At 32.7% G+C, this 72,089-nt stretch overlaps 1 protein-coding gene across 2 annotated transcripts; it reads left to right on the top strand.

Annotated features, from left to right (window-relative positions):
- Positions 1–6,261: 6,261 nt before the first annotated feature.
- LOC149570763 (uncharacterized) lies at positions 6,262–8,268 on the top strand. 2 transcript variants are annotated; one of them, XM_089817954.1, is made up of 3 exons: positions 6,262–6,690; positions 7,054–7,322; positions 7,420–8,268. In XM_089817954.1, exons 1-3 carry the CDS (start codon positions 6,297–6,299, stop codon positions 7,921–7,923), a joined length of 1,167 nt encoding a protein of 388 aa, XP_089674080.1. In that variant the 5' UTR covers positions 6,262–6,296; the 3' UTR covers positions 7,924–8,268. The 2 variants fall into 2 exon arrangements, with proteins under 2 accessions (XP_089674080.1, XP_089674081.1); XM_089817955.1 differs by having other exon boundaries at positions 7,423–8,255.
- Positions 8,269–72,089: the final 63,821 nt, after the last annotated feature.

A 72,089-nucleotide genomic window follows, 5' to 3' on the forward strand; every position in this document is an offset into this window, starting at 1 on the left:
ACTCAAAAAGTGAATTAAGTATTGAAATAAGGATTTTATTATTTGCTTCTCACTTTTTGAAAATAAAATTTTTCTCTTTTGAGAATCTGCTTCTAAAGGATTCAATTTTTGTTCATTCTGGGAGCTGTGAGTGTGGGTTTTTCATTAGATCAATATTGTTGGATCCAGCTTGAGGAGACCTTGCTTTGTTGTCACTTTCAGTAGTTTTGGCGGATTATTTATTTTACTAAGCTGTTTTCAATTTTTTCCCTTTTGGCTATGAGGTAGGACTCTTTCATTTTATCACTTTTGCTCCATTTTAGCTTCTATTTTTGGTAGCTATTTGTTAGGAGGCTGAGAACTAGTGTTCCCCTCTGTTTCTGTTTGCTGGTTCTGCCCTATTGGTTGGGTATGAACATTTTCCCTATTTTTGAGATGCAGGTTTGGGGATTCACACCGTTATGCTGGCCATTTTTGCATATGATGTTCGAACACAAATATAATTAGATTTTCAAGGGTTTTATACCCAAAGGTCAAATGGGTTTTAATGTCAAAGTTTTCCAATTTTGCGGGTTTTTACCTCGTTTGTGTGCCGCCTAGTTTCCTCAAGTTTTCTTGGCATGAGTTTGATTGTGAACCTAGATGATCCATTTGGATTTCGATAAGATCTTTATTGCATTTTTATGTTGCATCGGGATGCGTGTCACATCCATCATCTTGATTTTGTTTTTGGTTGAGTGACTTTCTGCTTTGTGTTCTCATCTAGTACTTGTGTTATGATCTCTGTGATGGTGATGTGCCACACATGAGTATGTGTGCATACATTTTTTGGGTGACTTTTGGGGCCTGGTCTTCTGTGGTAGTTTCAAAAATTATGATCATTGGGGTTGGGTTGGGAATTTGCATGCCTACAGGCACTCATCATTAGATGAGCATGGGTAGGGTAGGGTACCATATGGAGGGAGCTTCTACCTCACAACCTAGCAATCATGGTGCCAAAGGTTGGGAAAGGGAGCTTTAATTAAGTGATAAGTAAAGAAAACACTAGGTGGTAATAAAACTTAAGATAATAAAATGTGTGAGCACCCGATTAAGTTTGAGGACACAATATGTAAGCACTTGTTTAGGTTTGATGACACACAATCTGAGCTTGGGCTTTCTGATGCCAAGCGACTCTCCATGATATTAGCCCTTAGTAGCCCATTGAGTGTCAAACCAAGACTTGTAGTTTATACATTTTCTATGTCTCGATTTTAGTCACCATACAGCCTAGTGTGTGTGTTGGCTATGGATGTTTTCTTTGCATGTGTTTGTGGTTGGATCATTATCTCCATCAACATTGGGAGGGGGCTTGTGGGATTCACATTGTTGGGAGGCATAGCTACCTATACCACTATTAGGGACTGGTGTAGAGAGACAATCTATTGTCTTAGTGTGATCGTTGCTGAATGTTTTCACTTGGTACTTCAAGTTCCAGAGTATGCTTTCTTATGATTTTTGGTTTCATTGGAATGCTTGTATATCATGTTTAGATGATGTTAGTTGTTGCATTTCCTTATTATGATGATTAGCATATGATAGGTGATGTTATCTACTTTGTAGTATTATCTTATGCTTTACTTCTAGCATGTTAGATTTCCTTATGCTTATGTTGTAGCATGCTTTAGTAGTGACGTCCCTATTATGATAGTATCAATAATATGATCAATGGCTTGGGATGTTATGTGCGGGGGATGGCTAGAGCCCATGATAGTCTTATGATGCTATTGATGGTTGGGAGGAACCACATATTTAGTTAGTTTGTACTACTCATTGCGATGTTATTTCTATTCATTGCAATGTTATTTCTATTTATTGTGATGTTGCTTTCAATACTCTGCGATGTTTCCCTTCCATTCTTTTCCTTCGCTATATGATTAGATGGTTAGATGTTGTTTCTAGCTTTCTATCTTTCAATATTGTATTCAAGTGTTTACACCTCAAATTGTGGATCTGATACTCCCTAGTGTGGAGGAACTTAGTTTCTTAGTTTTTTAGTTTTCTTCCATGTTTTTTTGCTTTTGTTTCTTAGCGTCTTGACTTGGGATCTTGCACAAAATCATACTTTCTCATGTGAGACTACAAGTCCTCGCGTAGTGTAGTGGGTTTCTTCGCATGCAGTGGAAATTTCTTGTGTGAAAACCTACACCAATCTTAGGTTTTGTGGCTATACAAAAGAGCACTTCCTTATGCCACATTGTGCACATCCTCGTGTAGAATGCATTTTCTCATGGGCCATGTTGCACATCTTTGCACAAAAACCTATCAGTCTATGGTCCTCGTGTGAAAAATAGGGGGCATCTCCACTAGTTTTTGGGGATTAATTTTTGGTGAATCTAGTACCCTTTGGGTTTACTTAAATTACCATGCTCCAACAGATCTTGGATTCCTTGTATTGTTCTTGTTTTGAATTCCAGTTTCCTATTGTGTGTGTGTGTGTCAGTTTGGGTAGCGGCATTCAGAGATTTGTTGGTTGCCATAATGGTAGATAGTCCTCCGTTACAATCTATGTGATCCATGTATGATGTTGTCATGTGCACTCATACTTGTTTAAAAGAATATATATATCTTGGCTTGTATTTCATCCTTGTTCCAAGGATCTCCATGTGGGGCATTATAGAGGATTACATTATATATTAGGTCAAAATGATTGAGCTACCTATCCTTATACCTAATGCATTAGTTAATAATGGCTCAATGTATATTGATTAATTGTATCAAAATATTACCCTCTCCTCCACACAATCATTATCTTGATGCAATAGAGACAACACGGATGTGGACAAAAGAGGATTTTCCACATGATTAAAAATTAAGAGAGTTGAATAAAATAACATTGGCTCAAGACTCTTCTGGAAAAACCTATCAAGGAGGAGGATATGAAACTGACCATGGAGGATCCTGATGAAAAGAAGGAGGACTTGGAGGAGAAGGAGGGGAGCTAGCCCTTATGCTTTCTTTTACTTTATTTTGTTTAATGTTTTGTTTAACTATGAAATTTGTGCCCTTGGTGTGATTTTTAGTTGTTATGGATATTAATTGTGTTGTAAGAAATGTTTGTAATATCAACTACTGGATCATTTTTTGGCATAGTATTAACATTAAGGGTAGTAAAGTGGATACTAGTGTTTCTAAGGTTAATACTAGGGAGTTAAATGTTAAGATATTTTTGATGTTTTATATGTCTAGGAAAGGGATTGGTTAGATAGTAGGGGGTAACTTCTGGTTGGTTTCTAGCCCTCTATACCATGAGGCTAGTCCCCTCTTTTGGTTGCCATTTAAATACACCAAAAAAAATTTAAGAGTTGTTCTCTTGGTTAAAGGTTTGTCCTTGTACATTTGAATTTATCCTATATTTGTACAAGCATCTCTATAAAAATGATATTAAAGAAATAAATTATTTTCTCATAATTTAGTAAATACTTGTATTTTTGTGTTACTATTGTCTTGTAGATAGCATTATTCTATTTTTTTCTTTATATATGGAACAATCTACCATCATAATGTGTAGACTACTTGAGAACAAAGTAAATTTATTTGATGACTATAGTTATATAACAAGGATGTAGTTACTTATTTTTTCTAAATACACTTGTATTACATTAAACATGATAATTCTAATAGCTCTTGTAATGCATCCATATGGATTATCATATTTTACCATAATGAATATGATAATGTTATGGTTGTAGTACCATAGAAAAAATAAAAGAATGAAAAATGATTTGTAGGGTTTATAGGAGAACAATGATTGATTGTTTTGGTGTACTATGATTTAATTTCTAACTTTTTATTGGTGAAGTGGTCAAATGGTGTGCTGATGTTTTATTCTAACTACTAGCACCTACTCCCTTCTCTCTAATATGTCATTACACCATTCTAACTGCTACCATTCTCTCCTTCTTACATCGATTATATAATTGTAACTATTTGCTTCATTACTTTCTTTATTGTTTTGATTTAATCAATAGAATATTTTATTGAGAGAAATAATATTATTAATTACATAAATAATAATGATCAACATTAAAATTTAAATATTAAAAAATAATAGATAAAATTTAGTATGGTCAAATTTGAGCACATGTATCATACCAATATAGAATAAAGTATTTTGTGTGTTTTGCAAAGAGGTTGAACTATCTATTAGGGGAAGAGCAATACTACTTGAACACATTGCAATAGATGTGCAATATATTTTAAAAAAATTAAGCCCATTAGAAAATTATCTATGAGCCAATATGAACCCATTATTTGGAAAGTTAGTTGGCAATTAGACTAATTGGAAAATTTCATTGGTGTCGGGAGTGCATCATTATTGGGGCATTTGTGTAAAAGTAGAGGATCAATTGTGTAAATGTTTTGGTCATCTAAAATAACAAATAATGGCACAAAAGTGGCTAGGTATTGGGCAACACTTTGAAATAGCCACTTTTAACTCAATAATGTTCGTAGCCATTAGATGGATGTTTATTCTTCTTATGTTCTCTTGCAGCATCTTGATGATGGATCACAAAATGTGATCTGAAATATTGATGGTTAAAAATTCTCACACAATTGAATCTAAAAGCTTTAAAAACCTTCGACATTGAACGAATTATATAAGAAATCCTTACTGACCACAAGTCAAAACCTATTTTCTAAACACTCAAGACATACAACAACAAATAAAACTTACCATATATTACTAAAATATTGTTGGAAAAAAGGGAGTTTAACCCTTCAAAAAAAATACAACTCCATTTGCCATTTATTGTGAGCATTGAACATCCCTCTGCAAGAATATGATCCTGGACTTCTCTCTGCAAGAATATAATTAGCAAGGTACGTTGGTCAAAGGGACTGAACCATAATTCATGAGGTCTTTAAAGTCTAGGTAATTTGACCTTGACCACAATAATTTTTAATGATAGACGCCATAATGGTTATATCTTTGTCACTGCTGCAGAAAGGACTTCAACGAAGCCCTTTAGTTGTGCAATTTATTTCTATTCCCCCTAACCCAGCTGCGGTGCTGCTGTCCTCTACAAGACCGTAACACGAATTTTGCTGGTATCCGACAGCATACAACAAATGTGAAACAGTTAACCACGCTGCTATATTCGGCTCTCATTCAGCTCTCATTTTAAGCCAATGTTCTACGTACTGTAGGGACTGGATTTGAAGGCCACGTGACCGTCTTCTCAGTTCTTAAACTATAAATCATGGTGAAAACTATTGAGAAGATCCGAACGTCAAAATTTACTCAAAAGGGATTGTGGAGTTCACCGAAAAAAGTTTTTGTTTGGCCTTTTCCAGTTTTTGAGATTTTACCATGAAAAGGGCTCAAATAACTGGGCAACGTAAGGTTCAGATTCGTTCCAGAGAACTCGGAGCGAATGTCGTGTGTCGTACAGGAGTTATTTCGGGATTAGCTTCAAAGAATCCAGAGTCATTACAAAAGGTACCAGATCGGTCAAAGGAAAGTCAGAACTGACATAAGATGACATCGTGTTTATTATGAACACGTTCAAAAATTAATTGTCATGCTGCCATCACTCTTCAACTTCATTGGAACTTTTAGTTTTCAGTCAAAACGACATCCGTGATTATGATACCTTCTCCTACTTTTCTTTTAATTTTACATCCATTACAAATTATGACGCCCTTCCAATCGTCGCTGTTAATATGTCGCATTTAACTTTTTTGAGCATTTATATCTGAAAGGAAGGCATTTGCAAGTCGCGACGATCAAGTTGCCGAGAATTTTACTCAGCGGTAGAAGGTTTAGTACTCCGCTTTCGAGAGAGTGACGGATTTCTTTTATGGATTAGAAATTTGTGTGGACATCGTGAAACGTTAAGCTTGGATTGGGCCGACAACATCGTATCATTGTATGATTAACGGTGAAAAGGAGGTGGTTTTATTTTGTGATAGGAATGCTACGTAAAAAAATAATGGCGGTTTGGGTAGGTTTTGCAAGAGGACGCCGACTGACTGTGTGTGTCACGGGTATTCCTTGACCGTTATATTCACAGGCCTTGCGATTTCTGAATATTCGAGCTGACTTACAGAGTGAAAAGACCCTTCGGCTTTTGGCTTCTTCTGAGTTGTCTGGGAAGAGTACGAGCAACTCGCTCTCCTCTTTATCGATTCAATTACGATGGACCAAAAAGCTATGCAGATCTTTCTGACCTCCTTTCCAATCTGCACCACACCATATGCGAGTTGCAGATGGAGAGATGGGCCCCGCTGACAAGGAATTCTGCCTTCTTCGGTACCGGACTAATAAATACTTTATGACTGAGTTATCGCATTTGATTCAACTTTCTCAACCTATATATATACACGACAGAATATATGATTGTCTAAATCTGTGTGGGATAAATCCAGAGATTTCTGCTTTCCTGTTTTTGTCTTTTAAGGCGGGACGGATTTGGGGTGCGTTGCAGGTTTTTATAATGTTTTTCCAAGGAATGAATTCGATTGATTCTCCCAACTCAAACAAACCAGATGATCGTCATGAGATCTCCAAGCACAACCAGGATGTCGTCATGCCGGGCTTCAGGTTTCATCCCACGGAGGAAGAACTCGTGGAGTTTTATCTTCGCAGAAAGGTGGAGGGAAAGCATTTCAATATTGAACTCATCACTTTTGTCGACCTCTACCGCTACGATCCTTGGGAACTTCCAGGTTTTTCCTGTTTTCTGTTTTTTGGCCAGATTTTGTGTTGAAATAGGTTTCCAAAGTTTTAAGATGGTTTTTTAGGGTTTTAAATTTCAAGGTAAGTCCATGGCTCTCTCCGATTTGAGATTTTACGTAGCACTGGTGTGATTGGAAGAAAGTATTTGTAATTGCACTAGGGTTTTCTCTGTTTGAAAAAGGAAAATGCATAATTTCACCCTTGCACTGATTTCAATTATTAATTATGATATCAGATCTATATTGTAAGATCTTATCAAAAAGTGACCAAGGCTCAAAATCATCGTGCTCTTTTCTGTGTGGGGGCAATTCGAAATTCGTAATTCGTATATTTTCTGATGATGGCTTGCATAGGTTTGGCTTCAATTGGAGAAAAAGAGTGGTTCTTTTACGTGCCACGAGACAGAAAGTACAGAAATGGAGATAGGCCGAATAGAGTGACAGCGTCAGGGTATTGGAAGGCCACGGGAGCAGACAGGATGATCCGCGACGACAACAATTGTTGCATCGGGTTGAAGAAGACGCTCGTCTTCTACAGAGGCAAAGCGCCAAAGGGTAAACGCACCAGCTGGATTATGAACGAGTACCGCCTTCCGCAGCTTGAAACCCAAAGAGTTCACAAGGTAGGTAAACTCTTCCACTGATTGAATCCATAGACTTTGCAAATAGGTCTCACTTGCACCTGTCTATTAACCCTAACGAAAACGAAAATTGTAACAGCAGAACGAACTCTCACTGTGCCGCGTATACAAAAAGGCGGGACAAGACGAAGGGCGTATTGAGCCCAAGGAATCGGCCCACAACGTACCCACAAAAGTAAACGAAAATGGCGAATTTTCGTTAGCGGCAATCACAGAGTCATTTAACAGGCGGCCTAGTCAAGGCATGAATTCGAGTGAATATGTGAAGCTACAAGAGCTGCCGCTGGCTTTAGCGAATCATGAAAACGATGGCAGAGAAATGAAGTGCAAGTTAATTGTGGACGAAAGATTTGCAGGTCAGATGGAATTTGCAGATGCAGAGTTGGAGAACGTAGAATTGCAGGCACGCATTGCGAGCGAGAGCGGGTGGAGTTTGTATCCGAGGTCAGCTCCTCATCCAATGGTGGAAGATCTATGTCCGCCACAGCTTCAGGTGGTTGCAGCCTACAACACCACCTTGCCGCCATGCTCCGACAAGCTGTGGGAGTGGAATCCTGTAAGAAATAACGGCGCACCCTGTTGATTATTATTTGCCTGCAATCTCATCACTCAAATTTCTCTTTCCATGCCAGCTTTTAAGTAGCTACACACTGCAAACTGATTTCGTCGCAACATATATTGCCAGATTTATGTTTCTGTTTAATTAAATTGGATGAATAATGTTGCACTTGTAGGAGAACATGTGTACATTCATATCACAATTGCTGACTGTCGATAGGCAAAAGCAATCTTTCCTTGCTGTTTTATTTTTCCTTGTAAAGATCAGCATGTTTCAAAACTGTCTCAATGATCAAGATACTACTTATCTCATGTGCTCATCTGCTAATTTTTCATTTTATATATATTATTATGATTTCCGAGATTTTGGAAGGCATAGCGTAGCAATGTCGACCTGTCAAATTTCTTTTGCACAATGGCTTTCAAGGAATGCGTTAGGAAGGCAAAACTTAGGTGTCTTTGTAAGGAATGCAAAGAAAATCTGCACTAAACGCCATACAACTTCGAGGTAGGTGTGGCCTTCTTTCACTGGTGCCATGACTTGGCTTACGTATTTAAGAAATTGTGGGATTTTTCCATTATAGTTCAATAGACCCAGCTTGTTTGATTTTTGGGCAGTGTGATTTCAAACACCAAAATCTCTAGTTGCATTCGTGAATAAACTTTGTAGTAATCATACATGAAGATTTTTAATTAATTAGGAAATGCAATAGCCTCCTGTATTACAACTGCCTTCTAACTTTCAAATCTAATACAGTTCAATACAATTCTTGCTTTATAATAGACATATTTAGTTTAGAAATCAAATCTTTATATATATAATGTTTAATGTTTAAGCCAGTCCTATAATACCCTTACCACCATCAAACTTTTACTTTTGCCCTTAACAATCAAATTCAGTTTTCAACTTACAGTATGCAATTACGTTGAAATCTCAGTTCTCACTGAGAGAAATTACGGTGAGAGTTCCTTGACAACGGGAGAAGGTTATGTGCTTGCAAATACTGAAGACTTTAAGAGCAATTCGGTTGAAAAATGTTTTTTTTTTTCAATTTTTAAAAACCGGTTGAGAAATGTTGCACGTTAGCAGAAAGTAAACTAATGCATGTAATGTCGAATTGTAGCTAGAAACTACTAACTTCAGTAGATGTGGTCTGCTTCCGTTGCGCCTGCACCCTTTTGTTTCACCAAAGTATTAAGTCATATGAACTCATGACAACTGATATAAGAAATGAAGTTATTGTACTTCAATTCATCTCAAACAGAAATGTCTGCAACCGTTTCTCAGGACAAAGTGTGAAACAAATACTCTTGATTTGGCACTTACATTCTTACCCCTTTGTAGCGAGTATTAGATTTTCCCCACTGCTTATTGTTATAATAAGGTTCTTACTGGAGAAACCCTAAAAGATGCAAAAATATGATCCTGGAACATGGCAATAAGCTGCTAAGTACTAGCTCAAAGATTTGAGGTGTGCAGGGTAAACTAAGTTACTAGAGCACGTTACAATTTAGGTTTGTGCAGTCGAAGAAAACCCATTCTAGAATTAGAATTATGCATATCTTCTTGCAGACAATTGGTATAGCAACCATGTACACAGCATGAAAACACAAGTAACGAATATCTCCCCGTGTAATTGAAGCTACTTATTCAATGATTTAGAACGGGTTTGTTGTAAGTTTAATGTTCTTAATTCAATTTGTTCAGGTTTTTGTTATCCTTGTTGTCCCCACCTTACTGTGATTCAATTTGAAGTACCATTTTTCTAGGTAACAAATATTTTTATTCTTTTGTCTGTTTGAACATCACAAACTAAAACTTGATTCTTAAATAGTCAAAATTAACTTTTTTTAACCTTAATTTCTTCCATATTTAAGAGTGGCCTACATATGAAAACTTGTTTTTGTTTTTCCTTACTCCTTTTTCATTTTTAACTTAGTGAACAAAATTTGCAATTTTCTTAAAATTATTTTTTATATTTATTTTATTATAGATTTAATTAGAAAATTTTATAGTTTACTTAATTTCTTTTTCCTCATCTTATTATCAAAGTAAGCTATATATCTATATATATGTGTGTGTGTGTCTATATATGTATATATGTATATGTATACACACACACATGTATATATATGTATGTATGTATGCATATGTATATATGCATATATACATATACATAAATATGTGTAGATATATGTATATTTGTATACATATACATACATACACACACACACACATATATATGTATGTATATGTATACATAGATATATATATATATACACATACAAATACACACATACACATACATACATACATACATATACACGTGTGTGTGTATGTGTGCGTGTGTTGATGTTTTTATATTAAAAAATAATTAAAAATGGGTGACTAGCTCAAGAGGAACAATAGAAAAGTGACAAAATCATTATCAACTAGTTAACAAACTGCTGTAGTGGCAGAGAAGAGAAACGCTATAAGAGGCAACATTGTTGAAAATGTAATAAAAAATTTAATGTTATGCTTAAATGTTTTAGTTTTTGAAGTTTGTAATAATTTCCTATAATGTGGTGGCATAAATGGAGGAGTGAAATGATAATCTCTCCAATTATAGCCACTTAGGACCATGTGTGTTTGTTTTAGTGGAGTTAGTAGTGTGCAATGATTTAAGAATCCAATCATATCCTAAAAAAGGACAGATAGTTGGCAGCAGGAATATTCATAATTTTTGAAACAGTCTCCTATTCTTGGATAGGGACGTTTCATATTCCTTATATAGGGAGTCGATTTTTAGAGAGGAAGAAAAGGGAAAAAAGACAAGTTTTAGTTTTGGGTCGAATTCGGTATGTTTGCAGAAATTAGTCTCAGTGCGTGGGTAATATTTCCCAAATGCACCGTTGGATTTTCATGAGCTTTGGATATGTTATTATAGGCCTAATTACGCCCATCTTCCCCAAAGCGATCAAAGAGTTTTGATCTGGTTCAAAAGTTATTGATGTCTGAGTGCAGGTCTATCTAGAGACAACAAGAAGCAATGTTTTGCAGAAAAATGTACTCTGATGCGGGGTCAATATCTCAAGTTTGAACTGTTGGATTTCTCTAAAAAATTTATATGTTGTTTGAAACCTAGTTATGCCAAATCTCAATGGTTGGATTGAGTAAATCTTTTCTGGTTCGAAAGTTATTCATTTCTGAGTGCAGGTCTATCCGGAGGCAGCAAGAAGATATTTTGGGAGATTTATTTTCAAAGTTTTGTTTATTGAATCTAATTTTAGTGTGTGATCCTGAAGGTTGTAGATGCTCCTTGAAGCAACTCAGTTGAGTGACTGATTTCTCCTGAGTTTTCCAAGGTGTGGCTCTGCATCACAAACCACAACCCAATCAACACGCTAGTCACCTATATTCAATATCAAAAATAAGAAACTATGAGAGCTCAAGAATCTACTATCAAACCACCTACAGATGATAGTAATATAATAATAATAATCTAAATTATTAGCATAGTTGTTCATAGTCAAGCTAATAGCTAAACTAAAAGAAACCATATCGATATTTTGAAAAGTTTTCATAAAAATAGTCATGGAAGGCCTGCACTTACCAAGACAAAAGAAAATAATAATAGCATAGAACAAGGTCAAGCCCTCATTTTCTTTCCTTCTTCAGGAGGGTGTGTTTCACCAGCAACACATCCAATCAAACTGCAAGGAACTTGTACAAAGCCTCTTGACACTACCAACCTCCCCATATGCTTCACTTTCCATGGTAGCCACCACATGCATAACTTTAACAACGAACTATGCTAGGGTGTTGAACCTAAGGTCTAGCATCCATTTCTTTAGGTTTCACCTCATCCTAAACAAAAATGGTTTTATCCAAGTTGGATGTGGTGATGATTGTTAATGTTAAAAGCATCTACAAAATTAATATAACATGCATTTTATTTAAGTGTACATCAACATAATTATTATAAAAATATCTTATCCATTAATTTTTAGAAAAACAAATTTTCATCATTTCAAATTTTTATTAAATTTATTTTTAATTGATATAAAATTTATTTTTATTATTACACTTATTTTTTATATTTTTTAATTATTAAAATTAGATTTCTTCCTTCTGAATCTTTTCAACCATCTTTATTTAAGAATCACTTCTTTTGGCATCTTATTTATATCATCTCCTAAATGAATTTAAAAAAATCAATTGAAAACTACACAATAAAAAAATTAATATTTAACTTCATCTGTAGATGGGTATCTTACTCTATAAACTCTATTAATATGCATCTTAGTTAATGCTTATATCTATTTCTTTAAATAGTTCTTTTATACTTTAAATTTTGAATATTGTTCAATTTTGATATTACATTTTTATTTGTTTAAAATTCAAATTTATTTTGAGTCATAGATTTAAAATTATTATTATTATTATATAATGTAAATCATGTTATTATAATGTTTTAATTAAGAAAAGCAACAATTAACAGGTATTGACTTGAAGAATAATCAGAACTATAGACACTAATAATAGAAAAATACCAGTGCCTAGTAATGAAATTAGATCTCCCTCTGTCAAAGACAAAGGTCCACGAGCGACTCACCCACAAACTATGGTCAACACTTTCAATGAATAATGTTATTATAATGTTAAGAACCAATCATAGATTCCTTTTAATTATTTAGAAGTAATACATTTTAACAAAATGTACCTATACTTTTATTCCAATTATTTAAATTTATGCATTACATAATTCTATTTAATCTTTTTATATCAAATTTTGAAAAAATATTGAAGATATTATTTAAATCATTTTATAAATGAAATTTTTTAATATTATTATATTTTAAATAAAATTTATTAACATTTTTCATTAAATTGGATGTCAGTAAAGCTTATGATAGGGTTTGTTGGCCTTTTCTTATAAAAGTTCTATCTCGGTTTGGCTTCTGTCCAAAATGGATCAAATGCATTCACTTTTATATATCATCTATTCATTACTCTATTTTTGTTAGTGGTTTAGTTACTGATTTTTTCCAAGCCACTAATGGGATAAGGCAAGGTGATCCCTTATCTCCCTTTCTATTTGTATTGATGGTTGAAACTATAGGCCATCTCATTAAACATTGAAGGTAATTCACATATCATTATAAATGGGATTTCTAGTCTATCATTCCAGAAATGGAAGTTGGAAAATTGGTTACCTAGATTAAAAGCTCAACTACAGAGGTTGGCAGATTACAGGGTACAGCATGTGTACAGAGAAGGGAATCAAGTGGTAGATAAACTAGAAAACATAGGTATTGATAATGATATAGATTTGGAATTTGATGAGATAGAATCCAGTATGGAGGAACTAAAGAGTCTTATCCAAATAGATATCAAATCTATTGATAGGGAAAGGATAGGATAGGAAGTCTAGCTAGTGTGGGCAAGTAGGACAAGACCCTACTGCTTTTACGCATGACTATTGTAGAGCCCATCAAGCTCTGTAATGATGGCTTTTGTAGGAAAGTTGAGCAGTTATGAAGGTTTTTTTTTTACAGATGGTCTATCAGAGTCTTAAATATCCCCTCGATAGGGTAGTTTTGGTTGCGAGACTTGTAGTTTGTAGAGACAAGATAGGAAATGATGCAAATGATGGTTATCAGATGCAAGTGCCTATAGGAAGTGGAGTTGAGGGAAACACTAGGAGAGCAACTATTGTGCATTTTTAGCAAAGCCAATGTAAGGGAGAAAGCGACTATGATAGAGTTGCTGGGGGCATATTACTGGTCTGGCGATCATGTCCACAACAAAAATCTCATTGATGACCTGTTCTTGCCCATCATTCAAGTTATAGGACACTCAACACTTATTAATAGCATGGTCAAAAGAATGCTTGCGGATGATCTCTTCGGCCAAGTGACTGTGGCCTTAGACTTGATGGATGTCAATCTCTCGAATGGGATGCTAAAGGCAATGTTTGTACCAGAAAAAATGAAAAGAAAAAGATTATGAAAAAATCCTAGAAGATCTTCAAGAACTGTGTTGCTCAAGACAATGACTTGGAAAAGCTTTTGTCATTTTGTCAAGTCAACAACAACCTTTTTTTGGAGGATGTTGTAGCTAGGTTGGCCTTAATTAGCAAGGGTGTATCTTTATCACTGAGGATGTATTCAGTTTTAGTACTGGATGATTTTCTCCATATCATATGTATTTGATTTTTGGTGATAAATATAACGGGTACTACCCCCTAGGTAGAGCTTACTTTTAAAAAATAAAAAATTATTAACATTAAAATTTATAAAATATATAATTCTTAATTACATTTATTTAGTCTTTATTGTAAATAGTGTATCATTTCCTTAACTTTTGCTTGTTTAGGTTAATTTTACTTGACATCATTACTACATCATAGGCTACATTCTAGGTGCAAATTTGTTTTCCATATAAATATTTTACTATTTCTTGTCAACATCCAAGATAAGACTTACTATATTAGTGATCATCAATAAATATTTGGACAAAACTAAAGTAGGTAAGAAACATTAAAAATAATTTAATACATATATAGACATTTTATTTGGGATTTATGTATTTTTAACATTATCAATCAACACATCATACATGATCTAATAAACTTTATAAAAAATAATATATATTTTTATATTAATATAGTTAAAGTATAATTATATTCAAAAAATAGATCAAATCATAGAAGTATGTGAAAAAATAAATTTTAAAAAGATTAGTTGTGTACAATTAAAATTATCTAATTTAATGTAATATTTGAATAGTGCAATATTGAAAAAGCATATTTTATATATGTTTTTATTTTGTTAGCTTTCATTGTTTGATTGTTTTGATTGTTTTAAATGGTGTGCATTGAAAATTTTGTAGACCCCTCTTGAAGGATTATTAAATCTTAAATATTTCATTATTTGGAAACCTAAAATTGTGATTAATGCAAAATAAAAAAATTATTAATAAAACATAACTAAAGAATTAAATCAAAACAATAAGGTAGATAACATAACAATAATAATCGAACAGAAATAAAAAATAAATAAATAGAAACTACAATGAAATAAAATTTGATTAATATATATTCCGATAAAGAAATGATTAATATATATTAATATACTAGAAGTTGTATATTTTTGTTGCTTGCATGTATGTTTAATAGTAAATTTTTAAAAAAAATATAATTTAATTAAAAAAATCTTCATATAAAAATTCTATAATGAAAAATTAATAAGAAAATAATATATAAAAAATAGTCACCATAAAGATAAAGAGTAAAAGATAAACTAAAATAATTCTTAAAATTAAAACCTAAAGTAATTTAAAAATATAAAAGAATAAGCTATTTAAAAAAAAAAAACTTAAAATAATTTCAAAAACTAAAAATTAAACCATTTTAAAAAATAGTTTCTCTTAAATAAAACTTTGATTATCTTTAAGTCATATACTATTTATTTTTAAATTGAGAAAATAACTAGAGTTTCTAGTCAAAAAATAAAACTTTCAAACAATTTTTTTTTTAATCTAGGGGAATAAAGTTCTCACATAAAGATTATTGTCTAATAGTAACAAATGTCACATAGTGGATTGAAATAATATATTGTTAAATTATTTATATATGTAGATTAAAAAATATAAAAGCTAAATAGTTAATAAGGCTAGTTAATAAGACTAATTAAAATTTGAGTTTATTTTAAAGATAATTGTAGTGAATTAATTTTAGATAAAGTAAATTAAAAGAATAGATTAAAGTAGACTAAAAGAATAAATTAAAGTAGATTAAAAGAATAGATTAAGTAAATTAAAAGAATAGATTAAAGTAAATTAAAATAATAGATTAAAGTAGATTAAACTATAAGTTAAAAATATAATACTAAAAAATAATGAATGATAATGTATTAAAACTTAAATTAAATTAAATTATTTATTTTAAGTAATTCATTAAAATAAACATATACAAAAATAATTTTTTTAGCATATAACATTATTAAAATTAAAATTTAAACTTTTTTATATAAAAATAATATATAGTTTTGTGATTATTTTTTAAATATGTAATATATTTAATAAAATATTAGTTTTTAAATTAACACAATATATCATGTTAACTCATCTCCTCCTAAAATTGCATTGAAGAAAATGAATTGCGAGCCTAACCTCCGATAAAAAGGCTCTTATAAGACAAAATGAAATCAACCAATCAAATTGGTGAAAAATAACTTTTAGAACATAGTATATGAAATTTGTAAATAAACTAAACAACTAATTAAAATAAAATAGTTGTTGGTGATTGGTTATTGGGGTAAAATAACCTCACCATCTTTGCCTCTTCTAATACCCCCAATAAGAACTGTCTTCAGAAGAATAAATCTCCCAGCAGAAGAGATACACCTATGAGTCTAGTAACTCACCCTTCTATAGAATTTATCCAAAAGGTCCTGCCAATAATCCTTCAGCTAAGCTCCCAAAGCCAAGGGTTCTCCAATGTAAAATAGAGGAAGAGAGTCGATCTAAAACTTGAGAATCTTAACAATCCTATGTTGGACCGGCTATGGAGTATTAAAGAAATAAATAGATGACTTACCTTCATTGATTTTCTATCCAAAATATTTGAAATAGGTGTGTAAAACCAGTTTGAAGTTTCTTGCCTCATTGATTGTATCCAAGCCCATTAATCCAACATCATCCACGTATTGGAGGTGTGAGTACGCTAGGATATTATTATTCCATCTTCACCCATGGATAAGCCATTATTCATATTGAAATTTAATATATCTTCCTAAGCCCTTGGCCATAATGATAAAGAGATAAGGAGATAGAGGATCTCCTTGTTGAAGTCCTTGAGAAGCAGAAAATAGCTCAGTAGGCTCTCCATAAATAAGAATAGAAAAGGATGGGGAAGTGACATAACTGAGAATCAAATCAACCCATTCCCCATGAAATACAAAAGCTAGAAGGATTCTACTCAAGAAGTCCCATCTAACCTTGTCATATGCTTTTCCAAATCGAGCTTAATGAACATGGCCTTTTCCTTAGAAGTAGCCATAGAGTGGATAGCCTCTAATGTAATGACAACCCCATTAAGGATCTATCTGCCACCAACAAAGCCTCCCTGCTCCTTAGAGATCAAAGTAGCCAAATAAGGCCTGATCCTTTCAACAATTAATTTGGTGATAATTTTGTAAGTAACATTACACAAAGCAATAGGCCTAAATTGATCCAAACTATTAGCCCCATAAATCTTGGGAATGAGAGCCAAGAAGGTAGCATTCAAATACGTGAACATTTTTTTGTTCTTATGTGATTCCTTGACCACTTCAAGAAGATCAAATGTAATAATCTCCCAAAATTCTTGGAAAAATTAAATGGGGAACCCATTTTGGCTCAGGGCTTTAACTTTCTTCATACTAAAAACCACTTCTCCAAATCCTATAACAAAATAGGTTGTAAGAGGTTCATGTTCATGTCCTTAGAAACCATGTCAGGAATACAATCTAAAATGGTCCTTGCCTCCACCATTGGAATTGGTTCCTCCTTAGAGAAAAGTTGGGAAAAGTGTCTAATGGCCTCTGGAGAAATATCCTCTTTTGAAGAGGGTTGAGCTCCAGTAACATAAATGAAAGAGGATATAGAATTCCAAGACTTATGGGATTTAACTATGTTATGGAAGAACACAATGTTCCTATCTCCCTTCTGTAGGAAATCCACACGAGACTTTTGATTCCAAAATATTTCCTCTGGAAGCTCCCATTCCTCTAACACCCTCAAAGTTGAGGACTCAACATTAATTAAATCCCTAGTCATTCCTTGGTCCCTAATTTGGTGAGTGACACTATCCAACCTAGACTGAGCCACCAACTTTTGGTCTTGCAAATTCCCAAAACACTATTTGTTCCATCTCTTAAGCCTAAATTTCACATGTTGAAGCCTCTTCTCAAAAGAGAACATGACAGTACTATGAGAAGGCCTACCCTCATGCCAACAAACTATCACAAGTGATAGAGTAAATAATTATTTATTATTATTTACGCTTTTATTTAAGTTTACTTAGGCTAAATGCACCTAGGAGTTAGCATCCTTTTACATGTTGACTTGTTGACAACACATAAGTTTGTGTATGTGTTGTCAACACCTTGTCATACTTATCCTCTCACCTACTTGGAGGGTAATCCACTTTTCATGGACATATTCTTAGTTGTCATGCTTATCTCCTAGCATCTTCTAGGTTGTTCTAGAAGCTTTCTTGAGGCCTTTATATTCAGTCTCTCCCATTTTATTTCATAACATATTGGCATTGAGAATATTGTATAAAAAAATCATTTTTCTTTGTTGAAATATTTTTCTTTCAAGTCTGTTTAGTTTTTCCAAGCTCTTACTCCTTCCTCCTTTGGTTTCTCTTTGACATGTTATTTGCATGCAGGTGATCTTGGCACACTGTAAAGTTGGCTTTCATTAATTTCTACATGGTATCAAAGCCTCCCCGCTACTTCCTGGTTGAAGGATTTTTGAAGTTGCAATTCAGAGACACAACCCCCAGTTTGTTTGTGATTTTTTTCTTCAATTAGGAGGAAGAACATTTCTTCAGAGCATTTTGGGCCTAAACGAACATTGTCATTGAGTTCAAAAAGTTTGTTACAGTCAGGATCCATATAAAATTTTTCCATTTTGGATAGTTTCTTCAGGAGGCAAAAATCTTTTGGTTGGAGGCCGTACAGACACATTTTCCTGAATTTATTGCAAAATTTGAAAAAAAATTGCAGGGCCACCTAGTGGCCACCACCATGCCACTGCAACCCTGCCTATGGATGGCCCAGGTGCTACTATCACTGGTAACGCAGCTGTGGTGCGATTGATTCCCTGCCACCGTCCAACTGGTTCGTCACCCTCTTGGTGGTACCCCTGGCGGTTGCCACCCCTGCAGCCATAGTGACTGGTTGTGGCCACCCAACCACCACCACTACAGCCTCTCTACCATCCACTGGCCCACTTGCCACAACAATGAAATTTGGCACCTTTCTACGGCTGCCATGTGGCATGAGTGCCACATTGGCACATGCCACATGGCCCCTACCACATCAGCACCTTGCACTATAATACCACGTGGCAGTCTTTTTTTTCCATGATAGTCGATAAGCCATCAATTTTAGGCCCTAACTTGCTAACATCATCATGACATCAGTACTGCATCATCACCCTACAAGCCCTCCAAGGTCCTTTTTTGACCTAATCATGGTTTTTTGGCCATAACATGAGCATACAAGGGTATTTTCCAATCCAAAAGAAGCGTCTAAAAGCTAGCTCTAAGATGGAGACATTGGTGTAGGTATTTTTCAGTTTTGATGTAGTTTAGTTGCATGTTTTTGTAGTTGAAGCTAGATATTCTATGTTTCACTCCAACCAGCATATCTTGTGCATCTCATCTCTATTTTTTGTAAACATTATATTTTTGGAATGATGGTTCTGTCTACTTTTCAAAGATTTTGTCATTTCCTTCAAATTCTCCCCCATGCTCTTTATATCATGCTTTTGGTGTTTTTACTCTATGGTGGATATCTTGGGTGTTCTAGGTCCAAGTATCATTTTCATGGCATGGGATCCTTTCTTTTGGGTTGTACTATCTATTGTGTTAGCTTTTTTCCCTTTCTAATTATTGTAGCTATCATTTGTAAGCATCTTTATCCAAATGCACTAAGATAAAGTGCCACTCTTGCACTTTGGGTTCACGAACATTGTTTTGAGATAGTCATACTCACACTATGTTTATAAAGTGCCATGGAGGGGATAGTTGTATGCCACTTTTATGCCCTCTTCCTTTTTTCCCCATGATGTGTCGGTGACACCTGTCTTTATAGGTGTTTGTACCTCTCTCTCTCTCTCTCTCTCTCTCTCCCTATTCTTGGTTCTTTTTATAGAGTCTTTGGGCCCACTTTCTTAGTTTCCTGTCACCTCACACCATCTGCATTAAGGGGGGGGGAGGGGGTGTTTATATTGTTGTTTCTAATGCTTCCTTGGTTCAATGGTTTGTTAGAGTGGGCTATGTATTTAGTATCTGATCCTATATACTAGGTGATTGCAGTGGTTGGCTACCTATGCATTTCAGTGAGATGGATCATCTACCATATAGACACTCTCAATTTGTGTCTTGTTTTCCCATTGAGGTTCTACAGATCAAGAGCTTCATTTTGATAGATTTTGCGGCTTCTTCATGCTTCAGTGATGTTCTTCATGATCTTCTTGTTCCCATTTTCTAGGACATTCCTTTAGTTGGAGGCTTCTTTAGTCCTTCACTAGATTTTCTGCTATCTCTTTTTTGGAGAGGGGTTTTCCCTCTAGGTTTTCTCCTTTGTCTCCTATTTACATAGATTGCATTGCATTTCTTATGAACTTGTTCATGGGTACCTAACATGACTTTTTTGCTAGGACCCATTCTACATTTCATCTTAGCTGTTGCCAGCTTAAGTGCATTCCCCTAAGTTGCGCTTAAGGGGGGGTGTTAGAGTAAATAATTATTTATTGTTATTTACGCATTTTCTTAAGTTTACTTCTGGTTAAATGCACTAGACATTAGTTGTTACCTAGGAGTTAGCATCCTTTTATGTGTTGACTTTTTGAGCACACAAAAGTTTGTGTATGTGTTGTCAACACCTTGTCATACTTATCCTCTCACGTACTTGGAGGGTAATCCACTTTTCGTGGATGTATTCTTAGTTGTCATGCTTATCTCTTAGCATCTTCTAGCTTATTCTAGAAGCTTCCTTGAGGCCTTTATATTTAGTCTCTCCCATTGTATTTCATAATATATTGGCATTGAGAATATTGTACAGAAAATTCATTTTTCTTTGTTGGAATATTTTTCTTTCAAGTTCGTTTAGTTTTTCCAAGCTCTTACTCCTTCTTCCTTTGGTTTCTCTTCATCTAGAAGTTGATGAAAGCCAACTTCACAGTGCACCAAGATCACCTACATGCAAATAACCTGTTGAAGATAAACCAAAAGAGGACAGAGCAAGAGCTTGAAAAAACTAATTAGACTTGAGAGAAAAATATTTCAACAAAAAAAAAGAATTTTCTATACAATATTTTCAATGTCATTATGTTATGAAATATAATGAGAGAGCCTAAATATAAAGGCCTCAAGGAAGCTTCTCGAACAAGCTAGAAAGTGCTACGAGATAAGTGTGACAACTAAGCATACGTCCACAATAGGTGGATTACCCTCCATGTAGGTGAGAAGATAAGTATGGTTAGTTAGGAACAAACTCCCATGTTGTCAACAACTCATCACAAACTCCTAGATGACAACTAATGTCAAATTCTTTTAACATAAATAAACTTAGGTAAAAGTGTAAATAATAAATAAATAATTATTTACTCTAACAAGTTATATTGTTGTTTCTAATGCTTCCTTGGTTCAATGGTTCGTTAGAGTGGGCTATGTATTTAGTATCTGATCCTATATACTAGGTGATTGTAGCGGCTAGCTACCTATGCATTTTGGTGAGATGGATCATCTACCATATAGAAACTCTTGGTTCGTGCCTTCTTTTTCCATGGAGGTTCTTCAAATCAACAGCTTTATTTTGACATATTTTGTGGCTTCTTCATGCTCCAGTGATGCTCTTCATGATCTTCTTGTTCATATTTTTTGGGACATTCTTCTAGTTGGAGGCTTCTTCATTCCTTCACTAGATTTTCTTCTATCTCTTTTTGGAGAGGGGTTTTTTCCACTAGGTTTTCTCCTTTGTCTCTGGTTTACAGAGATTACATTGCATTTCTTATGCACTTGTTCATGGGTACCTAACATGGCTTTGTTGTCAGGACCCATTTTGCATTTAATCTTAGTTGTTGTGAGCTTATGTGCATTCCTCTAAGTTGCACTTAAGGGGGGGTGTTAGAGTAAATAATTATTTATTATTATTTATGCTTTTACTTAAGATTATTTAGGTTAAATGCATTAGAAATTAGTTGTTGCCTAAGAGTTAGCATCCTTTTACGTGTTGACTTGTTGACAACATAGAAGTTTGTGTACATGTTGTCAACACCTTGTTATACTTATCCTCTCACCTACTTGGAGGCTTATTCTAGAAGCTTCCTTAAGGCCTTTATATTTAGTCTCTCCCATTTTTTTCTTAACATATTGGCATTGAGAATATTGTATAGAAAATTCATTTTTCTTTGTTGGAATATTTTTCTCTCAAGTCCAATTAGTTTTTCCAAGCTCTTGCTCCTTCCTCCTTTGGTTTCTCTTTGACAAGTTATTTGCATGCAGGTGATCTTGGCACACTATGAAGTTGGCTTTCATCAACTTCTACAATAAGATCCTGCAAAGAGTGCTCTCTTAATCACAACAACTAAAATTTGAAAGAAGGATTTTTTGTAGCATTGAAGGGATTGACAAAAAGCTTAATAGGCCAATGATCAAAGCTTCTCCAATCAAGTATCTCTAAGTTGGTAGACCATCTGGCATCCATCCAAAAATAAGAAACCAAAAATCTATGTAGCCTTTTAGAAATAGCTTCATTCCTACCCCTTCTATTATTATAGGTGAATGTACCATTGTTGGTCTTAATATCAAGGAGATTTAAGAGACCAATATTATCTCTAAGCATATTTGAAGAAGGGACCAACCGAACTGCCCCACCTTTCTTTTGATCTAAACTAACTAGTAACAACATTAAAATCCCCAGCCACAATCCAAGGAAGGAAAGGATCCAAGGATCAAACAAAGGTGATATGTGAACACATAAGAGATTTACCCACCAAATCATTGGGAGCATAAATATTAGAAAGCATGCACCTTTCACTAGTCTCAAAGTGGGACCAACCGAACTGCCCCACCTTTCTTTTGATCTAAACTAACTAGTAACAACATTAAAATCCCCAGCCACAATCCAAGGAAGGAAAGGATCCAAGGATCAAACAAAGGTGATATGTGAACACATAAGAGATTTACCCACCAAATCATTGGGAGCATAAATATTAGAAAGCATGCACCTTTCACTAGTATCAAAGAGATAGAGGACCTACTTGAAATCAACCACAAAGGTGTCACCTTCCTTGGATTCTTGAAATAGGTAATTCCACCAGAGCTACCTTGAGCACCCACTCACTATCAACTACCATGGGGCCACAACTTTGGCCTGTAACTATCCAAACTTTCAACTATAAGCTTAGTTTCTTGAATGAAAACATATCTGGAGAATGAGATTCTATCAATCTGTAGACAACCTTTTTTTTAGGGATGTTCGACCCCCTCACATTCCAAGAGAGAATAGTCATTTAGAAGGTTGAGAGAAGTGGGAATCAATGGGCTTCACAAACCCTGACTCAACTAAAGTCTCCCCCATCATCTTAACCTTCTTCTTATTAGTCTTCCTTCTGATCTTGGATGACTTCTCTAATGATCCTTTTTTAAGAGGCTTTTAAAGTAATCCTAGAGTGGGAGCAGCTTTGGTACCTTTTGTGATATCAAGCATCCCCATCTGGGCAAAGAGAGAAGAAGTAGTGTTCTTTAAATTTCCCCTAGGTTGTGCCCTCTATGGACACAATAACCATTCCCCTGAGATGGCCCATCCACAAGAATATGTTGACCTTGTTTCTCTTATGATAATTGGGCTAGGTTCCTTACCTCCTCCACCTAGGTCTCCTATTGAGATACACCCCGTAAGGGAAAATCAACTAGTAAGTCTTCCTCCTGCACCAAATCATCTAGAACATTAAACCTGTTAAAATTGCCATCATTTTGTCTATCCATCCAAGTTCTCTTCTTTCATTTACCTTTATTATGAGGCTTAATTGGGACAAATCCCTCCTTGTCTACAAGTCCCTTCAGCATAGGGGCCTTAACCTTATTAGCCTTATGGGTCAAAGAAGCATAAACTAGTGGATGAGAGAAATTATTCTGAGGGCATTTATGTTGTAAGTGCCCATACTCATGACATATCCTGCATCTAAAAGGTAGGGCTTCATAGCCTAATTGTTGAACCCAAGAGGTAGGGCCCAAGAAGATTTTCATAGAATCTGGCAATAGATTATTAAGATCAACCTCAACACAAATTTGTTCATAAGAGATTACCTTACGATCTTGAGTCTATGTAGTCAAACCTACCAATTTCCCAAGAAATAGTGAAATTGACTGGAGAATATCCTCTCTCCAAAATTCTAGAGGTAGCCTTGGTAGATGAACCCACACTAGTACCTAAGAGGGGATCTCCTCAACAAAATTAAATCCTATGTGCAAGGGTTTGATAAAGAGACCCACCTGATTTAAGAAATATGGACCACCTTCAAACACCTTATTCATGTCTATCATATTTGAAAAAATTACCCGGAAGTAGTTATTTGCAGCCAAGAATCTCCATTTCCCCCTAGGATTCCAAATCTAATGAGCCCATGATTCCAATATAGGAAGAGAGACATGAAAGCCCAAAAACTTACAAATGAGTGCATGCTCGCTCTAGTATTCGACATCCCTAGAAATCTGCTTGGCTTGAATAACCAATATTGTTTGATCATCTAATCTCTCTAGGCACCAATTCACCTTTTTTGATTCACAAAATACCCTTTGAAGATGAAGCATCAACCCCCATTAGAGGATTCCTAGCTTGGCCCTTAGCCCCAATTTGTATCACTAAAGAAGATTCAACCATCTCCACATTAGTGAATACAAGATGAGACAAGGGGATCTCTAGTTGCCCCATGGCCAAAACACAAAGATACCTAAACACCAAAATATGAGCTCCTTACCTTTGATCAGTAACACACAATCATGCACCATACACAACTAAAGTGCAACAGCTCCACCCCCAAGTTTAGCCCTAGTCATCCCCGAGCTCAAAACTTCCACCAAAACCCCACCTGGTCCCTGCAATCTCATCTCCCCCCTCTCCAATCACCAGCAACTAGTAGCAAGCATGCCACCCAACATGTAAGAAACAATAGACACCAAGGAAGAATGGGCTAAGGCATGCATACTTTAGCCGCCCTGATCGTTGCACATAGCTCCGATACCATTCCTTCAAAGTCCAATTAATATTGGTTTTAAATAATGTGTATTAAATTAATTTTCTCATTTATAGATTAAAAATTAATTATACAAAAGTTTTATATTTGAAAAGTAATTTTAAATAAATAATTATTATGAAATTTGGATAAATAAATTCAACTTCAAATTAAATATTATATTTATTAAAATAATATAACTATATTTATTTTGATTTTTCTCTTGAGATTGGCTATTCTTAGTTTTTAATATTTTAAATTATATTAAAATAGTTTTGAACATCTATTTTAATTAATTAATTTTATTGAAAATATATTGTAAAAGTTTATTTAGATTACTTTTTATAATTTAATATAGATATTTTATAAATCAAATAAGTTTAACACTATCAAGAAAATTAATTAAATAAATATATATTATTTTAAATTTTTTCATTAGATTAAATTATTTTCAAACATATTTTTAATAATAAAGATAATTAATGTATTTAATTTTCTAAATAAAGATAACTATAAAATATATTTTAAATTTTTTTTTTTATAAATGATAACCATAATTATTAGTTTTAAAGATTTTCACAAAATTATGAGTGATATAATAAATATAAATTATACACATAGATACACACACGTATATACACACGTACATATATAACAAGTGTCATGTATTGGTATGCACTAATTATAGTCATGATTTTTTGATATAATATATTTTAATTATTTTATTTGACAATTAGTACATTAAAATTAGAATTAATACTGATAAATAATACACAAAAATATTTTAGTAAATTATGTAGATACATAATAAACTCAAAATTAAATTTGTATATTAATAAATATTAATTTTATATTTTTATAATTAAAAAATTGAATGACGGGTTGAAAATAGAACATTTATTATTACGTATAAAAGAGTTAATCCTAACTTTATGATAATATATAAATTGTATGTTATAGTTTAAAATTCTTAATCTTTTATTCTAAATTTGTTATAATATTTAATATACAATAATATTTTAGAATTTGAAAATAAGATTTACATTTGTATTCTAAAATCTTGTCGAAAATGATGAATATGGAGGATGCCTCAAAAAAATGGGGTCCTATAAGAAAAAATTGATTGAATCAATAATAAGTCAAATAAATCATTTATATAACATTTTTTATTACTAAATATTTATTAAAACTTTATAAATAACCAAATGACAAAGAAATACTTATGTATGATTAGTTCATTGGTGCAAAACTATTGACTAATTGAATAGAGATTAATGCAATGGCATTGTCTACGACAAGTACAACAACAAATCATTTATAAATATTATTTGTGAAAAAGGGTTCATATCGCTAAAAGGCGTTTGTCCAATCAAATGTGAGAAAATTAATTTAGAAATATTTTTTTGTTAAAAAAATTGCATCTTTAGTTATCAACTATCTAAATATGACATTGTCAATCAAATTCAAAAGGGTTGATTAGTTGGAATCATATATCACATCTAGTTTAATAGCTTGTTAAAAAATGTAATTACTTACAAAAACTAAAAAAATCAAATGAAATAAAAATACCTCAAAATTAACCATAAGCATAACTTAATTCCTAATTTCAAGCTTTGTTAATTTTTTTACATATGTACTTATATCAACTATCAAAATATGGTATTGTTAATAACATTCAAAAGAGTTTGGCTAGGATCGCACATCACATAGTTTAATCACTTGTTGAAAAATGTCACTACTTACTAGAACTAAAAAATTATATAAAATAAAAACATCTCAAAATTAACTGTAAGCTTAACTTAATTCATAATTTCAAGTGTTCTACTTTTACATGTCTACTATATAACAAAATATTCATCTTCTACAATCCTACATTAAGATTATTTACTTTATAAAGTGGGATGAATATTTTTAAAATTATGTAACTTTGAATTCACAAGAAAGATGGTTGAAGAGAACATATTCTAATATGTCAAGATGACATAATAAAGTGTATCTTATATATTGGAATTAAAGTAATACTAATTTAGGATTTGGTTTTCTAAATTCAAAAGGAAGTAGAAGATTGAAAAAGAAAATGGTAGTAGAAAAATGTTTTGAATGATTTTGATGTATTAGATAGCAACCAAAAGAAGGGGGGTTGACCACATAGTACAGAAGGTTGGAGAACAACTAGTAGGGTAATAGTTATAGTTAAGGCTTAAGGGCAATTTATTTATTATAAATTTGATTAATTTCATAATTAATGTCCATAGACATTCTAAAATGGTAGAAAGGGTGGAGTGGGATGGTGTGTGTTAATGTTTACATTTTTTAGATTAAATTTGACAACCATCTAAATGTCAAAATTAAAATATTTATTATAAATGGAATACAATTTTAAAAATATTTAATAAACACCACAAAAGATATTTGCTAAAAATGTATAATATAAAAAATTTATTTTTAAAAAATAAAACAAAAACCTTAAGTTAATGCAAAAAAAAGAAAAAGAAGATAGAAGGAAATATAAATAGTTTTTGGTGTAGTAAATTAAATTTTAATCATTTATAATGGATATCTTTCAACATTTCTTTAGATATATATATTTAAGATATCTATACTAGTTTTCTTTTATGATCAGTGTAAAATAGCTTGTAAAATAATAATAAGTTAATAAAGGTCATTAAAAAATCATTAATGCTATAAAATATAATATAATAAGGTGCATTTTATTTATTAGGTATTAAAATATTTCTAAAGGATAAATAAATATTTTAGAATAAATTATAAAACTTGAAGTGAAAACCCATAATTTATGAATCATTTAATTTTATTTAAGTGTTATATTTAATTATTTGAATCGAATTTTTTATGGGTTTAATTATTTGGATCTAATTTCAAATTATAACCTTAAAATAGATAATTTAAATATTAGAAAATAAATTTAATCATAAAATTATTGTTATACTAATTTTATTATCTTATATTTTTAACTTAAGCTTTCCAAGTTTTGTGATTGTTGTCATCTTACACATCGGATATGTTAAATTGGACACCCAAGATATTATATTTTAAAAATAGCCCTAATATATTAGAAAATAAGATTTATAATGAATATACTAAAAATAATTTAAGCAAAATATTATTTACTTTAATGCATCAACATCAAAATTCATAGATATTTCATTATGATAAAAAAACCATTAGAAAATTAAAATATTTTAACTTTGTCATAACAATCTCATAAAGATGTTCTTATATACAATTATGTTCTAAGAATAAATAAAGAAAAAGAAAGCAATTCCTAAAGAATACTTTGACAAAAAACACATCCATGTAAAGCAAAAGCATTTGGAAAGTAAATCATGTAAGCATAGCCTAATTGAAAATAAGTAAGATCCTTTGTGTTGGATTTTATAAACTCATCTGTATCATGTCGGTAAACATATTTGTCACTTGAAAAATATGTGATTTGGCCCAATGGAATTTGTGGTAAATTAATTTCTCCAATGGTTGGATAGGCCCTTGATATGTGGCCTTCCTCTATGTTTAGAGGGGCAACTCATGTTGGAGTTATAATTTAACATTACTAGATGACAACAAATAATATGATACCTAGGGTTTAGCTACTTCCCATGAATAGCACATGATACTTGGACTTGGAACAACTAATAAGGTAGTGATGCCTTCTACACTTTAGGTTCTACTAACCAAGGTGGGTTAACCTAGAGATGTCAATAATTTCTAAGCATTATCATACTACAAAATCCCTTATAACAGATTTGGTCACTAAGACTTCTTGAAAATAAAATTGATAACAAGCTTATATTAGCCAACTAAAACCTATTAATCTCTTACAAATAAGTGATGACATTCATTGAACTTTGTAAGAATTTGGTATAGCTTTGATACCATGTAAGAATTTTCCTTAGGAAAAAATCACCCAAGATCAAGGAACTCAAGCACAAGCACAATAGTAGACCAAAAGAGTATGATCAATATGAGAATATATTATCTCAAGCATATACGTACACACTAGGAGTTCCTATATATAAAGGCCTCTAAGATGCATCTAGAATGGTTCTAGAAAGAACTAGGAGATAAGCATGACAACTAAGCACACGTCCTCCATTGTGCATGAATATACATGCATCAATGAGAGGATAAGCATGATGATGTGTCTCACGTGTGGAGATGTTGTAGACACCATGTGCTCAAATAAAGTTTTTAATCCTATGTTGTAGACACCATGTGCATAATTAGAGTGGTAACTCCTATGTTGTCAACATGACAACTCACAAGAGTACACATACTCCTAGGTGACTAACTAATAAATAATTAAATAATGCATTAACCTAAGTAAGCTTAAGTAAAGTGTAAATAATAAATACTTATTTACACCAATGCCCTCCCTTAAGTGAAACTTAGGGGAATGCACTTAAGCTCACAAAAACTAGGATGAAATACATAATGGGTCCTAGCCACTAGGCCATGTTAGGTACCCATGTACATAATGAAATGCAATCTCTCATAAAGTGGAGAAAGAGGGAAAACCTCATGGGAAAAATCCTCCCCCAAAAATAGAGGTGAAACAACAAGATGCACATGGATGGATGAAGTAATCAAGACCCTCCCATTATGACATACATCAAGTATATACAATAGAAAATTAGGAGAAGGAAAAAACCCCATAAGAGGAAAAAGTCTCCCTTATAAAAGAGAAGAAGAAGGAGACAAGGTAGTCCCCCCCACTTAAATGTAGTGTGTTGATCAGTGATAGTTGCTCCAATGTAGAAGCTGATCCAATGCTACTGAATAATGTTCCTCCCCTTTGGAAGAAATAATGACATAGGTACAAATGAGATGCTTCCCCTATGTGTAGAAATAATCCCAAAGATAAATGGTGTCTCTAAAACCTGCTCAGTTGTCCCTGTGTCAATACTAATGGCTGCTCCTTCCAATACTACGAAAAAGAACAAGTGTAGATCTAGAAAGGATGGATGTTGAACATGTCCCAAAGAACAAAGTGTCTCCTCAAATGATAAAGAGACCTCCTAAAACTGCTATACATAAGGAGCCACAATCATATCAACTTGTGAAGATTGATCATGTAGAGAATGGACAGGAGGGTCAAAAGTGAGCCCTCGTGACAACTTAAGAAGATGTTGCTTCATCAAAGAGAACATGTAAATCATCAATGTTGTCTCCCACATCTACTATGTGGGACTCCACGAACAAACCTGAAATATCTATCAAGAAGTCATCCACCAATGCTGGAGCTAGAAGACAAAGTGTACCCTACTATGTTAGACCTATCACTGTGGCAATGGATGAAGTATTCACCTCAACAAAGAGAAGGAAAATGTCATTGATGATATCTCCCACATCTTCAATGTGAAACTCCATGAACAATCCTGCAATGTCTAGAAGGAAGTCATTCCATGAAGCTAAAGTAGGAAGACATGATGTTTCCTACTGCATTGAATCAAAAGGATACAAAGCTGTAACTAGATCAGTAGAATCAATAAGAGTCTCAGGAGGTGTGATCTCATTTGGAGTTGGAGGAGACATGGTTGAAGTGACCAAAGATATAATGTATTTTGGAAAGGGAGGTATATTTGGATCTCCATATGCTTCCCAAAGAGCCATCCAAACATCATGAGGAAAACTTGCCATAAGAAGAGGAGCAAAAGATTCCTTACTCATACTTCTATACATAAAGCAAAGAAGAAGATGAAGATATTTGAACAAAGGCGGTATCTTCGAATATAGAGAAGGAATCACTTCTTGATGTTCTATTAGATGATCAAGCATCAAAGCACTCCATTTCTGATAGTTCCTCAGTGTTAACTTCTATCTTAAACTAGACTGGCATAGGTGACAAGACTCTGTAAGATCAATGAATGTATGTACCCCCCAAAATGCAAGAAAGAATCAAAGAAACCCCCCTAATGTATGATTTAGGAACTTTATACTTAGTGCAATTACAATAGCCAATTTAAGGCCTATTTTTGAAAGCAATATTTATGTCCATAGAATTTATAATCTGATTGCAAATCTAGAAAGTAGACCAAAAATGCACTTTCAAGAAAATAGAACCTAATTGTGTGTCCAGATGAGCTCGTAATAAGCATTTGAAGTGGCAAAAATTGAGATTTGTGATTTGTAGAAAAATTTAGGAATAGAGATCTCAAACCACCTGTACCAATGTGTAGATCATGAAGTTCTACCCCAAAATAAAAGAAAACTTCTCTCAAAAAAGAGTTTGTTTGGGGGAGATATCATTGTTTGAAAATTGTTTCTGTAATTATTTTTCTTGAATCACCACCATCTCACCTCCAAAAATCAAAAGGCTCTAGATTTGGCCTTAGATGTTAGATTTTGATGAAACAAAATTTGATTTGGGGTTTTTTTGACTTTTTGAATGTGATGCAAATATCTCATTTGCACTAGCAAGCTTCAATCCAAAAATCTCTCCTACCGGTCTAATGGCCAAAAATTTCCATCAAGCATTACCAAAAAATTCTTTGTCCATGCAGGTTGAAAGTAATTAATCTTGACATATGCCAATTTTACTCAACAAATTTTGAATGGTATATCACCTTTCCTTGATAGTTGAACATATTCCCATAGTGTCCTGATGAATAGAGGTAAAGCGGGAACTGTCGGTGTGGAGTATTAATATTATTTTCCCGTAGTGCCATATCTTTTCAACTTCAAAGCAAAAATGCTTGCCACTTTCACTAGTATGATCATAAGACATTGTAGAATCAATCTGTGTTTTCAAATAGTGAAAACCATCAACTTTATAGAATATGTAAAATGCATGAAGAATTTGGCTCTGCTAAACTGGAGGAGGTGATACCCGAGTTCAATAAGAACTTATCTCAGTCGCATATTCATTTTCCTTTTGATCACTTCTGATAACTACTTTTATTTCTTTGAGTTTTGTTCCATCTCATGTCTGCACATTGCATTTAACATAGGCTCGAGAGCATAAAAGTGTAGCATATATATAGCTCGCTGTATAGATTGCTTTATAATGCAATGACCAAGTTCCAAAACATTATATAGACCATTCGTACAACCAAATGATAACAACTTCACCTTTAAATGATCACTGGTTATGGAATGAACCCACCATATACTTTGAGATGCTAATTCCATTTGCTTTATCTTCAAAGGAGGCTAGTCACAATTTGATCTTTACTCATCCCAAATTCTACTACTATCATCATTCAAAGAAATGCAATGCTATTGAAATTAAGATAAATAACATGTCCTTCTATAGTAACTACTTTAATCAATTTTCAATAAGAAGTTCTTAGAGAATTGAATTTAAATAATAAACTTCTTTCCAAAGTACCATAATGGAACCTTGCTCCAAAAAGACTTCAAATGATCTTAAATGCAATCCAATCCATGACTGTCTACACTTTGCTTCTAAAAATTAAATCAAGCAAAAGATACTATGTTGACACATATTTGATGTTAAGATAAATAATGTGTACTTCTCAAGGAAACATCCTTTCATATCTTATGCTTGTGGATAGTATCATCATATGAGAATGCAACTGTAATGTCATCCATACTTTTAATTTCTCATTCTTCAATCTTTTAGGACAATGTCTAATGATCCTCTTATCCTGTAGATTTTTTTTAAAATATAAAACAAAGTCTTCACTGTAATTTGTGCTTCTCTATTATCAATGCATTCATTTAGTATAAGAGAGGCCTCAGCAATTGAATGCACACACTATCACATGGAATAAAATCTGAATCTTTCAATGTCAATTCTGTCAATGTGTCATTCATATGAAGACTTTTCATATGAGACTTTCTAAATGCTTGGAAACTATAATTCCCAATCGTTCTTCTGCTAAAAAGATCATCAATTGAAGAATCATAATCTTTGTCGAGTTGGGACCTACAACTTACCCAAACTGAGGACATAATGAGACTTTAAAAACATCCCACCCGACTTGAAGCAAGAAGGCAATGAAAGAGAAACCCAACAAAGATTTCCTATCCTAGAGGGGACCAAGACCTAGACATAATCAGACTTGAGAAGACCACATGACTTTGATATTGCCAAAAAAAAAAGGGTGACTGAAATTCAGGCAATAGCTAGCTCCGACTGGGAATATGCACTACAAAGTGCATAGAGAATCCAACATCTCTGGTTAAACAAGTGCCTTCAGCATTGGGTTGCGGAGTCTAGACCAAAAAAAATAATAAGAAGTAGCATACAAGGAGGGCGGAGGGGAGCAGGGAAGACTGAAATAAAGCAGGAGAAAACAACCACAATAGACTAAGCAAGAAGAAGCTACACTAGACATGCCAAAATTGGAAAGAAAACCTATTTACAAAAGGTGAGGAGACCTCACCAGCAAGACCAAAAGCAAAGAAAGATTCATACATGACCATTTACAAGAAGAGGGAAGTATGAACCTTTCCTAAATAGAGGAAGATGCTCCATTAATCTGAAACAGGATTGGTGACCTCTGGCTACTCCTTCATTCTCGAACTTGAATCCAAAAGCTATCTGCAACATAGTGACCCATAGAACCTTGCCAAACAGCCAAGCCTCATCAAGTACTTTTGTTTCCTATGTACTTACCTACATACTATCTTTCACATGCTCTATCATGTTTTTTGAAGAAGAAGAAAATTCACTAAACTCTGGAAACATCATTGAATCATACTTGCATCTATTCTCCCCAACCTTATCACTTATAATGAAGATATCAATATTCAAATCTAGACTGGTAGAATATTCAAGTGATTCTAAATGCACTGCTGGAACATAATTACATCTATTGATACTATTACTGTTAGTAGAAATATCTGCATTAAAACTGGGATGGAGAACTTCAGAAAATTCTAGCAATATTGCTTGAAAATACTCACATCCATTTACTTCATTATAACTCTCAGCAAAGATATCATCTTTCAAATCAGAATGAACATAATCAAAAAATTGAAAAGCTTCTGGAAGTGAAATAACATCATACCAATCACAGGCTTTATCATTAGCAACTTCAGATTTCAAAATGGGGTTGAAATTGAAGGATTCCTTATTTGCTATAGCAAGATGTTCATCTGAATTCACAACTTCAATATCTGGATTAATTATGGAAGAGTATTCTAGATCGGGAGGATTATAATCAGATTCACTACCTTCTTCATAATGCTGCAATGCCTCATTATTTTTTGCAATTGCTTCCTTTTCAACATTTGTTATTGCTACATCTTCATATTCAATATGGTGACCACTAAAGCATAATGCAGCCAACATGTTTTTTTTAGGATAGTTTTCAGGAAGACAAAAAATTAAAATATAATCCCTATTAATTTCTCTTTCAATTTTGCTAATCATTTCTTCAATCATATTTTTAGATTTGACAAAATATTTTCCCACTTTTTCTTCAAGACACATAGATTCTAATATAGTATCATCACAAACCTTTGCAACTTGAAAATCAATTTCACAAAAATTTTCAATGGAATTCAACTCTTCATGTTTTGCATTAACTATTTGATTATTCTCATCAAAGACTTCATGCAAAGGTTTATCCTTATTTTCTTCAAATCTGAAACTTTTAAAATTAGAGGTGAATGAAGTTATGAAAGAAAATTCTTTGTCAACTATTCTTACCAATTCTTCATCATTGAGAAGGTTGTCTTCATTTGCTGAAAGTTGTGCTTCCAGAAAACAAAGCTTCTCTTACTATTCAGAACTCAAACCATTGGTTGATATGACCTCTTCATTCTGCTTATTGATTCTATCCACCTTAGGAATGCTTTCTACAACTTCAATGATTTCAGCATGCTTGACCAAAACTGATTCTTTTGTTTGTAGTTTTGAGAGTGGTTCTAGATTCATACTTACTGCATCAGGCTCAATATTAGGAGAACATGTCTCATTTCCAACCTTAAATGATGGATCGAAAGGTGTAACTAATGACTCCATAGGAAATACTATTGAGAAGCGAGGAATAATAACAAACTTTTCTTCTTTTTGTGGTGGTTCAGGCTAGAAAAGCTTTTCATGCTAATTACCTTCTTCATGCTGATGGCTCATCCATGGTAATATTGAGGATGAAGAAAATTTAGGTTCTCTCAAAGTAGGGAAGATGGGAGAAGACAAATCATTCTTTTTAGAACTCGCATCAGTGCTTTTCTGTCTGAACTCCTGGAGAACACAGAATCTCTTTTCAATCAACTTCCATGATTCTCTAGATCAATGGTCTTGAGCTATACTCAAGTTGTTTCTTGTGGCATAGCTGATACTCTCTTTAAATTTACTCCAGAGTTGTTGAAGCATAGGATCATCATCAATCACGATCTCTTCAATAGATGGCGAAAGTCTCTTTTTATATTTTAAATCATTTCTTAGAGGAATCTGACCTTGATACATTTCCTGATATTATTTGTACAACAGAGTAACAGAAATCTGAATAAAATTTATGGAAAGATAATGATGTTACCTCGATCATGAGCAACCAATTTTCCAGCAAGTTCTCCAAAAATCTGTTCTAATAGGCATGATCTTTTTTTACAACAGAGTCACCAATCTCTGAGTAGCAAAGAAAATGAATATTGTAGCTTGAAAAACCAAAGTATTCTTCCTCTTAGTCACCAAAAACATGAGCTAGGAACCTGAATGATAAGAACTTTCAAATCTTTCAAACTCTGATATATAATAGGTTCTTTTAAAGACACAGAGTCACCAATCTCAAGTAGAGATAACAATAATAAACTAAAAAAAAATCTCTAGCACTGATCTTCTTGTCCAACTCCCTAGCAGAGTCACCAAAAATTTTTTGGTAAATAGATTGTCCCTCTTCTATTCCTCTTTTTATGTGCCCAAACTTATAACGAAGAACAACTTTACACAACAGTTGGGAAACTGTTTCTAAGAATATCTAGTTTCCATCTGAATTGAGGTTTAGCTCCCTATGTAAATGATATTCAATGAATTATATTTTATCTATAATTCCTATTGCAAGGTATGTTCTTAACTAGAGAACAACAAAGGCAAAACCAAGCTAATCCTATCTAGGACTAACTCAAGCAAATTTAGATTCTAATCCTATCCAATTTCAGGAACTCACACATCCTATGACTTCCCAACATTGGTGATGCAAGAATGTTATTTGTTATGCAAATGCAATGACATGAGATGAAAAATGAAGATTGAACATTCAAACCTTTGCAATAGGATAAGTTGATAGTACTCTGATTTATCTCCCAATCACCATTTGACCAAGAATACAAGAAAGTGCTCAAAACTGATCATAACAATGCTCCGATTGAAAGTAATAAGAAAAGTGTTTCCCAAATACTCTGATTCATAACAAAACCTTTCCTTGTTTTAAACACATAGATACAATACTCTGATCATATTTTCTTGTAGACTATAGCCAAACCTATTACAAAAAATTGAACATTAATCTCAATACATGAATGAAATTACAGAAATTAAATGTGCTCTCTCCTCCACTCCAGCTCTCTAACTGTATGTAGAAAAGGGAAGCACCTAGATAGTAAAGAATTGACACCAAGCGTGATTGTCTCTACAATCTCCCTTCATACCAAAAATTTTTCGACCCTCTATACTCAATTCTTTACAAAATTTATAGATCTTTACAATACCAAGCTTGTAGGTGCCAATGAACTTTCCTCTTCTTTGAATACAAAGAGACAAAATACAAAGAAAAAGACTTTTCAAATCTGAGAACTCGAATAGATCCTCATCAAACCAATATGATTTAACTTATCAGAGCAGGTGGCTTGACATAAAATTGCAAGTTTTCTTAAATATCATATTTCCTCATCTATCACATTATGAATAAAGTTATGCCTGTGACTGAACTTTAAATTCATCAAATTCATACTCTACTTCCTTTCTATGTAAAGCCAATATAAGTATGATCATGGTGACTTGATCTCCTAGTAGCATGCCATATTAGCTTGGGAGCCAATATATATCTCCTTTATGATATGGAATCTTTGTGCAAAAACATCCTACATTTGTTTCATTATGCCAATCTGGAATCTAAGAAACATGTCGTTCAACGTTACTGACAAGGTCCAGTCAAACCTCATATTTGAGAATTTTTCTTTTATTTTTCAATAGCAAGAAGCTTTCCCTCTATAGATTATCACATATTCTCAACACTTTTTGAATTCATAGTTGGTATATTGAGCCTTCGTCCATCAAGCATTACGAACAAATTCTTTGTTCGTGCGGTTTGAAAGTAATTAATCTTGACATATGCCAGTTTTACTCGACAAATTTTGAATGGTATATCACCTTTCCTTGATAGTTGAACATATTCCCACAATGTCCTAATGAATAGCGGCAAAGCGGGAACTGTCAATGTGGAGTCTTAATATTATTTTCCCGCAGTGCCATATCTTTTTGACTTCAAAGCAAAAATGCTTGCCATTTTCACCAGTATGATCATAAGACATTGTATAATCAATCTGTGTTTTCAAATAGTGAAGCCCATCAACTTTATAGAATATGTAAAATGCATGAAGAATTCGTCCCTGCTAAACTGGAGGAGGTGATACCTGAGTTCACTAAGAACTTATCTCAGTCGCATATTCATTTTCCTTTTGATTACTTCTGATAACTACTTTTATTTCTCTAAGTTTTGTTCCATCTCATGTCTGCACATTGCATTTAACATAGGCTCAAGAGCATAAAAGTGCAGCATATGTATATAGCTCGCTGTATAGATTGATTTATAATGCAATGGCTGAGTTCCAAAACATTATACAGACCATTCATACAATCAAATAATAACAAATTCACCTTTAAATGATCACTGGTTATGGAATGAATCCATCGTATACTTTGAGATGCTAATTCCATTTGCTTTATCTTCAAAGGAGGCTAGTCACAATTTGATCTTTACTTATCCCAAATTCTGCTACTATCATCATTCAGAGAAATGCAATGCTATTGACATTAAGATAAATAACATGTCCTTCTATAGTGACTACTTTAATCAATTTGCAATAAGAAGTTCTTAGAGAATTGAATTTAAATAATAAACTTCTTTCCAAAGTACCATAATGGAACCTTGCTCCAAAAAGACTTCAAATGATCTTAAATGCAATCCAATCCATGACTGTCTATGCTTTGCTTCTAAAAATTAAATCAACCAAAAGATACTATGTTGACACATATTTGATGTTAAGATAAACAATGTGTACTTCTCAAGGAAACATCCTTTCATATCTTATGCTTGTGGATAGTATCATCATATAAGAATGCAACTGTAATGTCTTCCATACTTTTAATTTCTCATTCTTCAATCTTTTAGGACAATGTCTAATGATCCTCTTATCCTGTAGATTTTTTTTATATATAAAACAAAGTCTTCATTGTAATTTGTGCTTCTCTATTATCAATGCATTCATTTAGTGTAAGAGAGGCCTCAGAAATTGAATGCACACACTACCACATGGAATAAAATCTGAATCTTTCAATGTCAATTCTGTCAATGTATCATTCATATGAAGACTTTTCATCTGAGACTTTTTGAATGCCTAGAAACTATAATTCCCAATCATTCTTCTGCTGAAAAGATCATCAATTGAAGATTCATAATCTTTGTCGAGTTGGGACCTACAACTTACCCAAACTGAGGACCTAATGAGACTTTAAAAACATCCCACCCAACTTGAAGCAAGAAGGCAATGAAAGAGAAACCTAGCAAAGATTTCCTATCCTAGAGGGGACCAAGACCTAGACATAATCAGACTTCAGAAGACCACATGACTTTGATATTGCCAAAAAAAAAAAGGGTGACTGAAAGTCAGGCAACAAGATGAAAAAATGCAAATCTGAAAATTAAATGTAAAGATTTGAAATGATCATACCAATTTCACAAATTAGTCCTTTGGGTACTGGTTTGCAAAAAAAATTGCCTCAAAATTGACTATGGCCCAACATAGGTGAATTTATAGTCAGTTTTCACCGAATTGACATTTTGGATGCAATGGAAAGGTCTACTTTGGCTCTAGACACTCCCAATGTCTATGAATTCTTTGGATCTGGGTTGAGGTGATGAAGCAAGAATGGTCTCGAATGACTATATGAAGAGAAATTGCCCTTGAGCTTTGATACCATGTAAGAATTTGGTATAGCTCTGATTCTATGTAAGAATTTTTCTTAGGGAAAAATCACCAAAGATCAAGGAACTCAAGCACAAGAACAATAGTAGACCAAAAGAGTATGATCAATATGAGAATATATTATCTCAAGAATATACATACACACTAGGAGTTCTTTTATATAAAGGCCTCTAAGATGCATCTAGAATGGTTCTAGAAAGAATTAGGAGATAAGCATGACAACTAAGCACATGTCCTCCATTGTGCATGAATATATGTGCATCAATGAGAGGATAAACATGATGTAGTGTCTCACGTGTGGAGATGTTGTAGACACCATGTGCTCAAATAAAGTGCTTACTCCTATGTTGTAGACACCATGTGCATAATTAGAGTGGTAACTCTTGTGTTGTCAACATGACAACTCACAAGAGTATGCATACTCCTAGGTGACTAACTAATAAATAATTAAATAATACATTAACTTAAGTAAACTTAAATAAAGTGTAAGTAGTAAATACTTATTTACACCAACAAAATTCATTTCCATAAACTTTGTGAATTCATTTTTATTTTAAAATAAATGATTTGATGCAAACTGTGACTATCTTGCTTGATTTCCAAAACATGACCAATGCCTTAATCCATTGTTACAATAGAGTCATACCAATGAAATAAATCTATTTAATTGGCTTGCAATTAAATGTATCAATTATTATAACCTAAATTACATACTAGCATTTACTTAATTCATTGAATTAAAAGCAGTGATGAAGTAATATACAATTTATCCAAATTACATTCAAATAAAATGAGCTTTGTTCAATATATTCTCAAAATTATAAACACATGAAATGGAGACAAAATTTAGAAAAAAAAAAAGATATCTTGTAACTACCCTTTGTATTAATCTTCTTGAGAGTGATACATATCTTTGATAAGACTCTGAATATAACATAGAACTAAAACTAGTCTTTCATTCAACTTCTGAAATTCTAAGAACATAAGCATAGAACTATTGGAAATATAAGAGGAGTAACTGAGAGGGGAGGCATGAATCAGTTACCACTAAAATAAATCTCAAATCCCTTAGATGTCAATACAAATTAAAATTCTAATTAAATTGTATTCTATTGTAACTTGACAAACACACATACTCAGTTTATAGTAGCAAATGTTGTAACACGGTAAACACTGAAATAACTCAATAATTGTTTAACACAAAAATATTTAAGATATTATCTATGATTAATCTTATTTAACTTAGTTGCATACACATAAAATAAATAGCATGAACGCAATTGACACCAAGATTTAATGTGGAAACCCAATTTGGGAAAATGACCAATTGCAAATAGTTACTTGTTTTCACTCTTCTGAAGTGAGCCCTATTAGGATCCAACCATGTTAAAGGTTAAAATACACACTATTAGGTGTGGCCTTGTTAGAGCATTTAATCACCTTGATAGGAGTGGCCTTGTTAGAAGTCTTTAGACAATTCAATTTAGAAGTGTCACCTTGTTAGAGGATTTACAACTAGTTGTTAAGCCAACTTTATTAAGAGATTTAGATCACTACTACAATAGTTAGAAAGTAAAATGAATTGAATTTATTTTTGACTCAATTTTGGCTTATATACTTGATCCTTCTTGATTGAATTTATCTTTGTAGCTCAACAAGGATATTCAACTTATCCTTCTAATTTGCTTCCTCTAAGCATCACCAAATCTTATATTATGTTCTACACATTCAATCCTCGAATTGACCTTATATTTATATCTTAAACATTTTCAAGTTAGCTTAAATACAACTTAGAATACTTAATATTCATCTCCTCAATTAGCTAGATCTAACAAATAATTCAATTGAACTCAATATACCAAAATAAGAAAATCCTTCACTAGTCGACCTTGATCAGTAGATACTAACTCAAAGCAATTTTTTTGTGTTAACTAAGTGAACTCAAGTAACACTAGATATTCACAAAGTCATTTGGTAACCAAGTGATCTTGGTTAACACTAGTTCCATCCAACATTTTCTTCATTAACCAAGTGAGCTCAGTTAACACTCAACTTTTGCAAACTTTCCTTTGATGACCAAGTAAACTTAATAGATATTGACTTATGAAGTAGACAAACTCTGGAATGCTCAACAGATATAGGAAACTATCTTCAATGTTTGAGTGAGCTTGAGATACACTAATTGGCAATGATATGACATTTTGTGTAACACCAAAGACAATACACAATTAATCAATTATTTCCAAAAATTTCCCTCTTTCACATTGATGGCAACACAACATGTTGAATAATATAATGAAATTTTTAGAGAAAGAATAAAGTAAGGAACGTATTCTTAGTTTCATTCTAATTCTCATCCATGAGAACTCTCTCTATTATTGTGAACTCCATCTGCCTTCGGTTTCTCCCTTTGTCAGCAAAATTCTATTTTCAATATCTTCTTTTGATAGCAAACTTCCCTTCTTTGATATCATACCAAGTTCTTTCTCTATGACATATCTAGAAATATATACTCTCCCTCTTTACAAAATTTTTGTTAGGTATGACAATAAACCTATCCATCTTTGACATCTCATGCCAAAGATAACATCTGATGAATATTAATGTACCTCATATACTAATTCATTTACAATGTGCCTCTATCAATATACATCAACTGACTGATCTTCAATATGCTCTAGTTGATGCATCACTAAATTTCTTTTGGTGAGCTTTAGATAGGGGAATGACCCTAAACTTACCTCTTAAATACAAAAATGCATCCTTAGGTAATGGCTTAGTGAATATATCTACAATTTTCTCTTTAGTATTCACATATTTCAATCTTATCTCTTTATCTTGTACCAATTCTCTCAAAAATGATATTTTATAGAAATGTACTTGGTTTTGTTATGAATTACAGGGTTCTTTGATATATTAATTGCATTGGTGTTATCATAGAAGATAAACACTAGATCCTTGATCTCTATCTTCATATCTGCCAATAGTTTCTTGAACCAAACAATATTTGAACAATTAACTACTACTACCACATATTCTACCTCTATTATGGACTGAGAAATATAATTCTACTTCTTGCTTGTCCAAGACACTATTGTTTTACTAAGAAATAATGCTCCACCACTAGTGCTCTTTTTGTCATCAACACTTCTTGTCTAATCAACATTTTTGAATGTTTTCAAATCTAAATTGCCTCTTTTTTTGTACCATAAACCATATTCTTCAGTACCTTTTAGATACCTAATGATTCTCTTGATTTCCATCATGTAATTTTCTTTGGGATTTTCCAAGAATATTTCCACCATACCAACTACTAATGTAAAATTAGGCCTTGTGTATACTACATATTGCGATTTTCCAACTATTGATCTGTATGTGGTCTGATCTACTTCTTTGGAATCATCATTTTTGGAAAGCTTATGTCTAGGAGACATAGGTGTTCCAACTAGTCTTGAATCTTCCATTCCAAACTTCTTTAGTATGTCCTTGATATATTTGGATTGAGTAATGTAGATAACATCTTTCTTCTATTGGATCTGCAACCCAACAAAGAATTTTATCTCTCCAAACATAGACATCTCAAATTATTTACTCATCTCTTTTGAAAATGCCTTGCATAAGTCATCATTTCCTATGAATAATGTGTCATCCATAAATATTTCTGCCAACACAATCTTCTTGTCTGGTCCTTCTTTGATGTACAAATTATTGTTATCATTTGTTCTTTGAAAACCAATCTTTATCAAGTAGTCATGAATTTTTTCATACCAAGCCTTGGGAGCTTGCTTGAGACCATACAATGCTTTGTGTGATTTGCAGACGATGGCTCTTTTGCTAGGATCTACAAAACCTTCAGGTTGTTCTATGTAGACTTCTTCATCAACAATTCCATTCAAGAATGTAGATTTTTCATCCATTTGATAAACTTTAAATCTTTTGTGTGCTGCATATGCTAGTAAAGTTCTAACACCTTCTAATCTTGCAATAAGAGAAAAAGTTTCATCATATTCAATACCTTGTTCTTGAGAATTACCTTCACAAACTAACCTTTCTTTGTTTCTTGAAACTTTTCCATCTTCATTCAACTTATTTATGAACACCCACTTTGTGCCAATTACTTTTTTATCCTTAGGTCTAGGAACAAGATTCCAAATCTTATTCTTCTCTATCTATTCTATTTCTTCATTCATAGCTTCAATCCAACTTTCATTATCCAAAGCATCTTTGACATTTCTGGGTTCAAATTCAGCAAGAAAACATGTACCTTTCCATTTTTTTCTTATCACTGTTCCATCTGAATTGTCTCCAATGATCTAATCAAGTGCATGATTTCTTCTAACATATCTAGCTAACACATGTACTTTGGATTTGGAGTATGTTCCACTAACCTCTTCATGATCTTCTATATCAAGTTTGAGTCCCACTATTTGTGACTTAGGTTCATCAGACTTAGTTTCCTCTGACACTAGCTCAGTAGCTTCTCAATGTGACTCAAGTCCTTCAGACTATGACTAGGGTTGCACTAGTTTCAACTTGGTAGCTTTTGGAGATTTTGGGGACTTGGGAGGTGAGGCCTCCTAACTTCCAAACATATTTGGAAATGAATCAAGTTCATAGTAAACAAATCTTCTGTAATCTTTAGGTTCTTTGTTGCTTTCTTCTTCACTCTTTTCTATAAACTCATCAATTCTTACATGTGCATTTCCTATAATTTTATGAGTGGATAAATTCAAACATTTTTATGCTTTACTTCTGTAGGAGTATCCTAGGAATATGCCTTCATCACCTTTGACATCAAATTTTCTTTCTTAGATTCTTTCAAGATATAACATTTTCTACCAAATACTTTCAAGTAACCTACATTAGGTTTGTAACCATACCATAGTTCATAAGGAGTTTGATTTGATTCTTTTTTCAACTATACCTTGTTCAAGGTATGCACTGTAGTACTGATTGCTTCCTTCTAGTATTTGATTGCAACATTATTTTCTATCATCAATATTCTTTCACAATCCATGATGGATATGTTCCTTCTTTCAGCTATACCATTCTACTGAGGTGTACCAAGGGATGATACTTGTCTCTTAATTCCTTTTTCAATGCAAAATTCATTGAATTCATTGAAGATGGATTCACCACCTCTGTCTGATCTCAAACATTTTAGCTTCTTTCCAGTTTCCTTTTCTACTCTTGCCATATACCACTTAAATTTTTAAAAAGCTTCATATTTTTCTTTTAGATACATTATAGTCATCATTCTAGAATAATCATTAACAAATGGAATAAAATACTTATCTCCACTCTAACTCTCTATTCCAATAGGTCCACTTAAGTCTGTATGAACTAGCTCCAAGACTTTTGAATGATAGTCCTTGCTTCTGAAACTTATCTTTCCCATCTTACCAATTTGATAATTTTTGCATAGATCCATATCAAATTTCCTTAGGCTAGGGATACCTCTTACCATTTTCTTGTTGCTTATCTTGATTATATTATCAAAATTTACATAACATAATATTTTGTGCCATAACTAGTTTTCGTCTACTTGATCAATAAAACATGAACTTTCACTAAGATCTAAGTAGAATAGATTACCTTTTGTTCATTTGCTAGACCCAACCAGATTTCCTTTTTCATCTAACAATTTGGCCTTCCCATTCATGAATTCTACCTTGAATCCAATTGTATTCAACTATGCTATACTCAGTAGATTATGCTTTAGTCCTTAAACCCAATAAGCATTATCACATCTAAGTTCATTGGTTAGTGAGATACAACCTTTTCCCTTTATGCAACAAGGTTCATTGTTTCCAAATCTCACACCACCACCATCATAATATTACATGTGTTCAAAATTTGTTTTATCACCAATCATATGATGTGAGTAGCCACTATCAATAATCCATGTATCATTTTTTCTAACATGAGAGATAAGTGTCATTTTATCTCCATCATCATATTCATCTTTTATAGCAATATATACCTTTTTATCATCTTCACTACTATCTAAACATATAGCTATGAAACAAGATTTATTACCTTTGTCCTTGTAGTCCTTGAAATTCTTAAATATTTTGAAATCCTTTTTGTCTTTGAAATTTTTGTGCTTCATTTAATCTCTGTCTTCTCTATTTGGACATCTTGCAACAATGTGTCCAACTTCTTCACAAGAGAAACAGATTAAAGGAATTTTACCTGTATACTTTACTTTGCCTTTGAGATATCTTCTTGTAAGTAGTGCTTCAATGGCTTCAAGATCACTATCAAAATTAGCTTCCTCTTCACTTTTAGATTGTTTTCTTTTATAATTTTTGGCTTTCTTCTTGAGAGATACCTTGGCTTTGAATGTAGACTCAAGATTGCTAAAACTAGGAATATAATTATCATTGTTATCTAGTTCAAATGTTGTCAACCTTCCAACTAGTGTATCCAAAGTTATATTATTATTTGGATCACAGATCTCATCTATTGAATAGGAGACACTCTGATTGCACAGATAGGAAAAATATTTCTAAGTACTTTCTTACCACTATTACATCTTCAATTATTCCTCTAAAGGCTTTGGTAGCACTAACACTGGCTTTGATTCTTTCAACATATTTTGCAATGTTTTCATCCTCTCTCATTTTCATCTGATCAAACTGACCTCTCAAGCTTTTTACCTTGGCTCTTTTAACATTATCATCACCTCTATAGATATCCTTTAGTTTGGTCCACATTTCATAAGTAGTAGCATATCCTACAGTTGACTTCATCAAATTCAGCATAGCTAAGAGCAGATGATATGTCAATCATCATGATATTATGATTTTTCTTTTTAGCAATTTCTTCTACAAACATTGTACCAATGGGATCCTTATAAGTAGTGTTTAAGTATTTCAAACCTAAATCACTGATGGTCACCAGATGTAACTTCATAAGTTCCTACCATGCTATAAAGTTTTCTTTATTCAACTTTGGGATCTCCCTTCTATAAGACATCCTAATCCTTAGCTTAGGTCCTTGAAACCTTTTTTGCAAGCACCAAGAATATCTAATACCAATTGTTAGAAATTTAAGAGGAGTAATTGAGAGGAGAGGGGTGAATCAATTACCACTAAAATAAATCTCATATCCCTTAGATGTCAATACAAATCAAAATTTTGATAAAATTGTATTCTGTTGTAACTTGGCAAACACACATACACTCGACTTACACTAGCAAATGTTGTAACTCAGTAAACATTGAAATAACTCAGTAACTTCTTAACATGAAAATATTTAAGATATTATGTATGATTAATCTCACCTAACTTAGTTTCATACACATAAAAGAAATAGCATGAACAAAATTGACACCAAGATTTAACATGGAAAGCCAATTTTGGAAAAACCAACAATTATAACTAGTTACTAATTTTCACTCTTCTGAAGTGAACCTTGTTAGGAGCCAATCTTGTTAAAGGTTATAAAACACACTATTAGGTGTAACCCTATTAGAGGATTTAATCACCTTGTTAAGAGTGGCCTTGTTAGAGGTTTTTAGACAATTTAATCTAGAAATGTCACCTTGTTAGAGGATTTACAAATAGTTGTTAAGTCAACTCTGTTAATAGATTTAGATCACTAATACAATGGTTAGAAAGTAACAATCAGATGACCTAATTTTTGATGTAATTGAATTGCTCATTACAGATCTCAATTTTTTTGTTTAGTGTGGAGCCTGATTAGTCCCCAAGTGGGAGATTGTTAGATTATGGTGACTGATCAGGAAAGTACTATGGCCAACATTGTAGCCAACATATGGTTGACATGTTGTAACCATAAAATGACATAAAATACTTGTATAAAAGGGTTTAGGGTTAGGTATTTTTCATTATTTTGTGATGCAAAATTGCCTCTTACGGTAGTATTGAGCTGTAAGGGATTATGGATTGTAATAAGCTTGTAATCACTAGATTGTAATAATATCGAACTTGCAGTTTGGTGGATGTAGCCCAGGGATTGGGTGAACCACTTTAAATCTTGGTGCCTTGTGTTCTTTTTTGTGTGATCTATTATTTTTTGTTATCGGTTATATTTGCATGTAATTGTTATTTTTGTTTGTAGTTTAATCCTAACAAGTGGTATCAGAGCCTAGTTGTTTTTCAGTTATCCTCTGCAAGAAAGTTTCACAATTGAGTGTGAGTCTCATGGTTTGGTTGGAGCAATGGCAGATGAGGGTAAGTTGAGGGTTGATAGGTTTAATGGGTGGAACTTTCAGTTATGGAAGATGCAAATGGAAGACTATTTGTATCAGAAGGATTTATGGAAGCCGTTGGAAGGCAAAGCCAAGAATCAGGGATCTATGTCAAATGATGAATGGGATATTTTGGACAAAAAGGCACTTGGAAGGATTCGATTATGTCTGGCACCATCGGTGGGATTTAATATTACAAAAGTAAAGATGACTGAAGAATTGATGAAAACTCTAGTGACACTATATGAAAAGTCCTCCACTTCAAACAAGGTATTTCTCATGAAGTGTTTATTTAATATGAAAATGGCAGAAGGTGGATCTATTGCAGATCATTTAAATGAGTTTAATACTATTACTAGTTAGTTATCTTCTATGGGTATCAATTTTGATGAAGAAATTAGGGCTCTCTTGATTTTGTGTTCTTTGTCTGAAAGTTGGAATGGCTTGGTAATTGCAGTGAGTAATTTTTTTCTTGGATCTAGTACCCTAAAATATGATGATGTGATTGGTATTGTTTTGAGTGAGGAAACTCATAGGAAATCCTCAGGTGGATCTACATCAGGAAGTGCCTTGAATGCACAAAGTAGGGGTAGAACAACTGAGAGAGGAAGTAACTCTGGAAATCATGGGAAATCAAGAGGAAAGTCAAAGGGGAAGAGGTCTCAATCGAGAGGACCAAATGACTGCTAGTACTATGGGAAACCAGGCCATAAAAAAAAAGATTGCTGAAATCAAAAGAAAAATGAAGGAGATAAATCAGATGGAGACAAGGAGGCAAATGTGGTAAGTAAGAAATCTGAAGAGGATGCTTTGCTTCTATCTTTAGAAAGTGTTGATGATTCATGGGTTTTAGATTTTGGTGCTTCATTTCAAGATACACCTCATAGAGGTTATTTCATTGATTATGTTCAAGGGGATTTTGGGCTTGTTTATTTGGGGGATAATGAACCCTATCAGATTGTTGGAAAGGGAAAAATTAAGATTAAGTTGTAGAATGGGAATCATTGGCTACTACATGAGGTAAGAAATTTTCCAAGGCTGAGTAGGAATTTAATTTCAGTAGGGCAACTCAGTGATGAGGGTTGTGTAGTTACTTTTAATGATAAAAATTAGAAGGTTTCAAAAGTTCCCTTGTAGTAGTAAAAGGTTTGAAAGTAGGCACCTTATATCTTTATACAAGTCATATTGTTCCTTTTACTTTAATTGTTTAAGATAAAAATGAATATTCAGGAATAATTGTTGCAGTTGAGTAGGGAGACCAAATAGCTATTGTAGATTCTAATACAATGCTGTGGCACAACAGACTTGGGCACATGAGTGAGAAAGGTATGAAAGTAATTCATTCAAAGAAAGTTTTGCCAGGTCTAAAATGTGTTAATATGGATTTCTGTGAAAGTTGCATGTATGGAAAACAAAAGAGAGTGAGCTTTGTGAAGACTGGGAAGGAAAAAAGAGAGGAGAAATTAGAGCTTATGCATACCGATGTATGGAGACCAGCTCAGGTATCTTCCCTTGGTGGCTCTCATTATTATGTTACATTTATTGATGACACAACTAGAAAAGTATGGGTTTATTTCCTTAGAAAGAAATCTGATGTATTTCAAACTTTTAAGAAATGGAAATGCTTGGTTGAAAATGAGACTAGTAAGAAATTAAAATGTCTTAGATCTAATAATGGTGGTGAGTATTGAAGTCATGAATTTGAAGATTATTGCTCCACTAATGGTATTTGTAGACAAAAAACTATTCCAAGGACTCCACAGGAAAATGGAGTGGCTGAATGCATGAATAGGACTATACTGGATTGTGCAAGGAGCATGAGGTTGCATGCTGGGTTGCCCTTACACATGTGGACGGAGGCCATCAATATTGTTATATATTTGATTAATAGAGGTCCCTCTACTCTTTTAGGCTATGGTATTCTAGAGGAAGCATGGATTGGTAAGAAGGTGAGTTATTCTTTTCTCAAAACCTTTGGCTATGAAGCATTTGCTCACATAGATTTTAAAAATAGAACCAAGTTGGAAGCTAAGTCAAAAAAATGTGTATTTTTTGGATATGGAATTAATGAATTTGGTTATAGGCTTTGGGATTTTAAAAATCAAAAAATTATAAGAAGCAGGAATGTCATATTCAATGAGAAAGTGTTGTATAAAGATTCGTTGCAGCAACATGAGAAGAAAGAGGATGATTATGTAGTGCTAGATGATACTCCAAAAGCTAATGTTCTAGCCATTCCTCTAAGCATCATCAAATCTTCTATTACACATTCAATCTTAAACTTGACTTTATATTTATATCTTACACATTGTCAAGTTGGATTAAATACAACTTGTAATACTTTATATTCACCTCCTTAGTTGGATAAAACCAACAAACAATTCAATTGAACTCAATATTCCAAAACAAGAAAATCCTTCATTAGCCAATCCTACTTGGTAGATACTAACTCAAAGTGACTTTCCTATGTTAACCAAGTGAACTAAGTTAATACTGCATATTCATAAAGTTCTTTTGGTAATCAAGTAAGCTCAATCAACACTGGTTCCATTCAACATTTCCTTCATTAACTAAGTGAGCTTTGTTAAAAATCAACTTCTATAAATTTTCCTCTAATGACTAAGTGAACTTGGTAGCTATTGAATTTTAAACTAAGAAAACTTTGGAATGCTCGATAGACACAAGAAACTATCTTCAATGCCCAAGTGAACTAGACATACATTGACTTGCAATGATATGAAATTTTGTGTAAGATTAAAGATAATACACAATTAATTAATTTTTTCCAAAGAGAACACCAAGACTAAGCACAAATCATGGACTGACTCAAAAATGATATTATCATAAAAAATGACTCAAAATTTAGACCCTCACTCTACATCTTGGAAATCCTTTTATAGAATAAGGATTGCAATAGGCTTCACATGGGAGGACACATGTCTAAAATTAATTATAAAAATATCATTTTACATAGGAAAAAATAATTACATGTGAGAATGATAGTAAAAAAGTGAGCAATTGCCATTCTAGATGTTTAGGACCAATGTCATTTTTTATAACATGAGACTAGCCATAGTAGGTGAACTACAAAGATAACATATCTTATTGAAATAGTTATCCTTCCTCTTCTTTTCATTTTAACTTCTTCCATCATGTTCAGTCACTATCTCAAGATGGTATTTCCTTGATGTCAACCATAACCTCCCAAATAGTAATATCAGTGTCCACATCTAGATAGGTGTCTTCTCTAACAATATTTGGTTTATTTAGACACTTGTTCCACTTGGCATCTATTATGGCTTGAACCTCTACAAATATTTTTTTAATGTCCGCTTCAATCAAATACATAACATCAATCATATAATAAACTATAGTAATATTAGTCTCACCATTACAATGGGTAATAAATATCTCGTGCTTCAGAATATTTTCAAAAGAGTTAGACCATTCTTTCCATTCCCTTAAGTTGTTCTAGACATGAATAATTCTTGGAATGAATCTAGGTGTTCCATCAATAATGGTCTTCATCCTGTTATTTATCATATCCATAGTTCCTAAAAAGAAACCATTTAGCTCCTTGATTTTATTTATCATCTTCCTTGTGGAAATGATAACCTCCTTTGGTAATTATTTCTTTTGTGTCAAAATTGGAACAAAAATAAATCCCTTAGATGTCAATACAAATCAAAATATAAACTCTGATTAAACTATATTTCGTTGTTACTTGTTAAACACACAGGCACTTGATTTACCCTAACAAATGTTGTAACTCAGCACACACTGAGAATCAAATTTAACTTGAAAATAACTAAATATACTGATCTTAATGTGATTAACCTTAAATTTATCTTAGTTTCATACCCATAAAAGGAATAGCATGAATGCATGCGACAAAAATATTTAATGTAGAAACCCAATTTGAGAAAAATCACCAATTGCAACTAGTTATTGATTTTCACTCTTCTAAAGTGATCCTTGTTAGGAGCCAACCTTGTTAAAGGTTACAAGGTTACAAAACACACTATTAGATATGACCTTGTTAGAGGATTTTATCACCCTATTAGGAGTGGCCTTTTTGGAGGTCTTTAAGACACTCTAAATAGAAATTCCACCTTGTTAGAGGATTTACAAATAGTTGTTAAGTCAACTCTATTAAGAGATCTAGATCACTGCTACAATGGTTAGAGAGTAACAATGAAATGACCTAATTTTTTATGCAATTTTATTTCTAATTATATATCTCAATTCTGGACCATATACTTGATCATTTCTCATCAAATGTATCTTTGTAGCTCAACAAGGATATTTTTCTTATCCTTCTAATGCACTTCCTCTAAGCATCTTTAAAACTTCTACTATGTTCTACACATTCAATTCTCAATTTGACCTTATATTTATATCTTAAACATTAACAAGTTTACTAAAATACAACTTAGAATACTTAATATTCATCTCCTTAGTTGGCTAGAACCAACAATCAAATAAATTGAACTCAATATGCCAAAACAAAAAAATCCTTTGTTAGCCATCCTTTCTTGATAGACACTAACTCATAAATGAATTTCCTATGTTAACCAAGTGAACTTAGTTAATACTACATATTCACAAAGTTCTATTGGTAACTGAGATATCTCAATTAACATTGGTTCCATCCTACATATCCTTCATTAAACAAGTGAGCTTGGTTAACACTCAACTTCTACAAACTTTCCTTTGATACACACTATAAAGTTTTTGCAAATTCTTCTATAAATTAGACTAAACTAATACCTTCTTGGTTGATTTTTGAAGATGATCTTCTATATAAAACTTATATGAAGTTTCTTTAATGGTATAATCTCAACTCTAGAAATGTTCTTACTCTATGATAATTCATGTTAGAAATTGACAAATCCAGAACAATATAAGAATAAATAGTTAAATGTAGAAACAAAAGAAGAAAACCATAAGAACATAGATAACACACTAATTTAATGTGGTTCACCCAAAACCTGGGCTACGTCCACCTACACAACCATCTAACCTTTCTTATTATCCAGTGATTACAATACAAACCCTTGTAGCTTAATATCAATGCAAGAATAACCTATCTCATTATACATTGCACTATATGGATACTTAGCCCTAAGCTACCTTATATAATATATCCCCACTTAAGGGTTACAATAATCATATCTAAATAAGGTGAGATAAAATAGTATGTACAATACTTCTTTGATCAGTCACCACACACTAACAATCTCCCACTTGGGGACTGATCAAACTCCACTCTAGACAATAATCTCCCACTTGGAGACTAATCCTGTAGTAATACTGCTACCACATGGGGCTCCCATTGGATAACAGCCTTTGCTATGTATTAAGTTCATGATCATTAGTCAAGAAGTCCAATAGAAGCTAAGAAAGAAACTGGCTTCTCCTTGGGGACTACCTTCATGAGCATGTCTATAGGATTATCATTTGTGTGAATCTTTTCAAGCCATAGTTGACCATCTTCCAAAATAGACCATATAAAATGGTACCTGATTTATATGTGATTTGTCCTTGAATGAAAAGTAGAATTCTTTTCAAGATGAATTACACTTTGACTATCACTGTACAATGGGTGATCTTTGTTCTTTTGACCCAATTCCTCCAAAAAACATTGTAACCAAATCATCTCCTTTCTAGCTTTCGTAGCAACTACATACTCAACTTTGGTGGTTGAAAGTGCATTAACTTTTTGCAATCTAGAAATCCAACTGACTATAGTACCCCCTACAATAAAAACATACCATGCAGTACTCCTCCTTGTATCAACATCTCCAGCCAAATCAGAGTCAACAAAACCACAAGAGAAAAATTGAATCTTGTGAAACATAATGCCTTTGTAGTAGTACCTCTCAAATATTTAAGTATCCATTTGACAACACTCTAGTGTTCTGTACCTAGATTACTCATATACTTGCTAACAAATCCCATTGCATGAGCAATATCTATCCATGTGCAGACCATTGCATACATCAGACTACCAATTGTTGATGAATATGGGATGTTAGACATTTTATCTACCTCTTCATGTGCCTTTGGGCACATCTCCTTAGTCAATCTAAAATTACTAGCCAAAGGTGTACCAACTACTTTTGCATCTTGCATATTAAATCTTTTCAACACCTTTTTCATATACTCACTTTGGGAAAAATTCAAGGTTCTACTTTTCCTGTCTCATGTGATCCTTATACCAAGGATTTTCTTAGCAGCACCCAAATTCTTCATAGCAAATGACCTTGCTAATTTCTATTTAAGTTAATTTATCTATTGCATATTAGACCCAACAACAAGCATGCCATCAACATAAAGTAACAGAATAATGTAACTCCTACTATCCAATCTCTTAAAATATACACCATGATCAAAATAACATCTATGGTAACCTTGTTTAGCCATGAAACTATCAAATTTTAAATACCATTGCTGGGGTGCTTTCTTTAGGCCATACAAACTCTTCCTTAACCTGCACACCAAATTCTCCTTACCCTTGACCTCATATCCCTTTGGTTTCTGCATGTAAATTTCCTCCTCCAAATCTCCATGAAGAATGGTTGTTTTCACATCTAGCTGTTCAAGACACAAGTCATCTATAGCAACAACACTTAGTAAAATTCTAATTGACGTCATTTTTACAATAAGGGAGAATATTTCATCAAAATCTATACCCTTTTTCAATGCAAAACCTTTTACCTCAAGTTTGGCCTTATACTTTTTCTTTCCTCCATCTTCCTCCTTCAGCCTATAAACCCATTTGTTAGGCAAGACTCTTTTTCCTTCAAGTAAAGGGACTAAGTCCCAAGTCTTATTTTTCAATAAGGAGTCTATCTCCTCTTTCATTACCATTTTTCACTATTGTCTAGCATCTACTTGTATTGCCTCTTTATACTCCTCTGGTTCACTAGAATTAGTTAATAAAATAGAGTATAAAGAAGAAGAAAACCTTTCAAGAGGTCTACTCAATTGAGTAAAACATCTAACACTTACAAGATTTTGTGGGATAACCTGTTGTTGTTGAGCATTAGGTACCAGTGGCATTTCTTTTTCAGGAGTTTCATCCAAAACAACATAATCTTCTTTGACCTATTCATGCTTCCTTTCCTGCAACTGTTCTTTGTACATGACCTTCTCATTGAATATAACATCTCTACTTCTAATTATTTTTAGATTTTCAAAATCACATAACCAATAACCATAGTCATCTAGTACATATCCAATGAAGGTACATTTATGAGATTTAGCATCAAGCTTGGTTCTATTTTCTTTATCAACATGGACAAAAACTTCACAACAAAAAAATTTCAAAAATGAATAATTTACCTTTTTACCAGTCCATGTTTCCTCTAGAATACCACCATCCAAAGGATTTTAAGGTCCTCTATTTATAAAATAGATAATAGGGTTTACAACATTTTCCCATAAATGAAGTGGTAGCCTAGCATGCAATCTCATGCTCCTTGCATGTTCCATGATTGTCCTATTCAACCTCTCAGACACACCATTTTCTTGTGGAGTTCCTAGAACAATCTTCTACCTTTTGATTCCATTAACAAAACAATAATCTTCAAAGGACTTGCTACAATACTCACCTCCATTATCCGATATGAAACACTTAAGCTTCTTTCCTGTCTCATTTTCAACCAAATCTTTCCATTTCTTGAAAGTTTCAAAGACATTAGATTTTTTCTTTAGAAAATACACCCATGTCTTTTGAGTTGAGTCATCAATGAAAATAACATAGTAATGAGAGCCACCAAGAGATGATACCTGAGTCAATCCCCACACATCCAAGTGTACTAGCTCTAATTTCTCACTCTTCTTCTCTTTTCCAAGTTTGAGAAATATGACTCTTCTTTGTATACCATATACACAATTTTGACAAAACTCTAAAACAATATTTTTCAATCCTAGAAATAGATTCTTAGAGTGAAGGATTTTCATCCCATTCTCACTCATGTGCCCAAGCCTATGGTGCCAAATAACTGAATCTGTTCTTGCAAAGTTTATAGTAGCTTTCACTGCATTATCAATATTAGTATCAACTAAAGTGGAATAAGTGTTCCCAATACACAAGTACAATGTGCCAACTCTTTGAAGCTTTAGCTACTACTAATGAACCTTTAGTTACCTGCTAGAAATTATCTATAAACATGACTACACAGCCTTACTACCTAGTTGTCCTATAGAAATTACATTTCTTCTTAAATTAGGAACATGCCTTACCTCTAGCAGCATCTAGTCATTTCTATTTGGAAACTTGATCTTTATTTTTCCTTTTCCAACAATAGGATAGGGCTCATCATCTCCCAAATATACCTATCCAAAATCACCTTGAACATAATCTTGAAAATGTTTCCTATGGGGTGTAGCATGGAATGAGGCCCTAGAATCTATTACCTAGGAATCATTAACATTATCTAAACACAAGATTAAAGCATCTGTAAATAATTACTTGCAATATTATCTTCCTTATTGTCATCATCATTTATGTCTCCTTATTTTTTTTCCTCTGAGATCAGTAATCTTTCCTCAAGTGACCAGGTTTTCCATAGTACCAACAATCTTTCTTTCCTTTAGATAGAGAATGTCTTTTCTCTGACTTTCCTCATGACTTGTCATGTGAAGGGACTTTTCCTCTTTGAGTTGTTCTTCCTCTATTTTCCACATTCAATGTGGAACTTGATGAGGTTGAAGTTTCACCTATGCTTTTCCATCACATTTCCTCATTTAGGATAACACCAACAACTTCATCAAATTTCAAAGCATTTGAAATAGAGACAGAGTTACTTACAGCCATAACCAAGCTATTCCAACTTTTTGGCAAAGAACATAAAATTAAGAGAGCGCTAACCTCTTCATGAAATGATTTTTTTATGGATGGCAATTGACTGGTGACTATGTTAAACTCATTTAAATGATTTATTATAGATCCTCCCTCACCGATTTTCATATTAAATAAATGTTTCATAAGAAATACCTTATTTGAAGTTGAGAGTTTCTCTTATAACTTAGCCAGTGTCTCCATCAACTCTACAATAATTTTATCCTTTGATATATTTAACGTTATAGATGGGGCAAGGCACAATTGAATATATCCCAGTGCCTTCCTATCTAAGATCTCCCAATCTTCCTCTGTGATCATTCCCTTCTAATGGATTCTATAGATCCTTCTGATACATATAATCTTCCATCTACATTTTCCATAACTAAAAATTCAGGTCATTGAATTTTTCAATCTTGAATTTGGAATCCTTCATCACTCCCACTCAAATCTAAAAGTCTTGTCATTCTACAGCAACAAAACCTCACTTTGATACCAATTGTTAGGAATTGACAGATCTAGAACAATATAAGAATAAATAGTTAAATGCAGAAACAAAAGAAGAAAACCATAAGAATGTAGATAACGCACTAATTTAATGTGGTTCACCCAAAACCTAGGCTACATCCACCTACATAGTTGTCCAACCTTTCTTATTATCTAGTGATTATAGTACAAAACCTTATAGCTCAATACTATCGCAAGAACAACCTATCTTGTTATACATCACATTATATGGATACCTAACCCTAAGATATCTTATATAATGTATTCCTACTTTATAGTTAAAATAAGCCTATCTAAATAAGACATGATAAAATAAGAGAAAATTTTGAGGTATATACAATACTTCTTTGATCAATCACTACAAACTAACAATTCATATAAGGCATTAATGTGGAGAAGAAAACTTTATTTTGTATTGTGTGTTCTCTAACCTAATTCTAACCTTATATTTATAATGCACCCAAGAGGCACATCCTTAGAAAGGAATTTCTCTTCCTAGATCAGCCCTTATATATAATTTAGTTATTATACTCCAAGATCAGCCTCTCCTAGTTAACATAATTTCTTACTAAATATACTAACAACAATCATGCAAATAAAAATTAATAAATTCTCCTAAGAAGGTCACTAATAAAGTTAACAATCTATGACATATTAAAGAGGTAAATCCAAATGAAGATATATGTGCATTACATATTTAGTACGATCTATAAAATTAGATTAGTATGAGATCGAAGTTACACAATTAACACTCCCTCTTAACTTGATATTGATACTGAGAGATAACATATCTAGCATCACCAATTAAGATGAGTAAGCATAGATCGATACTCTATATCTATCTGAATCTTCTAAGCATGTGATATCATTGAACACATGATACTATGTCATATTACTAGACATGTGATATGACTTATCATATATACTTGTGATAATAGCGTTGCATGGAATGTAATATATAGGATAAAATATAGAGAATGATTGAATTCTTCTTTTATCCAAGTTGTTACTCATAGGTACTGGTAGTCCTATATCACAACATGATCCTAAGTTAAGATCTACTAGAACCTAGGAAAAAATCTAGAGAATGATTAAATTCTTACTTTATCCAAGTTATGACTCAAAGACATAGAAATATCTACATCATAACATGTTCTTGAACTCATCTAGATCTATCAGTAGTTCTCTACTATTCAATACATTATCTAAGAGATCATCATCTCTCATAATGTCTTTTATACAAGTGTTCATTATCTTAGAGATTGTCACCTCTTAAATAATGCATACAAATGGTGAAGTGTTGAAAATATATTGATACAAGAATGAATATGCGTTTTCAATCATTGTAGTGTTATCGATGTGAAACTTGCTACTTGCTAGTAAGGTAATTACTTATATGATTTGAGTATTATAATTTTTTTGATTGATGAAGAGGATTCGACCAAATGAGGTAACAATAGCACCTAGAGGAAAGGTTGAGTTATGATATAGAAAATAAGTACACAGATAGTTAAGACAGTGATATTATAGTGCATTGATTATCTACTTAAGGTTGCAAAGGATGCATACATAGATAAAGCCTAGAAGAATAAGAGAAAAGAATTGAGTCTACCAAGCTTGATTGAGTGGATAGTAGGAGCTGATAAAATTTAGTGTGAGCCAAGCAAAAAATTAGTTGGAACTGAGTAAAGTCAAAATTTAGTGTATGCCGAGTGAAATAGTGTTAGCTGAGTAAATTTAAGCTGATGAGGAGCACTAGTAAACTTTAGTCTGTGCCAAGTATTTTGATAGTAGATGCCAAGCAATGTAGTATGTGTCAAGCATCAAAAGCAAGTAAATGTTGAGGGACAACATTGTGAAAAAAATCATGAAATTGATGAATCTAAATAGACAACTTTTATTTCTTGGGTTGTGTGAACTATGTGGAAGATAAGGCTGATGAGTTGGTGGCACAAAATTCAAGATAAACTATTTTGAGGTGAATTTAAAAAGGATTGAAGGAGAAGTCTCTAAAAGGAAACAAATTAAATAAGGGGTAGATTCATTGAATCCTACCTAATCCCATCAAACCTAAAAATGGATGATGGAGGACGAATGGAAAAAGATTAAAATTCTCTTTATAAGGGAATATAAGGCATGAAACAAGAGTTGGCTAGTTGGCATGTGTGAAAACCTAAGGAAGACAAGAGCTCTTGGGTGTCGTTTCATATGGTGACTAAACTATAGAGTCTGCATTAGCAAGAAAAGCAAGAAGGCTTAAGGGTATGGATGCTTGAAGGCTGAACAAGTTGTCAAAGATGAAGTGTGTGAAAGACAAGAAGAATGGAGGACTGAAAAAGATATCTATAATATGCAAGTGTGTTGTAATTTGTTATCAGATCAAGCCTTACTATTACTTTCTAATCATTGTATTAGTCTAGGGTAGATCCTTTGTATTAGGGTTGACCTAACAGTCATTTGTAAATCCTTTAATTAGGTGACATTCCAAGTGAATGATATAAAGTCCTCTAACAAGGCTCACTCCTAATAGAGTGATTGAATACCTCTAACCAAGTCACATTTAATAGTGTGCATTGTTATAACCTTTAACAAGGGTGACCTTTTACAGGGCATCACTTTAGAAGAGTGAGATTTAGTAGCATGTTACTGGTGGTTTTTCCCAAATTGGATTTTCATGTAAATCATTGTGTTAAATGTGTTATTGAATCTATTATGTTTCATGCTTACATTTTTGCAAAGTTGATTTAACATTAACCTACAAGTTTAAGTGATTATATGATCTAATGGATGTATGCATGATGAAATTTTTTTATGGATGTGGGTTCACTAACTTGTGAAAAGTTTTATTTGTACATCTAGACCTTCGATAAATGATTCACTCCCCCCCCCCCCCAAGTTATTCTAAAGAAGTCCAACATGAAGCCCATAAAAGTTAATAGCTTGACAGTAATGATTTTAATTCAAAATTGTTAATAATTAAAGAATACAAATGTATTACAATTCAAATAGACCAAGTTTTTTCGTGAAGTGATCTATCTTCACTTGAGAGAGAGGTTTGGTAAGAATATTTGTTGTCTGATTTGTAGTGAAAATGTATTCTAATTTATGGTATTCCTATCTACCATATCTCTTACATAATGGTCAAGAATTTCAATATGCTTAGACCTATCATGAAAATCTGGATTCATAAAAACCTTGATGGAAGTCTGATTATCACAATGAATAATAGTAGGATTCATGGATTGAAAAAATAATCCCATAAGTAACTTTATGAGCCAAATTTATTCCTGAAAGGCCATTTCTATGGAAATGTATTTAGCTTCTATGGAACTCTGTGCTACTAATGCCTATTTTTTGCACATCCAAGATGTCATCACTAAGCCTTAACTGAAACAAAATCCTGAAGTGATTTCTATTAGAAGCATGAATGCTAATGATATTCCTATAGGGGAGTATTGTAGATATGTTACTATGATGATATGTTACATTCATGGATGACTTTGTCATTGATGTCAACATAGAAATTTTTTGTGGTATTTGATAGAAGAACAACGAAAAGATCAATTCTCACTATCCAAGGTTATGGGAGGTACTTGTGAGTATCTAGTATACATAGTTAACATTGAATGAATAAATGTTAAGTCTAGAAGAAGTTATGTAAGTTTTGGTGATATATGTTCTGAGATAGAGTTTACAGAGGCATGTTTTGGTAAACTTGTTATATCTCTTAGAAAAATTGTTATTCTAAGAGTTGAGATTGAGGATGTTTAGAAGACATTTTTATCATGACGTAGCTAAGCTCACTAGTCATAATATTGCATGTAAAAAAAGTTATTCAAGTTGCAAGGTAGAAGATTAATGTTATCACTAAGTCTAATGTGTTCTTAATGTGGTCCTATAATAATTAAAATTGAGAAGGTGTAAGAACCAACTCAAGGAATTTTTTTATCAATTTGGTATAAAGGAAGTAAATTTTCATTTATCAAGTATGACATAGAGAAATTATTGTAAGAAACACAAAGAAAAAAATGCAAATTTGAAAAGAGCATAGCAAAAGTGAAGGAAAATTCATCACCAAGGTTTTATTGTGTGATATGAGGTTTGATATTTTGATCTAAGGTTCATGACCTAGTTTACAAGGTTTGATGGTGATTGGTTAACTTGATAAAATAGAGGAAGGAGGAACTTAAAATAGATTACTTGTTTGGGAAGTGATCTCTTCTTGTGATTGAAATTACATGTTTGGGAAGTGGGATTTTTTTTGTATACATTGTACTACAACTCCTAACAGGGTTGACACAACTTCTAATAGGGTTACAATCTCCTAATACGGATTTAAAGTCTCCTAATAGGGACTCTGTGTACTAAATGTTGTAATAGACTCCTAACAAGGTCCATCCTATAATAAGGAATATTTATATTAGTACATCATCTTGTAGGCATCATTCCCACCAAGGGTTTCCCTCTGATCAAGGGATTCCCTACTTAACATATCTAGTGTAATTGTCTACGTGCATCTTATTATGGTTGTTGTTTACTTTGGTTGAATGGATAAGATTGTTTAACGATAATAATTTTTTAATTATTGGATAATTGATTCACCCCCCACTCATAGTTATCTTGGTGGACTATTGTTTCTAACAATTGGTATCAGAGCATCAAGTCATTGAAGATAAAATTTAACAACTTTTGAAGATCTATGGAAAGTATGTTTAGGAAAGATAGTCCAAATTTCAATGGAAAAAATTATGAGAGCTGGAAGAAAAAGATGAAGACACATCTATTGTGTATGGGTCTAGGATATTGGATCTTGACAAAAACATCAAAGAAAATCATTGCTGAAAAAAATTTGGAAACTTGCATCAAGGAAGAAAGAGATCTTTTTATGTGTGACATGAGAGAAAGAGTATCACTATTGAATGCACTTCCTAAAATTTAATACAATCAGGTAAAGTCACTTGTTACTTCACATTTGGTTTGGAAATCTTTGGAAACTTGTTTTGAAGGTGATAAACATTCTAATAAATTGAGGCTATAGAATTGGATTTGTGCATTTCAATATGCTAAAATGATGGAAGATGAATCTATAAGATTATATGTAGGCAGAATACCAGAAATCACTATAGGTATTAGATCTCAAGGAGACATTGCAAATCTTTTTCTGTAATGATTGTCTTTGATGTTTCTGTCAAGATCCAATATCTCAGACCCATACACAAAAGTTGTATCTTCATCTTTTCCTTCTAGCTATCATAATTTGTTCCATCAAAATTTTGACTATCTTTCCTAAACATGCTAAAGATTTCACAAAGATTTTATAAAGGATACATTTCTTGGAAGACTTGAAGCAGTTGAGAATGAGCTTAGATAGTCTAGAGAATTGACTAGAACAAAAATAGCTTTTAGTGCCTTGAATATTTGACCTAGTTTATCAAGGAGCACAATTGCCAGAGGAGACTTTTCTAGCAACGAAAGATTTGATGAGAATAGAAAGATTGAAGGAGTCACCCTTATGGTAAAGAGAGAAAAATATAATAAGAAAATCTTTAAATATTGATCTTGTAATGAATTTGGTCATTATGCATCTTAGTGTCCTAAAAAAGAGAAAACTTATAAAGGAAATTACAAATCTAGAAGAGATAGTGAGTGTCTATATGCAAATGAAGAAGATGAATTTAATGAACAACAAGTAAGTTCTAGTGATGATGAAATAGGATTTTTTATAATCAAACAAGAAAGCCCAGAGAAAGTAGTTTTGGTATGACAAGTTGAAAAGAAATATGATTGGATAATTGATAGTGGTTGTTCACATCATATGACTGGTCATATGAACAAATTTGCTAACTTCAAATGTCAAGATGGAGGCATTGTCAAAGTTGGAAACAATGTAGCATGCCAAGTTAAAGGTATTGGATCTATACCTCTTGATGGTAACATGAACACTGAGGATGTATATTTTTTTGATGGTTTGAAGCACAACATTCTAAGTGTTGGACAACTAGTGGATAAAGGTTATTAGTTATAGTTCATAGAAAATACATACATGATTAGAGACAAAGATGGGAAGGTAATTGGAATAGGAACTAGATATAGAGGTAATGTATTTTAGTAGAATCCTACTAAAATAACATGTTTGGTTACAAAAGTAGATGACAACTAGTTATGGCATAAGATATTTTGTCATATAAACTTTGACAACATTATAAAAACTAGTAGTATGTTTTCAATTAGAGATTTGCCTAAGATTATATAACCTTCTAACACAATTTGTAAAGAGTGTGTTTTGGCAAAGCATAATAGAACTTCTTTTCCCTACAAGAAGTTTACTACTACAACAAAATTGGAAATTGTACACATAGATTTTAGTAGTCTTACAAAGACTAAAAGATTCTATGGTGAAAGGTATTTCATGATTTTAGTTGATGACTTTTCTAGAATGATGTGTGTTGCATTTCTTAAAGAAAAATCTACAGCATTTGATAAGTTTAAGTTATTAAATAATAGAGTTGAGAATGAATCATTCATAAAGATTAAATGTTTAAGATCAAATAGAGGAGGAGAATTTACTTCAAATGAGTTTAATATGTTTTGTGAAGAAAATGGAAACAAATAGAATGGTATAGTAGAGAGAAGAAATAGATCAGTAATAGAAGCTATAAGAGCTATGCTAGCTAACAATGAAATATCAAATATGTTTTGGAGAGAAGTTGAGAATACAATAGTCTACACTCTAAATAGAGTATAGGTCAAGAAAGACACAAACAAGATCCCTTATGAATTGTGGTTTGGTCACTTGCCTATAGTTAAGTATTTTAGATTTTTTGGCAACAAGTTTTATATCAAAAGAGATGATGATATTTGTAAGTTTTATGCTAGAATTGATAAAGGTATGTTTCTTGGTTATTCATTTAAAAGAAAGGCTTATAGATGTTATAATCAGAGAACTAGGACTATTATGGAAAGTACAAATGTAAGAGTTGATTAGAAATTCAAGATACAAGAAAGAGTAGTTGATTACAATTTAGATGATGATGTTGTTACTAAACCAAGGAATGATGAATAATTATTTGAGACTAACAATGATTTGTAGAATGGAGAGCCAAGACAAGAACAAAGCTTGGAACCTTCAACAAAGCCAAGAGTTGAGATAACAACTCCTAGTTTGGGAAATAATATGATAAAGAATCACCCATCTGAGAAGATCATCAGAAGAAAAGATAAAGGTGTGATAACAATAAGTAGAGTCAATGAAGAACTATGTTTGATATCTCAAGTTGAACCTAAGAATATAGATGAAGCATGTTAAGATGATCATTGGAAACAAGCCATGAAAGAGGAATTGGATCAGATATTAAAGAATGAGACATGGGAATTGGTCCCCAAACCAATAGACAAGAATATGATAGAAACCAAATGGGTATTCAGGAACAAGATGAATGAATAAGGAGATGTTGTATGGAACAAAGCTAGATTGGAATGTAAAGGTTACTCACAGCAAGAAGGAATAGACTATGATGAGACCTATGCTCCTATGTCTAGAATTGATGTAGTAAGGTTATTCTTAGCATATGCATCATATAAGAAATTCAAAGTATATCAGATGGATGTCAAGTCAGCATTTTTGGATGGAAAACTTGAACAAGAGGTATACATTAAACAACCTAAAGGTTGTCCTTTGAAAGATGACAAGGATATAGTATGAAAATTGAAGAAAGCATTGGATGGCTTGAAGCAAGCACCCAAAACTTGGTATACAACGTTGGATAAGAATCTAACAAAGCTTGGATATATTTGTTGATGATATCATATTTGGAGGAAATGATGAGGAAAGTGAAAATTTTGTAGAAGAAATGAAGAAGGAATTTGAAATGAGTATGATAGGAGAAATGAAATATTCTCTAGGATTGTAGATTGTACAAAATAAGGAAGGAATCTTTTTTCTCAGACTAAGCACTTGAAGGATTTGCTAAAAGGTTTGGTTTGGAAATATGTAAACCTATTGGAACCCCTATGGTAACTAGAGATAAATTATCTAAAAAGGATGTGACACCTACTATTGATTAGAAGAAGTATATATCTATGATTGAAGGTTTAAAATATATGACTCATAGAAGGCCAAATATAGAAAATGAATTTGTTGCAAGATTTCAAGATGATCCTAGAGAAGCACATTATGTAGCAGTCAAAAGGATATTTAGATATCTCAAAGGAACACCAGAGTTTGAATTTTGGTATGATAGATCTAATGATTTCACTCTAAGTGCTTATATTGATGGTAATTGGGCAGGCAGTATGGATGACAGAAAGATCACCAATGGAAAAGCCTTCTTTCTTAGAGGAAGATTGGTTTCTTGGCTAAGAAAGAAGTAGGATTGTACCTCATAAAGTAAAATAGAAGTAGAATATGTTGCAATAGAAAACAATTGTAATCAAGTTGTTTAGATGAAGTAGATGTTGAAGGATATAAGGATAGAATTCAATGAACCTATTGTCATACATTGTGACAACACAAGCATAATAAATATGTTTTAGAATCTAGTGTTGCATTTGAAGACCAAGCACATTTTTATCAAGTATCACATGTTGAGAGAGAAAGTTTTAGAAAATAAAATTAGATTGGAGTGTGTGAGCACTAAAGAGAAGATTGTAGATATATTCACTAAGGCTCTTCCCAAAGAGACTTTTGAGTATTTGTGAGGTATGCTAGGGGTTATGCCCCTTCCTACATCAGAGTAGAAGATGCAAGGATGCATCAGTCTAGTGTAATAGAGCACTATTGTTTGTCTAGACTAAATGTCAATGCTTCCTATATGGGAGGGTATTTGTGATGGATAGAGTCATCAAGGACTCCTATTGGATATTTTTGAACAGTATCTTTGGACACTTGAGCCAGTAAGAATTAGTTGTTATAGAGTTTGATGGTTGCTAAAACCTTTGGCATTGATGTTAATGGGGGAGAAGTAAAATATGAAAAACATCTTGGGGGAGAAGGAAAAACATCATGAGGCAGAAGCAAGAACAAGTACAACATTTTGGGAGAAGAAAACAGTTTGGGAGAATGATTGATGAAGAGGATTTGAAAACAAAGAAAGATTGCAACCTTTAACTATTAGTATTCTTGGAACTAGATGTTTTTCATCTATGTTTCCATCAATGCCAAAGAGGGAGACTGTTGGGAGCATGAATGTTGATGATATTCCTATGGGGGAGTATTGTAGATATGTTACTATGATGATATGTTACAATCATGACTGAGTTTAACATACCAGTTTTTACAGAAGAACGAATGAAAGATCAAGTTGGCATGGATGGCTAGTTGGGTATTCTCACTATCCAAGGTTATGGGAGATACTTTTGAGTATCTAGTATATGCAATTAATGCCAGGTGAAGAAATTTTAAGTCTAAAAGAAGTTATGTAAGTTTTGGTGATGTTTATTTTGAGATAGAATTTACAAAGGCATGTTCTGGTAAACTTGTTAAATCTCTTAGTAGAATTGTTATTCTAAGAATTGAGCTTGAGGTTGTTTAGAAGACATGTTGATGATGTTGTAGCTAAGCTTGCTAGTCATAATATTGCATGTACAAAATGTTATTCAAGTTGCAAGGTGGAAGATTAATGTTATCGCTAAGTGTAACATGTTCTTAATGTGATCCTATAATAATTAATTAAGGACTAATAGCCAACTCAAGAAATTGTTTTATGGATTTGATATAAAGGAAGGACATTTTTCTTTATCAATTATGATATAAAGAAGTGATTGTAAGTAGCACAAAGAATAGAATGTGAAGTTGAGTAAAGAAGAGTGAAAGTGAAGGAAACTTCATTGCTAAGGTTTTATTGTGTGATCCAAGGTTTGATATTTGGATTTGAGGTTTATGGCCTAGTCTACAAGGTCTAAAAATGATTGATCCAGTTGATAGAATAGAGGAAGGAGGAACTTAATAGTAGATTACATTTTTGGGTAGTGAGATCTTCTTGTAATTGAAATTGCCTTTTTGGATAGTGGGCTCTTCTTGCAATATACATTTTAATACAACTCCTAACAGGGTTGGAATCTCCTAATAGGGATTCAATGTCTCCTAATAGGGAATCCATGTACTAGATGTTATAATATACTCTTAACAGGTTCCATCCTCTAACAAGAAATATTTATATTAGTACATCATCTTGTGGGCATCATTCCCACAGAGGTTTTCCCTCTGATCAAGGGTTTCCCTAGTTAAAATATTTGGTATAATTGTCTATGTGCATCTTGTTATGATTGATGTTTAGTTTGGTTTAATGGATAAGATTATTGAAGGACGATAAATGTTTTAATTATTGGATAACTGATTCATACCCCACTTCTTAGTTATCTTGGTGGACTATTGTTTCTAAAAATTTTCCTATTAGTAACACTCCCAACCCAATCTGAGTCTATGTACAAATGTAAGTCCAAGTCAACTTTCTCATACTTGAGTCCATGATTAAGAGTTCCTTGTACATATCTCATGATTTATTTGACTACAACTAGGTGAATCTCCTTTCGCTCACACATAAACTGACTTAAGGCATTAACAACATAGGAAATATTAGGTCTTGTATTTACTAAGTACATAAGAGACCCAATCTTCTATTTGTAAAGAGTAGAATCTATGGAAGGTGATTATGCTGCTACTTCTTTAAGTTTATATATATTAGTTTCAACTAAAGAAGACATAAGCCTATAGTTCCACATTACAAGTCTCTTCAAAATGTCTCATGTATAATTTCCTTGATTAAGTATGATGCTATTAGAATTCTACCGTACTTCCAGTCCTAGGAAGTAATGGAGTTATAAATCTTTCATTTCAAATTCTTTGATTAGATCTTTCTTGCATTTATTTGTAAGATGATCATCAACATATAGTATCAATATTATCATATCATCTTTATCCTTTTTATAATAGTGATTTGGAACAACTTCATTCTTGGAGAATCCTAGACTGGATAGATACTTGTTAATTCTTTAATACCATGCCCTTAGAGCCTGTTTAAGCCCATAGAGAGCTTTCTTGAGCTTGCAAACAAAAAATTTAGGGTTATGACTTTTAGATCCTTTAGGTTTTTCCAAATATACCTCTTATGTAATTTTCCATTCAGAAATATTATTTTTACATACATCTCATATAATTTCCATCCCTTCGATACTATAATAACTAGGGCTCCTCTTATATAGGTGTAAATGGAAACTAGAGTAAAAGTTTCATCATAATAAATTCCCTACTTTTGAGAGAATCCCTTGGATAAAAATATGGCTTTATATTTTTCAATGCTATTGTCAACAACATGCTTAATTTTATATATCCACTTAGAGAAAACAACAGATTTTCCTTCAGGCTTTAGAAAAATTTACCAAACATCATTCTTAATAATGGATTGACATTCTTCCATCATATCATCCTTCCAAGATGTAAGTTTAATAGTATCTGAAACATTAGTATGTTTTGATTTTGATAAATCACTCATGTTTGTTGCATAACTAGAAAATCTTTTGGGTCTTTTTCTTTCTCTGAACATTCTAGATGGTGTGGTGAAGTCTTGTGCTTCCTTTACAATATTAATGTCCAAAAGTGGTCTTTTCTTAGAGTTTTGAGTTTCCTCAAGATTAAGATTTTGAATTCCATCTTCAATTTCTTCAATTTTCTCCCTTTGAAACTCATATTCATGATTTTCTTCACAACTAGGTAAATGTGTAGGATCTTTAGAACTTTGGGTTCTTTTGAATGCTAAATTTTCTTCAAATATTACATCCCTACTAAGTTCAATGGTTTTTTGACCAAGTACAAAAATTCTATATGCTTTAGATGTTTCACTATACTTGACAAAAATACCTTTCCTCCCGGAGGGTTCTAACTTAGTTCTCTTTTCTTTTGGACATGTACATATACTGGACACCCAAATATCCTAAGATGGGTTATATTAGGTTTAAGTGAGGACTTCTATGTAGTATAAGATGATTTTACCCAAAGATAATATTTTAAATTCTAATCAAAATCATAGCTCTTACCGCTTCTACAATTGTTCTATTCTGCCTTTCTACTACCCCATTTTTTTGTAGGTTATAAGGAATAGTATATTCCCTCTTAATTCCCACTTCTTTACAAAAATATTTAAACAAATATAAAGTTTATTCCCCTCTATTATTAGTCCTAAGAGTTCTATTTTTGTGTCCAAATAAGTTTTCAATTAAGGTTTTGAATTCTTTAAATCTCTTAAGGATTTATTCCGATTCTTTACAATTTAAGAAGTAAATCTGTGTTTTACTAGAGAAATCATCTATGAAAAGTATATAGTACTAGAATCATCCTATTGGAAATATATGATGGACTAATTTATTAAGAGGGGAGGGGAGAATCAATAACCAATAAAAATAAATATTTATTCACCAATTAATCCTTCATATGCATTTTGATCTAATTCCATGCATGATAAACTAAAAGCATTAAAAATTTCAAAACACTTTGACACAAAATATGGTAACCCAGAAACCTTCCAAATAGAAAGTAAAACTAGGGTGGGGATGATACCCACAAGCTTTAGTACTGTAGTATAAAGTTGGCTTGTTAAGGCTTACAATGATCACTTCTAATAATTTTCTCCATTAGGAGCACTAGGGACTACTAGGTCCACCTTACAAAAGGACTTACAAACATACATTGAAGTATGCACTTGGTAAAGAGGTCTACAAAAGACTGTTAAGTCTACCTTGTGAAAGGATTTAACTATTCCACATGTTAAGATGAACCAATGGCTAATCTTTGATCTGCAACCTTGATTTATTGAATGAGATTCCTTTGGAGTGTAATGATCACCTTGTTGTGATAAATAAATTATTACTACTCCTTATACTACTTCTAGCCTTTTTACTTCAAACTTCTTAAAAATCTTCCTACCACACTTGTTTTTTCTTGTTTGGATGTGATCTAATATATTACATATATACCAATCCAATTTACAATTCATCAAAGTTGACTACAATACAAGGTTCACCGAAATAGACAAAGTCAATCCATTTGCAAGTACTTAGGTTCTAAAGATAAACTTAGTAAGGTTTTGACACTTCAAAACCATTGTCAATGCTCAACATCATCATGCACTTGGTAGACATAGAAGCTTAGTTCATACTAATCACTTCCAAGTAGTCTAAACTTAGCTTGCACTGGTGACTTGGTGAATACTATGAAACTCAACATATAAACTTAATCACTTAGTTGACACTACATATCTTGGTCAACACTATCACTATGAGCTTAGTATAAACTAAATCACTTGGTTGACACTGTATGGCTCAATCAACATTGGATTTACATTGCTGAAGCTATGAACTTGATAAGCACTGGAGAACTCAATTTACACCAAGAAACTCATAAAAACTATGAAGCTTAGTTTATACTGATAATCACCAACTTGGTAGAAATTGCTCAGTGTAAACTTCATATTATTCCCAGAACTCGGTTGCAACTATAGAACTCAATAGAACCTAAATTACTTGATTAATACTGTTAACTATACTATAAGATTAGTAGCTACTAGTCATCTACATAAGTGTGTGTGTCACTTATAAAAAAACTTGACTGTAATGTCAACATCCTCCAAGAGAAGGAATAGACATAGATCCACATAAATATGAGTTAAGTAATTCTAAAACATTGTTAGTTTTTCTAGTGCTATCATGAAATGGACTTTTGGTGTTCTTACCCAGGGTGCATCCTTTGCATATTCTTGAATGATATTTATTCAACTTAGGTAGATCAATAACCATCTTCTCAATATTTGATAAGGTTTTGAAATTTAGATGTCCTAACCTTTTGTGCCATATTTCATTTATATCATCAGCTTCATAAATTAAGGCTTGAATGGGTTGACTAGGTTCTATATTTAATTTATGCAAGAATCTCTTTCTATGACCAATAAACTTTGATTTCTTAAATAAAGTGCTCTTAGACAAGGTCATTACTTTAACATTCATTAGTGCAACATTATTTCCATCATCTTCAAGTTTTGTAATAGAGATTAGATTCCTTTTTACTTCTAGTACATAGAGTACTCTTTTGAGATGTAGAGAAATACTTGACTTCAATCTCAACGTGTAATTCCCAATCCCTTTGATTGAATGAGGGGAATTATTACCAATATTAAATTTTCCATCAAATTCCTCTGATATAGAATCTGGTACTTTGTTGTATCTTGTAATGTGTTGAGATGATCTACTATCAATTATCCATGCTTTTCTTGATACTTCATTTAATAGTCTAGAATACAATACATGATTCTCAAGATCATAGATTTCTTCTTAGTAATGTTTGTACAATTTACTTGCTGCTCTGTATTCTTAGGACAATTAGATCTATAGTTGCCAAAATTTTCACATTTGAAGCATTTTATTTTTGATAAATCTTTCTTAGGTTTATCATTTCTTTGATTACCCTTCTTTTTCTTGGAGTGCTTCTTCTTACTTCTATAGGAATTTGTGTTGAGAACATGAAGTTCTTCATCTTTAATTTTCAAATTTTCTCCTTTCTTAAGTTTCCTAGATTCTTCTTGAAGGCAATCTCCTTTAAGTCTATTGAAGTTTGGAAGATTATCTCTAGCACTTACTCCTTGTGAGAATGTTTCCCAAAAAGTCTAGTAACCCACCTATAGCCATAAGTGTTAACCCTTTATCTTCAATTATGGTCTCTATGCTTGCAAGTTCATCTCTTAGACTAGCCACCCTTAGGAAGTACAAATTCACAGATTCTCCCTTCTTTATCTATATATGATTCAGTTGCCTTTTTAGTGCAAGGTTTCTAGTCGCATTGTTAGCCTCATATGAAATGTTGTTTGATGTTTCATGAGCATAGGTACTATATCATTTTTTACTGCATCTAATATGCTTTGCATGTCTTTTCTATTTCCTTTACTCCAAATAGTTTGTTGTATAATCATTGTACTATATTAGCAAATTCCTTCTACAATCATTGTAATGTACTTTGTTGTATCCTTTACTACCAAAGCTCTGATACCATGTAACGTTTCTTCAATTTTTTCTATAAATAAGAATGAAATAATACCTTCTTAGTTGCTTTCTGAAGATGATCTTCTATATCAAACTTATATGAAGTGTTTTGAATGGTATAATCTCAATTCTAGAAATGTTCTTACTCTACAATAATTTGTATAAGGCAGTAATGTAGAGAAGAAAACTTTATTTTGCAATGTTTATTCTCTAACCTCATTCTAATATTATTTTTATAATGCACCCAAGAGGCATGTCCTTAGAAAGGACATGTCTCTTCCTTGGTCGGCCCTTATATATAACTTAGTTATTATACTTGAAGATTGGTGTCTCCTAGTTAACATAATTTTTTAGTCTATATACTAACAATAATCATGCAAAGAAACATTGATAAATGCTCCTAGGAAGGTTGTTGATAAAGTTAACAATCCAAAACATATTAAAGAAGGTGAATCCAAATGA

Source organism: Cupressus sempervirens, chromosome 3 (genome assembly GCF_028749045.1).
Source record: "Cupressus sempervirens isolate cs-2001-9-10 chromosome 3, ASM2874904v1, whole genome shotgun sequence".
NCBI classification, from domain to species: Eukaryota; Viridiplantae; Streptophyta; class Pinopsida; order Cupressales; family Cupressaceae; genus Cupressus; species Cupressus sempervirens.

Bases quoted from the DNA above. Each gene is read 5' to 3' on its own strand.
- LOC149570763 (XM_089817954.1), top strand. From the start codon at position 6,297: ATGACTGAGTTATCGCATTTGATTCAACTTTCTCAACCTATATATATA. The intron at 6,691-7,053 runs GTTTTTCCTGTT...TGGCTTGCATAG, and splicing joins CGATCCTTGGGAACTTCCAG to GTTTGGCTTCAATTGGAGAA. The intron at 7,323-7,419 runs GTAGGTAAACTC...AAATTGTAACAG, and splicing joins AAACCCAAAGAGTTCACAAG to CAGAACGAACTCTCACTGTG.